General features: G+C 44.9%; 2 protein-coding genes and 1 long non-coding RNA gene across 4 annotated transcripts; 2 read left to right on the top strand and 1 right to left on the bottom strand.

Moving 5' to 3' along the window:
- The first annotated feature begins 201 nt into the window (after positions 1-201).
- Positions 202-2,992, top strand: LOC115577689 (uncharacterized). The gene is made up of 3 exons (XR_003983244.1): positions 202-489; positions 2,611-2,740; positions 2,906-2,992. It is a non-coding gene; the product is annotated as an uncharacterized LOC115577689 (long non-coding RNA).
- A 27,362-nt stretch (positions 2,993-30,354) lies between these two features.
- Positions 30,355-46,296, bottom strand: LOC115577695 (7SK snRNA methylphosphate capping enzyme-like). The gene is made up of 8 exons (XM_030410602.1): positions 45,792-46,296; positions 43,878-44,273; positions 42,414-42,676; positions 38,532-38,811; positions 35,473-36,058; positions 35,190-35,402; positions 30,971-31,079; positions 30,355-30,834 (listed from the first exon to the last, which is right to left on the bottom strand). The coding sequence occupies exons 2-8, from the start codon at positions 44,237-44,239 to the stop codon at positions 30,782-30,784; spliced, it is 1,866 nt and encodes a 621-aa protein (XP_030266462.1). The 5' UTR covers positions 44,240-44,273; positions 45,792-46,296; the 3' UTR covers positions 30,355-30,781.
- On the top strand, positions 46,269-66,048 carry LOC115577696 (disks large homolog 4-like). Of its 2 annotated transcripts, XM_030410603.1 has the most exons (5): positions 46,269-46,678; positions 47,727-47,891; positions 50,609-50,728; positions 54,068-54,138; positions 65,521-66,028. In XM_030410603.1, the coding sequence occupies exons 2-5, from the start codon at positions 47,873-47,875 to the stop codon at positions 65,785-65,787; spliced, it is 477 nt and encodes a 158-aa protein (XP_030266463.1). In that variant the 5' UTR covers positions 46,269-46,678; positions 47,727-47,872; the 3' UTR covers positions 65,788-66,028. The 2 variants fall into 2 exon arrangements, 1 of the variants encoding a protein (XP_030266463.1); XR_003983247.1 differs by lacking the exons at positions 46,269-46,678; positions 47,727-47,891; positions 50,609-50,728; positions 54,068-54,138 and adding an exon at positions 54,409-54,770 and having other exon boundaries at positions 65,521-66,048.
- Positions 66,049-71,652: the final 5,604 nt, after the last annotated feature.

Raw genomic sequence — 71,652 nt, 5'->3', positions numbered from 1 at the left:
GTGAAAAAATAAACATTCATTTTAAGTATTTTAATGCTAAGGGGTGATGAAGCGTTCAAAACCAAAAAGAATGAGCCCTTGAACAGGCTGTGTGCTGCATTATTTAATGCAATTCGGGGTCTGAATTTCCCGCGCAGCCCTGCGGACGTGACGTTAAATGACGCTGAATGCGCGTCCTCGACGGCTTGGAGACCGGAAGAAGAGAAGCGTGCGGTGGACCGGAAATACTGTTTGTGTTGTTATAGACTCTGCCACGGCCGGAAAACGACCCACCACCACACAAAGTCCTCTAAAAAGTAATACGAAGAAGAAAACGAAGGTTTTTATCAGCGGCAACTTGCTGGCAAGTCGTGAGTCTAAAAGAAGTTATGACTAAAGCCGGGCTGGCACGCGAATAAACATTGGATATGCCTTCGACTCATGGAGGCAGCTTCAGCTTGAACTGGGACTGAAAACGGATGCTGACATGGCTAATTTCCTTGTAACCAGGTAAGAATACATCACAGGTCATTTTAGAGCTTGATTTGAAAATCTTATCAGATCACCGAGCACTCGGAGTGAGCTAAAGTGCAAAGTAGCGTCAGCTTCTAACGTAGCGTTAGCGGCTAACGTAGCGCTAGCCGCTAACGTGCAACGTGGCTAGCGGCTAACATATAACCATAGTATAACGTCTCTGGTGTAACTTAGTCCACTGCTTGTGTAACAGAGTTAGAAATAACCTGTTATGAATTTCTACAAAATAGACATGTTTGTCTTATAAACATGTATACCATAGTTTTGGAGCCACCTGGTGGGTTAATAACGCAACTACACAGTCAGATTCCTAATTACGTGCCGTGCAGTACGTGCCTCAGTAGAGGAAAATACTCCCGAGCTGGAGGTGGGTACATGTGCGCAATGCTGCAATCAATGTTTCTGTGTTTAATGTTCTAATGGTTTTTGAAACCGTGAGTAGCATGTATTTTCACTGTAAGGATTACTAGCATGTATACTGAAAGTAACAGACGTTTCTGTGCTGAAATAGTAACTTTATCAACGAGTAGTTTGTATGTGGCACTAACGCTAATTAGCTAGCCATGCACTTGCTAGCTTGCTCCCCGTGCAACATTTCGTTGTTACTACCCCGGATAGTAATTTTTCTACTTTTCATTACACAGATCTGAATGTTTGCAGTTGCATAATATTGTGGATAACGACTGTATGTTGCTGATTTTTGTACCAGGTAGGCTTTGTTAAATGTGATTTTTATATTATCTTGATGTTAGGTTTTTGTATTAGGTAGGCTGTGTCAACAAAAACTTGTTGCATTATATAGAGCAACAGAAGAAAAAAAAAAGGGGTTCTGTTAATTGTCTATGGACAAAATGTGTATTTAAAATGTTTTAGAGGTCTTTATTGTAAAGTGAAAGAGAAAAGCTCTCATTGTTTAGGTGCTCACTCAGTAAGAGTCAGATGACAGTCATACATATTATTACCACTATACGATCACACATTTGTTTATACTGAAGAGTATGGAAAAAGACTGTAATAATACTGAATTGTATTTTATATGAGTCTTTTGTAAGTGTAGAGGAAAATACTCCCGAGCTGGAGATCTGAATGTTTGCAGTTGCATAACATTGTGGATAACGACTGTGTGTTGCTGATTTTTGTACCAGTAAAAGGGAACCAGACTGAAACCAGATCCTGTGTGGCCGTGCTGTCCTTCCTGCACCACGCAAAGACACAACCCGTTACACTTGTAACACTGAGAAGTTACAGACTGCGCATTTTCCACGGTCCTTCAGTCTGAAACCGAATAGTTAGAAATATGCCCTTTTATATATGGGACCGAAAGCCCAACTTTTATCCGGGAGGTGACGTTAGCAGCTGGCTGTAGCAACAGGCTAACAGTTTGTTTGGGTCTGTGTAGTCATATTAGCCGCTAGCTACACACAGCGAGCCGGCTTCCCGGCTGCTTCGTGAGTGTAGGGGATAAGGCCATATCATACACACAGCACCGGCTCCCGTCTCGTTCCTGTCCCTGGTAAATACAGTATTTGGGGTGTACAGTAACGGTATTTACAGGCTATGGGTTGGGGGCTATTGTGTTGACGAGTTGATGATACTGTTGTGATGTAGCTGAATAAAAGGCAGTTTAGAGCTAACCGTGAAGTGCACAATGTAAACGAGCTCAGGTGGTGCTATATAATAATTGATATTGTGCGTGTCTACAGGTCTGATAAAGTTATTATTATTATTGTTATTATTAGTACGATCTTGCTTGTGAAGCACGTCTGTGTGGTTGAGTCCTTTGGGGTGGGTGGGCTAAAAGAGTGGTCTCCACTCATCAATAGAGCTTTTAGCCTTTATTTTTCTTGTGTTGTACCATACACACAAGATTGCTCCAGACATTATACATTACGTTGTAAGTAAAGCAGGAGAAATTGTTTGTAAAAGTGAACAAACAATAGTATTGACTGAGGCATGTATTTTGATATTATTATTGTTACAGGCAAACATTGCATGGCCATAGTTGTTCTGACCAAAGAGAAAAGACACCAAGGTAGTAAAGTCACAGCCAGCTTGCTGACTGAGACTCTAACTTTTTAAAATATTGCTGTTTTCCAGCTATCAGAAGAAGCAGACCCCTGAAGCTGCTACTCTGGAAAGTAAGGAGATGAGAGCATTAACACCCAGCAAGCGAATAGCTGCTAAACTCTTCTCATCGATTATCACCAATTGAACCAGTGTCTGAGGGGTTAGTATGTTTTCACTTTCTAAGTTTTGGCCATTAGGAATTTCAATCTTTTCAGAATATAGACAAAACATTGTAAAATGTTATAATATAAAATAATAATTACCAGATTTGATTATGGAGCATTGGTATGTGTTCTAATGCTACTGTTCTCTTCTCTCCATAAAGGCCTCAGCTACATGATCCAGAGACGTGAGCAAGAAAAGAGAGAAGACAAGACCGTCTTGTTTACCACACATTTATTTTATCATAAACATGTAAAAAAAATACAAAATAAAACTTACTACATAAGTGCAAATTTGAAAAATACTGTAAACTTTGACAATAAATATAAAATGTACATAAATAGTTTTTATTTTTGGATGAAAGTGGAATCTTTGGCTAAGAAATGTTGTTTTTTTTGGTGGTGTGGTCACAGGGACACAAAACAGGAGAAAATATCAGTCAGGCACCCTAAATGGAGCTTCTTTGTAACCTGTGTAGTTTGCAAAGGGGTCAGGGAAGTTTAACCAGATACGAAGAACACAGCAGCTCGGTATCGGCCTACAGTTCCCTCTTCTCTGATGCCCATCCTGCCAGATCGTAAATTACCGGTAGGTAACAAACCGAAACTCTCGGTTATCGCTGCCCACATCTTGGCTGTCCTCCAGAGCAAAGATGTTGTTCCACGTCATCCTAACCAGACGCAGCGTACCCTCATCCAGGCAGTACATCTCCATGTGTGCCACTCCTTCCAGAGTCAATTCCAAATCCTGAAACAAAAAACATTGAGAACAATACTAATAAGAATAACTTTAGTAATCCTCAAAGTGATGTTTTGATTTTATTTGATGTTATTTTTATTCTGATTCAACTTAGTATAATACCAGTTATGACATATTGACATTTGTGTTTTCCTTGTGTTTACTTTGTTATGGCGCAGTGCTATTCATACCATTTATATTGTCTTATAATGGAAATGATTTCACAAATTATCTCACTGGCACTGGCACATAACACGTGGCTTGAGATATTGAATCATACTATTGCTGTTATATGATAATGACTGCACACTAATGTCAGCTTGTTAGCAAGCTTTATCCAATGTTATAAATATTAGCTATGTTGGTAATTACCACAGTCAGAAATTAGCTGCAGCCACAAGCCAAATGCTTGTCAAACACCATAACATTGTTAGCAGTCACATTAGCTTCTATCACAAAGCAATGGTTATCGCTAGCTTGTTATTCACCGTGGCTGGTGAAATGTGAACTTTAGTAACCATTTGGCCAGTGTTAGCTATTGAGTCTTATTTCTTGATCCTGCCCTAAGTTCCTTTAAGAAAACTGCTTGGACGTGAACACAAAGCTGCATCAGAGTTTCTACCAACAGACAAACGGCAGCAGGAACACAGTCCATCGCCTGTTTTAAGGGTTTAGGTGCTAATTTGGGTGTAAAACCTTGTCATGGAGCTAAACACTATCCAGAATGTAGCAGCGCCATCTACTGGACAACATGTCACTTTATTCTCACAGTCTCTGCACATATGAAGTTGTTATGCCGTATAATTATCCTCATGTCAACCGGAGTTATCTTATTTACTCACTGAAAGAATCTGGATTGGGACCAGTATTTCACAATATAGTAAAACTTCTTTCAGCCTTAATCTACAGTAAAAACTACTGGTCAGAGATGATCTGCTTTACTGTAGGATGTGGAACAAAGCAGGCCGACCCACTCTCAACACTTTGTTTATTATTGTGTTGGCGCCCCATGCAGAGACTGTGAGAATAAATCAATCTGTTCAAGTATCACGATGGGTGGTCGGGGACACAAAGTGGAGATTTTTGATGACAGACCCGCTGACATCTGCACCACTTGTTAGGTCTGTTGGATCTGTTGGATCTCAGGGTACAAAATAAACTGGACCGAGCCTGAACTGATGCTGCTACAGAAGTCACTTTCAAAACTGGACATTTCAGTGGACACCAAAAAATCTTCTCCTCTCAGCCCACACACACACACACACACACACACAATGCCACAATGCAATTTATTAATAATATTTAACCAGAACAAATCTTAAGTGACACCCAACATGTAATTATAAGAGCTGCTGCCTGTTCAGAGCTTTACTGACCTGTAACGACTTCCACTCAGAGTCCATGAGGTTCTGAAGAGGAGTGGACCCACAGAGATGGACTCCTTCAGAACAACTCTCCCCGTCCTCTCAGAGATGATCTTGGCCCGGCCAGCTTTGGACCTTTGGTCTGTCCGGGTTGATTCCAGTGAAGCTTCTGAAAACACAGAGTCTGAGTCAGAGGTGTGAACATCTGTGTGATCTAACCTGTGGACTCACCTGTCGATGTCTCCACTGGACAAAGAAGACCATGTTTGAGCATCAGCAGACAGATAACATTCAGTTCAACTAACTGTGATTTACTCACAAGGATCCAGAAGAATGTGAGGGAGAGACGAGCCGGACTCACAACGTTTAAACTAAACACTTAGTTTCTATGATTGAGGTGTTTAAGGAAGGTGAAGTTTATCTGCCACCAGTCTTCCACAGCGTCACGTTCACAGTTCATAGTGTTAGCCAATATTTAAGACTCGAGACAAACCTGGGGTCGAATATTTCAGCATGTGGATACCTTCTTCTTCTCCTTCTTCTTCTTCTTCTTCTTGTTCTGAGCAGCACAAAGACACGAGGGCTTTTGTTGAGCTACCTGACAGAGTTGTGAAGACAAGAAGAGCGTCTGCAGAGTGAGGACACAGGATCTGTTCTTTAAATTCTCCTGAAGGTTCATCATGATGGACCCGGCAGAGCGGCCCGGGCTGGTCCAGGATCCAGAGCTCCAGATGGTGGAGCAAGTCCTCAAGGTCGTGGCTGCTCCAGAACCACCACATGCTGTCCATGTCGCCCTGATGTCTCCAGAACCTGCTTCATGTGGTCCACTCTGTCTTCACGTCCTCTGTCAGTGTGGACCGGAACCACTGCAGCTCTCTTCAGGTGCTGGTTCTGTCTGCTTCCACAGTTTATCAGCTGACTGTCGTGGTACAGCTCAGTGGCCAGAACATTTCAGAGTGGACAGAGTGATAATCTTAGAGTGGCAGCTCAGATCAGATCCAGTCTGTGTTCTTGTCTCTGGACTCTTTCATTAAAACACATCCAACACATTTACAGTCTGAGACACCTGCAGTAGTTTAATGATGCTCACAGTGGGCCGCCGTCACTCACACCACTCAGAACCTTCTTTTATTCAGACCAATGTCTTCCACTTTGTGGCGGAGTGAGGAGACTTCACCTTCAGCTACCTGTGCAGCAGTCACCTGTAAAGAAGAACAGCACCTCACTGACAGATGGATCGTTCATGTTTATTACAAGATGATGTTGAATTGATCAGATTTTAAAGTACTGACCTGTAAACTGTCACTGAGTCATTTCTCTTTGTGAACTGTCACCTTCTCTCTTTCCTCTTTGTTCAGGGATAAACTAACAAAGTAACAAAGTACCGTAATAAAGTAATAAAGTAACAAAGTACCGTAATAAAGTAACAAAGTAATAAAGTAACAAAGTAACAAAGTGAGAGCAGCACAGTAATAAAGTAATAAAGTAATAAAGTAATAAAGTAACAAAGAAACAAAGTAACAAAGTAATGAAGTAATAAAGTAACAAAGTAATAAAGTAACAAAGTAACAAAGTAATAAAGTAACAAAGTAACAAAGTGAGAGCAGCACAGTAATAAAGTAATAAAGTAATAAAGTAACAAAGTAACAAAGTGAGAGCAGCACAGTAATAAAGTAATAAAGTAATAAAGTAACAAAGTAACAAAGTGAGAGCAGCACAGTAATAAAGCAACAAAGTCACAAAGTAACAAAGTACCGTAATAAAGTAACAAAGTAATAAAGTAATAAACTAACAAATTAACAAAGTAATAAAGTAACAAAGTAACAAAGTGAGAGCAGCACAGTAATAAAGTAATAAAGTCACAAAGTAACAAAGTACCGTAATAAAGTAACAAAGTAATAAAGTAATAAACTAACAAATTAACAAAGTAATAAACTAACAAAGTAACAAAGTAATAAAGTAATAAACTAACAAATTAACAAAGTAATAAAGTAATAAACTAACAAAGTAACAAAGTAACAAAGTAATAAAGTAATAAACTAACAAATTAACAAAGTAATAAAGTAATAAACTAACAAAGTAATAAAGTAACAAAGTAATTTTACCGTCGTTACTTTTACAGACAGAACATTGTCTGAATGTATTAAAAAGTCTATGTAGAAATTTAACTGGTTTTCAGGTTCTACAGAGACATGAACCATGAGGTCATGTCTGTCAGAACTCAATGTTCTGATCCAGCTCAGAGAGGTCCAGTCAGACTCCAGCTGGTGGTTCAGTGTACATGTTCTGACCCGGCTCAGAGAAGTCCAGTCAGACTCCAGCTGGTGGTTCAGTGTACGTGTTCTGATCCGGCTCAGAGAGGTCCAGTCAGACTCCAGCTGGTGGTTCAGTGTACGTGTTCTGATCCGGCTCAGAGAGGACCACTCAGACTCCAGCTGGTGGTTCAGTGTACGTGTTCTGATCCAGCTCAGAGAGGTCCAGTCAGACTCCAGCTGGTGGTTCAGTGTACATGTTCTGACCCGGCTCAGAGAGGTCCAGTCAGACTCCAGCTGGTGGTTCAGTGTACATGTTCTGACCCGGCTCAGAGAAGTCCAGTCAGACTCCAGCTGGTGGTTCAGTGTACGTGTTCTGATCCGGCTCAGAGAGGTCCAGTCAGACTCCAGCTGGTGGTTCAGTGTACGTGTTCTGATCCGGCTCAGAGAGGACCACTCAGACTCCAGCTGGTGGTTCAGTGTACGTGTTCTGATCCAGCTCAGAGAGGTCCAGTCAGACTCCAGCTGGTGGTTCAGTGTACATGTTCTGACCCGGCTCAGAGAGGTCCAGTCAGACTCCAGCTGGTGGTTCAGTGTACGTGTTCTGATCCAGCTCAGAGAGGTCCAGTCAGACTCCTGCTGGTGGTTCAGTGTACATGTTCTGACCCGGCTCAGAGAGGTCCAGTCAGACTCCTGCTGGTGGTTCAGTGTACATGTTCTGATCCGGCTCAGAGAGGTCCAGTCAGACTCCAGCTGGTGGTTCAGTGTACATGTTCTGATCCGGCTCAGAGAGGTCCAGTCAGACTCCAGCTGGTGGTTCAGTGTACATGTTCTGACCCGGCTCAGAGAGGTCCAGTCAGACTCCAGCTGGTGGTTCAGTGTACATGTTCTGACCCGGCTCAGAGAGGTCCAGTCAGACTCCAGCTGGTGGTTCAGTGTACGTGTTCTGATCCAGCTCAGAGAGGTCCAGTCAGACTCCTGCTGGTGGTTCAGTGTACATGTTCTGACCCGGCTCAGAGAGGTCCAGTCAGACTCCTGCTGGTGGTTCAGTGTACATGTTCTGATCCGGCTCAGAGAGGTCCAGTCAGACTCCAGCTGGTGGTTCAGTGTACATGTTCTGATCCGGCTCAGAGAGGTCCAGTCAGACTCCAGCTGGTGGTTCAGTGTACATGTTCTGACCCGGCTCAGAGAGGTCCAGTCAGACTCCAGCTGGTGGTTCAGTGTACATGTTCTGACCCGGCTCAGAGAAGTCCAGTCAGACTCCAGCTGGTGGTTCAGTGTACGTGTTCTGATCCGGCTCAGAGAGGTCCAGTCAGACTCCAGCTGGTGGTTCAGTGTACGTGTTCTGATCCGGCTCAGAGAGGACCACTCAGACTCCAGCTGGTGGTTCAGTGTACGTGTTCTGATCCAGCTCAGAGAGGTCCAGTCAGACTCCAGCTGGTGGTTCAGTGTACATGTTCTGACCCGGCTCAGAGAGGTCCAGTCAGACTCCTGCTGGTGGTTCAGTGTACGTGTTCTGATCCGGCTCAGAGAGGACCAGTCAGACTCCAGCTGGTGGTTCAGTGTACATGTTCTGACCCGGCTCAGAAAGGTCCAGTCAGACTCCAGCTGGTGGTTCAGTGTACGTGTTCTGATCCGGCTCAGAGAGGACCAGTCAGACTCCAGCTGGTGGTTCAGTGTACGTGTTCTGATCCAGCTCAGAGAGGTCCAGTCAGACTCCTGCTGGTGGTTCAGTGTACATGTTCTGACCCGGCTCAGAGAGGTCCAGTCAGACTCCTGCTGGTGGTTCAGTGTACATGTTCTGATCCGGCTCAGAGAGGTCCAGTCAGACTCCAGCTGGTGGTTCAGTGTACATGTTCTGATCCGGCTCAGAGAGGTCCAGTCAGACTCCAGCTGGTGGTTCAGTGTACATGTTCTGACCCGGCTCAGAGAGGTCCAGTCAGACTCCAGCTGGTGGTTCAGTGTAAATGTTCTGATCCGGCTCAGAGAGGTCCAGTCAGACTCCTGCTGGTGGTTCAGTGTACATGTTCTGATCCGGCTCAGAGAGGTCCAGTCAGACTCCTGCTGGTGGTTCAGTGTAAATGTTCTGATCCGGCTCAGAGAGGTCCAGTCAGACTCCAGCTGGTGGTTCAGTGTACATGTTCTGACCCGGCTCAGAGAGGTCCAGTCAGACTCCAGCTGGTGGTTCAGTGTACATGTTCTGACCCGGCTCAGAGAGGTCCAGTCAGACTCCTGCTGGTGGTTCAATGTAAATGTTCTGATCCGGCTCAGAGAGGTCCAGTCAGACTCCAGCTGTCGGTTCAGTGTACGTGTTCTGATCCGGCTCAGAGAGGTCCAGTCAGACTCCAGCTGGTGGTTCAGTGTACATGTTCTGACCCGGCTCAGAGAGGTCCAGTCAGACTCCAGCTGGTGGTTCAGTGTACATGTTCTGACCCGGCTCAGAGAGGTCCAGTCAGACTCCAGCTGGTGGTTCAGTGTACATGTTCTGATCCAGCTCAGAGAGGTCCAGTCAGACTCCAGCTGGTGGTTCAGTGTACATGTTCTGATCCGGCTCAGAGAGGTCCAGTCAGACTCCAGCTGTCGGTTCAGTGTAAGTGTTCTGACCCGGCTCAGAGAGGTCCAGTCAGACTCCAGCTGGTGGTTCAGTGTACATGTTCTGATCCGGCTCAGAGAGGTCCAGTCAGACTCCTGCTGGTGGTTCAATGTAAATGTTCTGATCCGGCTCAGAGAGGTCCAGTCAGACTCCTGCTGGTGGTTCAATGTAAATGTTCTGACCCGGCTCAGAGAGGTCCAGTCAGACTCCAGCTGTCGGTTCAGTGTACATGTTCTGATCCGGCTCAGAGAGGTCCAGTCAGACTCGAGCTGTCGGTTCAGTGTACATGTTCTGACCCGGCTCAGAGAGGTCCAGTCAGACTCCAGCTGGTGGTTCAGTGTACGTGTTCTGATCCGGCTCAGAGAGGTCCAGTCAGACTCGAGCTGTCGGTTCAGTGTACATGTTCTGACCCGGCTCAGAGAGGTCCAGTCAGACTCCTGCTGGTGGTTCAGTGTACGTGTTCTGACCCGGCTCAGAGAGGTCCAGTCAGACTCCAGCTGGTGGTTCAGTGTACATGTTCTGATCCGGCTCAGAGAGGTCCAGTCAGACTCCTGCTGGTGGTTCAATGTAAATGTTCTGATCCGGCTCAGAGAGGTCCAGTCAGACTCCTGCTGGTGGTTCAATGTAAATGTTCTGACCCGGCTCAGAGAGGTCCAGTCAGACTCCAGCTGTCGGTTCAGTGTACATGTTCTGATCCGGCTCAGAGAGGTCCAGTCAGACTCCAGCTGGTGGTTCAGTGTACATGTTCTGACCCGGCTCAGAGAGGTCCAGTCAGACTCCTGCTGGTGGTTCAGTGTACATGTTCTGACTCGGCTCAGAGAGGTCCAGTCAGACTCCTGCTGGTGGTTCAATGTAAATGTTCTGATCCGGCTCAGAGAGGTCCAGTCAGACTCCAGCTGTCGGTTCAGTGTACGTGTTCTGATCCGGCTCAGAGAGGTCCAGTCAGACTCCAGCTGGTGGTTCAGTGTACATGTTCTGACCCGGCTCAGAGAGGTCCAGTCAGACTCCAGCTGGTGGTTCAGTGTACATGTTCTGACCCGGCTCAGAGAGGTCCAGTCAGACTCCTGCTGGTGGTTCAGTGTACGTGTTCTGACCCGGCTCAGAGAGGTCCAGTCAGACTCCTGCTGGTGGTTCAGTGTACATGTTCTGACCCGGCTCAGAGAGGTCCAGTCAGACTCCAGCTGGTGGTTCAGTGTACATGTTCTGATCCGGCTCAGAGAGGTCCAGTCAGACTCCTGCTGGTGGTTCAGTGTACGTGTTCTGACCCGGCTCAGAGAGGTCCAGTCAGACTCCTGCTGGTGGTTCAGTGTACATGTTCTGACCCGGCTCAGAGAGGTCCAGTCAGACTCCTGCTGGTGGTTCAGTGTACATGTTCTGATCCGGCTCAGAGAGGTCCAGTCAGACTCCTGCTGGTGGTTCAGTGTACGTGTTCTGACCTGGCTCAGAGAGGTCCAGTCAGACTCCAGCTGGTGGTTCAGTGTACATGTTCTGACCCGGCTCAGAGAGGTCCAGTCAGACTCCTGCTGGTGGTTCAGTGTACATGTTCTGATCCGGCTCAGAGAGGTCCAGTCAGACTCCAGCTGTCGGTTCAGTGTACATGTTCTGACCCGGCTCAGAGAGGTCCAGTCAGACTCCTGCTGGTGGTTCAGTGTACATGTTCTGATCCGGCTCAGAGAGGTCCAGTCAGACTCCAGCTGTCGGTTCAGTGTACATGTTCTGACCCGGCTCAGAGAGGTCCAGTCAGACTCCTGCTGGTGGTTCAGTGTACGTGTTCTGACCCGGCTCAGAGAGGTCCAGTCAGACTCCAGCTGGTGGTTCAGTGTACATGTTCTGACCCGGCTCAGAGAGGTCCAGTCAGACTCCAGCTGGTGGTTCAGTGTACGTGTTCTGACCCGGCTCAGAGAGGACCAGTCAGACTCCTGCTGGTGGTTCAGTGTACGTGTTCTGACCCGGCTCAGAGAGGTCCAGTCAGACTCCTGCTGGTGGTTCAGTGTACATGTTCTGATCCGGCTCAGAGAGGTCCAGTCAGACTCCAGCTGGTGGTTCAGTGTACGTGTTCTGACCCGGCTCAGAGAGGTCCAGTCAGACTCCTGCTGGTGGTTCAGTGTACGTGTTCTGATCCGGCTCAGAGAGGTCCAGTCAGACTCCTGCTGGTGGTTCAATGTAAATGTTCTGATCCGGCTCAGAGAGGTCCAGTCAGACTCCAGCTGTCGGTTCAGTGTACGTGTTCTGATCCGGCTCAGAGAGGTCCAGTCAGACTCCAGCTGGTGGTTCAGTGTACGTGTTCTGACCCGGCTCAGAGAAGTCCAGTCAGACTCCAGCTGGTGGTTCAGTGTACGTGTTCTGATCCGGCTCAGAGAGGTCCAGTCAGACTCCAGCTGGTGGTTCAGTGTACGTGTTCTGATCCGGCTCAGAGAGGACCAGTCAGACTCCTGCTGGTGGTTCAGTGTACATGTTCTGATCCGGCTCAGAGAGGTCCAGTCAGACTCCTGCTGTCGGTTCAGTGTAAGTGTTCTGATCCGTCTCAGAGAGGTCCAGTCAGACTCCAGCTGGTGGTTCAGTGTACATGTTCTGACCCGGCTCAGAGAAGTCCAGTCAGACTCCAGCTGGTGGTTCAGTGTACGTGTTCTGATCCGGCTCAGAGAGGTCCAGTCAGACTCCAGCTGGTGGTTCAGTGTACGTGTTCTGATCCGGCTCAGAGAGGACCAGTCAGACTCCTGCTGGTGGTTCAGTGTACATGTTCTGATCCGGCTCAGAGAGGTCCAGTCAGACTCCTGCTGTCGGTTCAGTGTAAGTGTTGTGATCCGGCTCAGAGAGGTCCAGTCAGACTCCAGCTGGTGGTTCAGTGTACATGTTCTGATCCGGCTCAGAGAGGTCCAGTCAGACTCCTGCTGGTGGCTCAGTGTAAATGTTCTGACCCGGCTCAGAGAGGTCCAGTCAGACTCCAGCTCTGCGTCCGATGACAGAACTGTTCTGCATTCTGTGTGAGAAACACACTCATCAGTCTGCATGTTGTTAAATATCTGCTCTGAACAAACCCATCAGTGATCAGAACCATGGCCCGGCACAGGATGTTGGTGTCACATGACAGTAGAGCTGTTGGACGGTACCACGTTCATTCAACACATCAGCAGCAGCATCCAGAACTTCTGCTATGGTTCTGTGGGTCACTGGGCCCGCAGACGCCTTCAGAGCTTCATCAGATCACTTTTATCTTCCTCAGTCGGGGTTGTAGAACTGAGCTGGTTCAGAAAGTCTCTTAGGAGGACTTCAGGTGGGGCCATGAGGTCAGTACTCATTCAGAACTTTATGTTGTACAGCAGGAAGTATGTGTGTGTGTGTGTGTGTGTGTCTATATTTACTGTCTGTGGTTCTGGAAGGCAGATAAACAGTTTCACATTCAGCTCAACCTGACTTACAACAGACCGGAAACACAAACACACACACACAGTGGATGTTTGTGGTGTGACAGCGACCACACAGCTTCAGTCTGGACAGATTTACTTATTCTGTGTACAGGAGCTGCTAACAGGAGCTAATAGGAGCAGCTAACAGGAGCTAATAGGAGCTGCTAACAGGAGCTAATAGGAGCTAATAGGAGCTGCTAACAGGAGCTAATACTAGCTCCAGTTAGCTGCTCCTGTTAGCTGCTCCTATTAGCTCCTGTTAGCAGCTCCTATTAGCCTAATAGGAGCTGCTAACAGGAGCTAACAGGAGCTAATAGGAGCTGCTAAAGCTATCAGGTCTGAGGTTATGGTATCATGCTAACAGACTGAGGCTAAAGCTATCAGGTCTGAGGTCATGGTATCATGCAAATAGACAGAGGCTAAAGCTAACAGGTCTGAGGTCATGGTATCATGCTAACAGACAGAGGCTAAAGCTAACAGGTTTGAGGTCATGGTATCATGCTAATAGACAGAGGCTAAAGCTATCAGGTCTGAGGTCATGGTATCATGCTAACAGACAGAGGCTAAAGCTAACAGGTCTGAGGTCATGGTATCATACTAACAGACAGAGGCTAAAGCCAACAGGTCTGAGGTCATGGTATCATGCTAACAGACAGAGGCTAAAGCTAACAGGTCTGAGGTCATGGTATCATGCTAACAGAGTGAGGCTAAAGCTATCAGGTCTGAGGTCATGGTATCATGCAAACAGACAGAGGCTAAAGCTATCAGGTCTGAGGTCATGGTATCATGCTAACAGACAGAGGCTAAAGCTAACAGGTCTGAGGTCATGGTATCATGCTAACAGACAGAGGCTAAAGCTATCAGGTCTGAGGTCATGGTATCATGCTAACAGACAGAGGCTAAAGCTAACAGGTCTGAGGTCATGGTATCATACTAACAGACAGAGGCTAAAGCCAACAGGTCTGAGGTCATGGTATCATGCTAACAGACAGAGGCTAAAGCCAACAGGTCTGAGGTCATGGTATCATACTAACAGACAGAGGCTAAAGCTAACAGGTCTGAGGTCATGGTATCATGCTAACAGACAGAGGCTAAAGCTAACAGGTCTGAGGTCATGGTATCATGCTAACAGACAGAGGCTAAAGCTAACAGGTCTGAGGTCATGGTATCATGCTAACAGACGGAGGCTAAAGCTATCAGGTCTGAGGTCATGGTATCATACTAACAGACAGAGGCTAAAGCCAACAGGTCTGAGGTCATGGTATCATGCAAACAGACAGAGGCTAAAGCTATCAGGTCTGAGGTCATGGTATCATGCTAACAGACAGAGGCTAAAGCTATCAGGTCTGAGGTCATGGTATCATGCTAACAGACGGAGGCTAAAGCTAACAGGTCTGAGGTCATGGTATCATGCTAACAGACAGAGGCTAAAGCCAACAGGTCTGAGGTCATGGTATCATGCAAACAGACAGAGGCTAAAGCTATCAGGTCTGAGGTCATGGTATCATGCTAACAGACGGAGGCTCAAGCTAACAGGTCTGAGGTCATGGTATCATGCTAACAGACAGAGGCTAAAGCTAACAGGTCTGAGGTCATGGTATCATGCTAACAGACGGAGGCTAAAGCTAACAGGTCTGAGGTCATGGTATCATGCTAACAGACAGAGGCTAAAGCTATCAGGTCTGAGGTCATGGTATCATGCTAACAGACGGAGGCTAAAGCTATCAGGTCTGAGGTCATGGTATCATGCTAACAGACAGAGGCTAAAGCTAACAGGTCTGAGGTCATGGTATCATGCTAACAGACAGAGGCTAAAGCTATCAGGTCTGAGGTCATGGTATCATGCTAACAGACGGAGGCTCAAGCTAACAGGTCTGAGGTCATGGTATCATGCTAACAGACAGAGGCTAAAGCTAACAGGTCTGAGGTCATGGTATCATGCTAACAGACGGAGGCTAAAGCTAACAGGTCTGAGGTCATGGTATCATGCTAACAGACAGAGGCTAAAGTCAGGAAACTTTCAGTAGCCCTGGAGTAGAGCTGGTAAATACGGTTCCTTTTAAGGATTCGAGTCATTATGAGTCACTCACTTAACTGAACCAGGTTGTGCACCTGAGTCACTTGAGTCAGTATTGCCTAATGACCATGGAATCTCAGTCCTAGCCCATTGTCTCTTAACCACTCACGTAGTAAAAAAAACACAATGCAATAAAACATTATATGATTGGAAAAATAAAAGAGATACTAAAATAAAATAAAACAAAACAAATAGGAACAATGTAAATGAATAAAGTTCTCAAATAGAGATATTAATAGCCTACTTACAATATACTACTTAATATTTATATATAATATTTATATATGAATTATTTTATTTTGCAAAGATCGCTGACCTAATTTCATTTTATTATGCTACATCTATACACCAAACCTACAGTAGCCTCGGCTGCCTGCAGAACATTGTGTAACATTATGTTATTTCAGAAGTGGAAGAATGGCTTCTGTTGTACAATGACAGGTATGTGCTTTTCACGCTAGTCTAACCCAGAGACTTCACTCGCTCGTCGGCTACTCATTCAGAACGTAGCCGGCTGTTTGCGTTATCCTGCTCTGACTTGAGTCGCAGGAGTTTCTGACATCACGGCCGTGATGCTGGAAACACAGCCGACTCGTAGCTCTTCTTCTTGTTTACTGGCAGTTGGCATCCAGCTCAGTACCGCCACCTGCTGCTCTGACGTGTACACGCTTCACCTCGTTAGTAAATGAGAAAAAGAAGTTGCGCGTGCCTATGAACCGAGCGGTATACACGCACCCTGAACCGTGACAAGCTGTAACAGTCAGAGTTATTAAATGTAGCGCCACTAGGTGGCGCCTCCTTTTGTTAACCCTCTGGGGTCGATTGACGCGCCGGCGCGTCAAAATCACGTGACTAATTTAAGATGACGTAGCAGCGAGAGGGAGCCTCTGTGCGTCTCTGTTCTGACTCTATATGTTAGAGCAACCTTCAAACTATATGCCAGTTTTTAAATCGTGTTGATAGGCCAAGTAAAACCGGAGTTACGATGTATTATGTACGCCACACTTTTTCGCTAATGTTGCTGTCACATTTGCTGCGCGTTTGGTGCAGGAAGAGACGGAAAAGAGATCGGGCTTTCCTCACGGACATGTCCGCAAGCAGGAAGTGCAAGCAAAAAAAACATGTTCCTATTGGTGGAAAAAGGCACCACACCAGCCAATCACAAAATTACATGGCAAATCACGTGATTTGGTTGCTGAGGGCGGGGGGAAGATTTGGAAGGGACGGGGCGGAAAAGTGAAAGCAGCAGTGCCGGTCAGAGAGGCAGCGACAGAGATCGCGAGTTTTGAGAGTTGGGAGATTTGTGACATTTAGCGTGTTTGGAGTGCGTAGTTAGTGTGTTATGTAGTGTGTTTAGTGTGTAGTGGAGTCGTTTTTTTGTTTAATGAGTCAAAACAATGAGAAGATTACTGAATGTGGAGCAGACAGTACAGCTTTTCATTGAGCTGGAGGAGCTCAGGCAGACCTGAGCCTGAGGCGTTGCCTGCATTTAAATGTAAATAGTTACATATAACTTTGTAAATTTCAAAAACTTATGCACAGATTTAGCAAACAACTATTTATATTTGCATTATAAGTAATAAAAATGGTTCGTTGAGCATATTTGTGGTTTTCACAGTAAAAAAACTAACTTTTTCCTACTCGGATTTTATGTTTTTTTTGTGATTTTAGGTCCATTGTGTTAATACAGTATGTCAAAATGAAAAAATAACTGTACAGTCACACATGTGAGGTTGTGGTGAAAATAATGACACCAAACAAGGCAAGGTAAATTGTTTTTAAGGTGAAATATAATGGTAAAATCAAAAATAGTCAAAAACGGCCAATTATACCCCAGACCCCAGAGGGTTAATGTAACCTGTACCTAGAAGAAGAGTTGATGTGCTTCTGCTCCACCATGCGTAGCAATGCTGCCAGCGGAGTGAAGACCACCCTTTATTTTATTTTATATTGTGATGTATAGGTGTAGGATCCTCGGCCTACGTGTGACAAGGCATGTATGCGTGTGATAACTTGTGCCGTAGTGACCTGGCTTGGTATGGTCTGTAAGTTACAGTGGAATAAAAGTATGTGCAGAAATCCCACATGTTGCCTTCCGTGTTGTCTGAGCTAACCGGAGCTACGGCCACTGAAAGAGGACCATAACCTTCCCCTGCACCGACCACGTTAGGTAGTTTAGTTTAGGTAGTTTATTTTGAACATGTAAAAAACAAAATTATCATACACTAATGGACAGTCATAAAGAAAGAAAAAAAAAGAGAGAAATTAAAAATAAAATAAGAAATTGAAAATAACAAAGTAAACATAAACTGAAAACTATAAATTCTGTTTACATATCTGAAAAGGAGTGGGAAGAAGTATAAACTTATTTTATTCCACCCTCTTTTAATAAATAATACCACTGAAATATTTTGCCTTCTATCATATAATAATAATAACAATAATAATAACTTCCATTTGTCAATTACCTTTGTTCTATATCTGACAAAACATACATCTATTACAAAATTATTTATCCTAATAAAATATTATGTTATTTTTTATATTATTATAATATATAACATACACACACATACTGAAGATGACACAGAGTACAGTATATACATATATAAACATACATACACACAGACCTACACACGCACACACACATATATACACATACATACATATGACATACACACACATACTGAAGATGACACAGAGTACAGTATATACATATATAAAAGATACATACACACAGACCTACACACGCACACACATATATATATATACACACATATATACATACATACATACATACTTACATACATATGACATACACACACATACTGAAGATAACACAAAGATACATAAATAACAAAATAAATAAACAATATACACCCAGTGATAATCATACACCCTCCTCATTTCTGTACCTTGTAAAAATCATCTCCTTATATGTTTTTTAAACTGGTTTATGTTTGGACATTCCCTGAGCGTCCCCTCCAGACTGTTCCATAATTTAACCCCACAAATTGAAATACAAAAAGTATTTCCTGTTGTGTGTGCCTTCAGTATTTTGAATTTAAATTATAACCCCCTTCCCTTCCAGTGAATAGTGTCTGAATATTTTCTGGTAGCAGATTGTTTTTAGCTTTGAATAGTATTTGTGCTGTATGAAAATCCACCAAATCTTTGAATTTTATTAGTTTTGACTGTAAGAACAGTGAGTTTGTGTGATCCCTGTATCCTGCCCCATGAATGATCTGTATTGCTTTCTTTTGTAAAATTAGAAGTGGATGTGTTGTAGTCATGTAGTTATTGCCCCAAACTTCTACACAGTAAATGAGGTATGGCAGAACTAATGTATAATATAGAGTACGTAGTGATTTATGATCCAGTGCAAGTTTTGCTTTATTTGATACTGCGCTGCATCTTGACATTTTGGTTTGTACATGTTTAATTTGTGATTTCCAACTAATCTTCTCATCTATGATCAGCCCTAAAAATTTCATTTCATTTACTCTTTCAATACTAACTCCATCTAACTGTATCTCTAGGTGTACATTAGTTCTGTGATTGCCAAAAAGTATTATTCTTGTTTTGCTCAGGTTTAATGAGGGTTATGATGTTTATTTTTGTCCAACCATGCTTTTAATTTATTCAATTCAGTATTAATCACTTCTGTTAAACTTTGTAGATCACTACCAGAACAAAAAATATTTGTGTCATCCACAAACAAAACCAAATTGAAAACTTTTGATACCTTGCATATATCATTGATATAAAGTATAAAGAGTTTGGGGCCCAACACTGACCCCTGAGGGACGCCACAGGTAATGTCCAAACACTCTGAACAAGCATCACCCAGTTTCACCAACTGCTTCCTTTTTGTTCAGCAGCTCTTGATCCACTCTGATGCTTTTCCCCTGACTGGTCTAGTTTCTTAAATAATATATCAAGGTTTATTGTGTCAAAAGCTTTTTTTAGGTCTATGAATATCCCAACTGTATACTCTTTTTGGTCTATTGAATTTGTAATTTTCTCTACTGAATCAATTAATGCCAGTGATGTTGCTCTGTTGGATCTAAATCCATGCTGACTTTCAGTGAGTAATCTGTGTTTGTTTATGAAACTGTTCAGTCGGTTATTGAAAAGTTTTTCTAGAATTTTAGAGAATTGAGATAGTAATGACACAGGTCTGTAGTTTGTGAATTGGTGTTTGTTCCCAGTTTTGTACAGAGGAATGACCTTTGCTATTTTCATTTTGTCCTGAAATGTACCTGTTTGAAATGATAGGTTACAGATGTATGTTAATGGTTTTGAAATCCCCTCAATCACTCTTTTCACAACAGTCATATCAATATCATCCCAGTCCTTAGATGTCTTATTTGCACATTTGGTAACAGTATTTATAATTTCTTTCTCATCCACTGCTGTGAGGAACATTGAGCTCAGATTCCGGTCTATTAAACTGTCACTCTGCTCCTCAGATGTTACTGGATCTGGGATTTGTTCTGCTAGGTCAGGTCCAACAGTAACAAAGAATGTATTAAAGCTTTTAACTACTTCATTCATATCATGCTTTTCAGTGTTATTGATAATAAAATACTTAGGATAACTTAATTGTTGAGAGATATTTTTATTACAGTGTTCAGTATGTTCCATATACCTTTAATGTTATTCTTGTTATTATCTAATAGTTTGTTATAGTATTCTTTCCTAGCTATTCTTATAATATTAGTTAACTTGTTCTTATACTTTTTATATTTATTTTCTTAAGGAGATCAATATTGAAGTCTCCACAGATGAAAATTGTTTTATGGCTCTTATTTGTGAACATTTCCTCCATCCATTCTTTGAACAGCTCAATATTTGAGCCCGGTGTCCTACATATACACAACTAATGATTACTGGTTTATTTGTTCCTTTGCACAGTTCACTTGATATGCATTCAAGCATGTTGTCCACAACCACTGACATACTTTCCAACACCTTGAAGATAATGTTTCTGTCCACATATATTGCAACTCCTCCTCCACCTTTATTTTGTCGAGCCAAATGCACAAACTCAAAACCTTCCAATTCAAAGTCCAGCCCTTTTTCTGCGTTAATCCATGTTTCAGATATTGTAACGATGTTGAATGACTGTTCAGTCTGATTCACGTAGTCCTTGATACTTGCAAAGTTTGCATACAGACTCTTGCTATTAATGTGTATGATTGATAGTTTTCCATCCTTATTGATTTGGTTATATTGTCCATCAGTGTAATAGCAGCAGTTATTATTGATGGTGTTGAAGAGGTAGTTGTCCGGGTCTATGTCATGTTCCATATCCAATAAATTGTGTTCCGTATATTGAAATGTTTGTGATTCAGGGTTGTCATGATCATTGATCCTCTGTGCTGTGTTACTGTTGTCTCCAGGACTAAATGAGTGAGCTCTTTCAGTGTGCATCATGTTTATGTGTTTGTTACAGTAGCGCCGAGATCGAAAAGTGGCTGAAGGTATGTCGATTGTTGCTCAACGGCATATACCGATCCCCAGACTGACATACAGATTCTCAGAGTGGTATGCTGCTATTATGCCGCTGTTATTCCACCGACACATGACGGTATGTGCTGCTTGAGATTGTTACGGCACTGAGAGACTGTTGGAGGGGTACCACTCCCTGATGAATATGCAAATATATTGCCACTGGGCTGGTTTGACGACAAGTACTGCCTTTAACGTATGCTCTTTTTTTTGTCTTTATTGACAATGATAACTTAACACTTTACCGCAAGTAAACAAACGTATGTATGTTATGTTGTTGGGATTGTAGGCATATAGACAGTAATTACACGTGGGACTCTTACGATATGATAGTAAAGTATTATGTCTAAATGTCCGCCTATAAACTACTTACACATGATCAATTTAAACTTCTTCCACAGCCCTACTTACTACATCATAAAAATGTTACTTGCCACAAAGATGGAAAGCATTATATAGCTACATGTGTTTAGCTTGTGCCTTGCACACAGTCTCATATCAATATCAAGTCTCAGCCTAAAGAAATGATCAAAATGAGTAAACAAATTTAATGGTGACTTGTGACACATTCAATTTATAACTGCATCTTCAAATCAACATTTGCATCCCAGTTGGTGGCCACTGGCATCATATAAACAACATATTCCTCTGGCTCATCAGTGGTATGTCCATGCCTAAAGGCTTATACCGCTGGATCAGTTGGTATATCGATGCCCAAAGGCTCATGTGCAGGATCATTGTGTCGATGCAGGACATCATATGGTGCTGACAATGGTTAATGTTTTGTGAAGTAGATTTTATATGAAGTAATGTAATGTTGTGTACTCCTAATAATGACAACCCGTCACTAAGCTTGGTTTTGTTGGCAGGCTCAAAGTTTCTGCTGTCGATTAGTCAGACTGGCTACAGTGGCTGGGCTAATATTAGCCATGTTAGCTAAGGCTAGCTTTCATTAGCTTTCAGTAGTTTATAGGCGGACATTTAGACATATTACTTTACTATCATATCGTAAGAGTCCCACGTGTGATTGTAACTGTCTATATGCCTACAATCCCAACAACAACATTGCGGTAAAGTGTTAAGTTAGCATTGTCAATAAAGACAAAAAAAGAGTATACGTTAACGGCAGTACTTGTTGTCAAACCAGCCCAGTGGCATTATATTTGCATATTCATCAGGGAGCGGTACCCATCCAACAGTCTCTCAGTGCCGTAACAATCTCAAGCGGCACATACCGTCATGTGTCGGTGGAATAACAGCGGCATAACAGCAGCATACCACTCCGAGAATCTGTATGTCAGTCTGGGGATCGGTATATGCCGTTGAGCAGCAATCGACATACCTTCAGCCACTTTTCGATCTCGCGGTCACTCGTTTGTTACCTTACAGTCCAGTCCAGCCCATGTTGATCATTGGTATTTGTCCAGGTCGTTGATACTTTTAACCATCAGCACTTTTGCCTCTTCTGGCGTTCCATTTAGTTTAATGAATATTTTGCAGTTTGAAGTCCAGGTATGTTGAATTTTTCCTGTTTTTTCAGGTAGAATGCTTGTTTGGCGATGCCTGCGTTGTGTTTGGTCAGGTGCTCGTTGATGTATACGTTTGTCCCTTTTAGTTTCCTCCCCTGTTCCAGCAGTGCAATCTTGAGCTTTCTGTTCACAAACCTCATGATGACAGCTGGTTTTTCTTTGGCGTTTCTTCTGGACAGAGTGTGGCAAGCCTCGATTTTCTCACAGTCCAGCTCTATGCCTCTGGTCTGCAAAAATGCAGCCACCTGTTGTTCTGTGGAGCTAACATCCAGGTCCCCGGACTCTTCCCCGTTGGTGATGGCCACCGCACGAGCGTATGACCGGGGTTTTATATTGAGTCCAGTGATGATGATGTCGTTCATCCTGGTGTATTGCTGCAGGTCGGCAACTCTGTTCTCAAGGTTTTCCTATCCTTCTCCTCATTCTGGATGTGAAGGGCTTTCACCTCCTCCACCAGCGTCAAGATCCCCTCCTGCTGCAGCCTGACAGCAGAAACTTCTTCGGATAAGAAGTCGAGAGACTTTTTTAGATCAGTTAGCCGACTTTCTCAGACTGTTGGTCCTCCAGTATCCCACAAACGTTACAAAGCACACCGAATGGGACGGATTTAATATGTGTATATATTTTAAACTGCTTTGCCTGCATTGCTTGTTGAACATTTTCCAGCCAGCTCACATTAACTTTATTTTGAGCGCCAGACTGACACACGGTCAACTAACGTTTACAAGTTTAACCACATTGTAATGTTATAGAATATGTGTAATAGTATAGTAGTATTATTAGAGTGGAGGACGAAGCTGCTGCTCCTCTTGTGTTAACATGTTAGAGTTCAGAGAGAACATGTTGTCTTCTCTCCACGCTGCCTGTTAGTAAAGAGACCTGACTCTGACTGAGCAACATCTAGAAACTCAAGTTCATATATAACACTATAACAACTCTATAATAACAACTTTATAATAATTACTTTATAATAACTATAATAACAAGTTAGTCCTGCTCACCATGTGACTGCTGTTTATTCATAACTTTACTTCATTAATAATTTTCTCATCACTGACTCGTTTCTTCACTTTCACTGTTTCATCATCAAGTCCAGTGTGTGTGTGTCTGTGTGTGTCTGTGTGTGTGTCTGTGTGTGTCTGTCTGTCTGTCTGTGTGTGTGTGTGTGTCTGTGTGTGTCTGTGTGTGTGTGTGTGTGTCTGTCTGTCTGTCTGTGTGTGTGTGTGTGTGTGTATGTGTGTGTGTGTGTGTGTCTGTGTCTGTGTGTGTGTGTGTGTGTGTGTCTGTGTGTCAGTAGATGTGGTGGTTGTGAAATGTGTTTACTGTCAGCTGGGTGTGTTGTTGTTGTGTTGTTGTTGTGTTGCTGGTTCACCACAGCTGCTTCAGTCTCAGCTGCAGTTTGTGACGTTCATGTGAAACGACTTCACTGAGATTCTCTCTGCAGACGCAGGACGACAGCAACAACAAATAACAAACAACGACAACAAGCAACGACATTAAAAACGACAAACATTGACTCACCTGGAACATGCAAAACACACACACACACACACACACACAGAGAAACTCACACACATAAATCAGGTTGTTTTGGTTGCTGGGCGGCGGTCAGTAGGAGGGGGGTGGGGCGGGTGGTGAGGGGGCGGGGCCACAGGAAGACATGATGACGGGTCACTTCCTGCTGAGAGACAATAAAAGAGACGAATCACAGCGAGACTCAGTCAGAACCTGCAGGGCCCCAGACCTGGACCGACCCGGACCATCAGGACCAGCTCAGACCATCAGATCCATTTCAGTCCATCAGGACCAGTTCAGACCATCAGGACCAGTTCAGTCCATCAGGACCAGCTCAGACCATCAGGACCAGCTCAGTCCATCAGGACCAGCTCAGACCATCAGGACCAGCTCAGTCCATCAGGACCAGCTCAGTCCATCAGGACCAGTTCAGACCATCAGGACCAGTTCAGTCCATCAGGACCAGCTCAGACCATCAGAGGACCAGTTCAGACCATCAGGACCAGTTCAGTCCATCAGGACCAGTTCAGACCATCAGGACCAGTTCAGACCATCAGGACCAGCTCAGACCATCTGGACCAGCTCAGTCCATCAGGACCAGTTCAGACCATCAGGACCAGCTCAGACCATCAGGACCAGTTCAGACCATCAGGACCAGCTCAGTCCATCAGGACCAGTTCAGACCATCAGGACCAGCTCAGACCATCAGAGGACCAGTTCAGACCATCAGGACCAGTTCAGACCATCAGAGGACCAGTTCAGACCATCAGGACCAGTTCAGTCCATCAGGACCAGTTCAGTCCATCAGGACCGACCCAGACCATCAGGACCAGTTCAGACCATCAGGACCAGTTCAGACCATCAGGACCAGCTCAGACCATCAGGACCAGCTCAGTCCATCAGGACCAGTTCAGACCATCAGGACCAGCTCAGACCATCTGGACCAGCTCAGACCATCAGGACCAGTTCAGACCATCAGGACCAGTTCAGTCCATCAGGACCAGCTCAGTCCATCAGGACCAGTTCAGTCCATCAGGACCAGTTCAGTCCATCAGGACCGACCCAGACCATCAGGACCAGCTCAGTCCATCAGGACCAGTTCAGTCCATCAGGACCAGTTCAGTCCATCAGGACCGACCCAGACCATCTGGACCAGTTCAGTCCATCAGGACCAGCTCAGTCCATCAGGACCAGTTCAGACCATCAGGACCAGTTCAGACCATCAGGACCAGCTCAGACCATCAGGACCAGCTCAGTCCATCAGGACCAGTTCAGACCATCTGGACCAGCTCAGTCCATCAGGACCAGTTCAGTCCATCAGGACCAGTTCAGACCATCAGGACCAGTTCAGACCATCAGGACCAGCTCAGACCATCAGGACCAGTTCAGTCCATCAGGACCAGTTCAGACCATCAGGACCAGTTCAGTCCATCAGGACCAGCTCAGACCATCAGGACCAGCTCAGACCATCAGGACCAGTTCAGTCCATCAGGACCAGTTCAGACCATCAGGACCAGTTCAGTCCATCAGGACCAGTTCAGTCCATCAGGACCGACCCAGACCATCAGGACCAGCTCAGTCCATCAGGACCAGTTCAGTCCATCAGGACCAGTTCAGTCCATCAGGACCGACCCAGACCATCTGGACCAGTTCAGTCCATCAGGACCAGCTCAGTCCATCAGGACCAGTTCAGACCATCAGGACCAGTTCAGACCATCAGGACCAGTTCAGTCCATCTGGACCAGCTCAGACCATCAGGACCAGTTCAGACCATCAGGACCAGCTAAGACCATCTGGACCAGCTCAGTCCATCAGGACCAGTTCAGACCATCAGGACCGACCCAGACCATCAGGACCAGTTCAGACCATCAGGACCAGTTCAGACCATCAGGACCGACCCAGACCATCAGAGGACCAGTTCAGACCATCAGGACCAGTTCAGACCATCAGGACCAGCTCAGACCATCAGGACCAGTTCAGACCATCAGGACCAGCTCAGTCCATCAGGTCCAGTTCAGACCATCAGGACTTGGTGTGGACCAGATCTTTGAGTGTTCCAGGATGTGGATTTCACTGATGCTGGTCTGTCTGCTGGATCAGAACCAGGCTACACCTGTAAGAATTCTGTTTATTGATCTGCTGATCGGTTTATTGGTTCAGCATGTGATCATTGATGTGTGTGTGTGTGTGTGTGTGTGTGTGTGTGTGTGTGTGTGTTACAGTTGCCATGGGAACAACTCAGCAGCCTTCAGCCCTTTCTGCAACAAGTGGGCCAGACATCAGTGAGACACACAGACACACACACACACACACACACAGGCCATGTTGTCAGTGATGACATCACAACATACGTGTGTGTGTGTGTGTGTGTGTGTGTGTGTGTGTGTGTGTGTGCAGCCCTACCCTCCTCCTGACGCCGGTGGACAGAGGACCTCCTCCTCCTCCTCCTCCTCCTCCTCTTCATCATCAGCCTCCTCGGAGTCGAGCCAGAGTTCAGAGGTCAGAGGTCACCTGAGTGACATCATCACTCAGCTTCCACCTGAATACCACTAAATGTACCGGTTCTGTTGGAGCCTTTCAGGACCGGACGTCTGTTGATCTTTAATCTGGTCAAATATGTATAAAGTCTGGTTCTGAGCTGTGCAGAACCGTTCTGGTGTCTGGCTGTGCAGAACCGTTCTGGTGTCCGGCTGTGCAGAACCGTTCTGGTGTCCGGCTGTGCAGAACCGTTCTGGTCTCTGGCTGTGCAGAACCGTTCTGGTCTCTGGCTGTGCAGAACTGTTCTGGTCTCAGGCTGTGCAGAACGTTCTGGTGTCCGGCTGTGCAGAACCGTTCTGGTGTCCGGCTGTGCAGAACCGTTCTGGTGTCCGGCTGTGCAGAACCGTTCTGGTCTCTGGCTGTGCAGAACCGTTCTGGTCTCTGGCTGTGCAGAACTGTTCTGGTCTCAGGCTGTGCAGAACGTTCTGGTGTCCGGCTGTGCAGAACTGTTCTGGTCTCTGGCTGTGCAGAACCGTTCTGGTGTCTGGCTGTGCAGAACTGTTCTGGTCTCTGGCTGTGCAGAACGTTCTGGTCTCTGGCTGTGCAGAACTGTTCTGGTCTCTGGCTGTGCAGAACGTTCTGGTCTCTGGCTGTGCAGAACTGTTCTGGTCTCTGGCTGTGCAGAACGTTCTGGTGTCTGGCTGTGCAGAACTGTTCTGGTGTCTGGCTGTGCAGACTGGGACCGGCACCACTTACTCTTTAGTTCTGCCATGTGAACAGGTCCAGTGGGTCAGCTCAGAGCTCCACTCACTTTAAATCTGAGGCTGCTGATTGGTCAGAACATACAAGACACAGAGATGATGATGTCACTGCAGCATGTGACCAGTGAGCTGCTCTGATTGGTTGATCTTTACAGGGTCCCCAACTGCTGAGAGAGCGAGAGAGGCTGGAGACCACGGTAACACACACACACACACACACGGTCATGTTGTTGTGTCATAATGTGTCTGTGATGTCATAATGTGTGTGATGTCATATCCTGCAGGCTGTGGAGCAGACTGACTCGTCTCAGGAGGTGAGTTTAAATAAAGTTTATTCAATTTAATGTTACCAGTTTAAAGTTTCAGTGACCTTCACCGCGTGTGTGTGTGTGTGTGTCTCTGTGTGCGTGCAGAGCCCGGAGCTCCGCCCCTCTCTCAGCAGGTCCAGTCTGCAGGTCCAGGAACTGGTTCTGCTGGGAGAGAGAGTGGGCGAGCGAGACAGAGAGAGAGAGACAGCTGACGACAGCGTGGCGAGCAGAGAGCGCCGTGGCCGGGTTAGCATGCACGTGACATCACATGACATCACATGACATCACATGACATCACTGCTGACCTCTCACCTGGCAGCACAGGACCACAGTTCCCACAATGCTTTAGGTCACTGACATCAGTAATCAGATTGCTATAATATTTATGTCACAATCCATTAATCAATAGAGCTCAACAGTCACTGCCCACTTTTTAACGGCTCTGGTTCTGGAAGTGAATTTGCCGTTCATTCTCTCCACAGACGTTTCATAAAATCCTCATATAAAGAGTTTAAAGTCTGGAACCAAGCCAATAAACTACCAGATGAATCGGGACCATAAAACATTTAATTGGGCGAAAAAAATGTTGGAAACTGACAAAAAAGCAAAAGTACAAGACTGTGCACATAATTATCTTAAGAGTAAAGGAACTACTCATCCCATAATCCACTGTGAATGTAACAGCGACGTCTCTGATTGGTGGAGCTCACTGTTACCATGGAAATGTTTACCGAACCTGCAAATTTCATGTCCGGCTGAACCCTCAATAAACTCTTCTCCTCATCACTAAATGAACGCAGCAGGTCAGAAAGTGACATCATGGCAGCTCTGTGGTAAACCATCGTAGAGTTCAGTGGTAGCAGTAACTAGCTAACATGAGATTCGCGGGTTCGGTAAACAATTCAATGGTAACAGCGAGCTCCACCAATCAGAGACGTCGCTGTTACACTATAGGATTGTGGGTAGTGTAGTACTTCTCCATGACATCGTGAATAAAACATGTTTGTCTTAAAACAAGATTGATATCATACGGACTTGTGGCTTCTACAGGATCATATATCATCGTTTGATAATCTGATAACTCGTGGTGAGTCTACTTTGGATGGCGACGACATTATGGCCAATAATCAAAATCCTCTATTCAGAACATGAACGGCATTTTCACTTCCGGAACTTCACTGTTGAGCTCTGTTTAAGAGAAACAAGCTGCATCATGGGAAAAATAAGACCACTGATATGGACCTTCAAAATAAAAGCGGTGGGCATTTAGATAGTGTTATTGTCATCAGCCAATCAGAACAGAGTATGAGTCAAACACATTGATCTTTGATGACCTCATTCTGACTCCGCCCCTTTGGCTCCTTCAGCCTACTGTAGTTAAAGTAACATATGAGAATGATCATCAGACATCATGAGTAAATGGTCACATTCAGTCTTTGAGTGTAATTCAAATGTTTCATTCATTAAAATGATGCGCTCAGTTTGTAAACACATTATAGATTCTGACACAATTATATTATTAAAATGATCAATAATCAATGTTTTCATTTGAAAGTATAACTGCAGCTGATTTCACAGTTTTAATATTATATGTTTGTATTAATATACATTATCACATATTTATTGACTGTTTATATTTTCATTAAATCGTGCTGAGGTAACTTTCAGAACAGGTGAGCAGGTCATGTGACATCATGTTGTTTGGCCCCGCCCCCTCCCTCAGCCCGTGTTGCTGACCTTTCACCACCTCATGACTCGACCTCAAGGAGTCGCTCTCACTGCAGGCGGAGCTGCCGCCGACCTGGGCGGAGCCACTAGAGAGGAGGGCGTGTTGGGCGGAGCCACCGTGGCGGGGGGGCGTGGTGGAAGCGATGATGGGCGGAGCCACCAGGGATGGAGACGTGGTTGAAGGTGTGGTGGGCGGGGCAGAGGAGGGTGAAGAGGCGGACGCAGCGTCTCCTCGACTGATGGACGACAGCACAGAGCGAGCAGACGGGCTGACCCTGGACTCGCCAGGCCACGCCCACCACCACGATTACCATGAGGCAGGGTTAGAGCTGGGGCTGTGAGGCCCCGCCCCCTGCGGACAGCTATCAATCACTAGTGAAGTTATATTGTTTGTTATCCTTTGTGTGTGGAGTTTGATTTCCATACAGTTACAGCGCCACCGTGTGGACAGCCATTAACCCGACAGGCCACGCCCATTAATCCGACAGGCCACGCCCACTTTAAATGAATTACTGATCTTCACTGAACTAATCACACGTTTGAACTGTTTGATCTCATCCACAGGTGGCGCTGCGATAAGATCAATCTTATATTTCTGTCAAGAGGTGCATGCTGGGTAACGAGTGGCTGTTTGTACAGAACAGAGTCGATGACAGCAACGTCTGTAACATGATGTCACTGTTTATATTCAGGTCTCACATCAGGGTGTCGACTGTAACTAACTTTGCTCTGTAATCATTGTCATTAAAGACTTTTATTTTGAAAACTCTCTGAATCTGTTTCTTAGATGTTAAATCTGATTATATATATAAGAAGTCTTCAGAACCTCAAACTTACTTTGTTAATTAAACTTTTTATCAGGCTGAAATCTTCACTGGACCTGCTGAGAGAAAGTGTTGGCATGCACCCCGCCTGAGGTGAGAGAGGAGCTCCATCACAGGTCGGATCAATAACCTGCAGATCAATAACAAAGATCAATGACCCGTAGATCAATAATAAAGTTCAATAACCTGCAGATCAATAATAAAGATCAATAACCTGCAGATCAATAATAAAGATCAATAACCTGCAGATCAATAATAAAGATCAATAACCTGCAGATCAATAATAAAGGATCAACAACCTGTAGATCAATAACCTGCAGATCAATAACCTGTAGATCAATAATAAAGGATCAATAACCTGCAGATCAATAATAAAGGATCAATAATAAAGGATCAATAACCTGCAGATCAATAACCTGTAGATCAATAATAAAGGATCAATAACCTGCAGATCAATAATAAAGGATCAATAATAAAGGATCAATAACCTGCAGATCAATAACCTGTAGATCAATAATAAAGGATCAATAATAAAGATCAATAACTTTATTTTCACAGTCAACAATGAAATGTTGTTTGAAAAGAAAAAAAACAATAAACGTCGACGTGTCACTTCCTGTCAGTGTCCAATCAGAGTCCAGGACCACAGGTCCCAGGGGCGGGACAATCCCCCACAATCCTTTGCTTTGGTTTACTGAGCCTGTCTCAACCAATCAGAGTCACAGATACCCTGCTGTCCAATCAGATGAAGTCTGTCCTCCTCTGTGCTGTGATGTCATCCAACTGACTCAACTGTTTAGCCAATCAGCTGTTGGCAGTCATGAGGACCAGTCAGCTCTGTCCTCTCTCCACCTGTCAGTCACAGTCCAGGTGTGTCGCTGCGGAAACAGGATGGGACGCACTTCCTGTGCAGCCTCAGAGAAAGACGTGTCACTTCCTGTCCCGGTGACCTCACTTCCTCTGCGTGAGGCCTTTGTGGAACAGGTAGACCGGCCGCTTGTTACCTGGACACACACACACACACACACACACACACACACACACACAGACACACACACAGACACAGTATACAGTCAGATTAGAGGTCTTGGTGTGTGTGTGTGTGTGTGTGTACCTGTGTGTGTGTGTGTGTGTGTGTACCTGTGTGTGTGAGCAGTCGGTATGAGGTGAAGCCCACGCTGTCCGTCAGGTAACAGGTGAAGTGTTCAGGTCTCAGTCTGAGCGTCCTGTAGTGACGACAGGTCGACTCCTAAACAAACAAACAAACAAACACAGCTCCTTTACCTGTGTACAGGTGTGTGTATCTGGGTTTCTGTCATCCGGTAATTACCGGACTTTAATTGGTAAAATGTGCCCAAGTTATTTTTATATGGAGCCAGAATGGTGACTTTAAAATTTAGCATCCAAAAAAAAGATTAGCATAGAAAACAAAACCAGTACTGAAAACAGAAACACTGTCATTGAAACATTTGTATTGAAAACAGTTGTATTGGCACTGAAAAAAGAAACTAATTCAAATAATTCAAGTCCGAAAATCTTATCATTTTATTTTATTGGGATTTTTTTGTATTTTTCAATGACAATCTTCAGATTTTTTCTTCATGTCACTTTTTTTTCAGTGACAGATTTTTTTTACAATGTCAGTTTTTTTTCAGTGTCACTGATTTTCAGTTTCAACTTTGTGTCACTGTTTTGGCGTCGAGAGGGCGGGGCCTGAGGGGAGGGGCAAGTAGAGCGTGGTTTGCATATCATTTGAGAAGGTAATGGCAGCAGCCTGCGGGAAGGCGGGGCTGGACGGTCCAGCTATAATACACCATGTTAGGGCCCGTGTGCCGGCCGTCTCTGGCCAACACAGAGTCCAACTACCTCGCAGACTTTTCTTCAAGCTCTCTCCTGATGTGTCCAAGTCTCTGTGTATCTGGTTCTGTCCCGCAGCTCCAGAGCCCCGCTCCTAAATGCGTATGGAGTGTGGTAGTAGTACCGGGCGCCGAGCACGGAGCGTTAGCCACAGTTAGCACAACAGTACAACAGCCTGTTGCTCCGAGCCGTGTGCTGTAATATATTGTTTTTGTTTTTCTTGTTTTGTTTTTTAGGGTGCCTATTGTCATCTGGCCGGGGACTACAGCAGGATATTAGCCATGTTGGCTAAAGCTGCCCTTTTTACTGTTGTTGATGCAGTTGATTAATTGGGATTGTCTTCGATATAATAAACTAATAAACTAAACTAAACTAAGCTGCAAAGACATCATCCCAGTGAGACAACTGGCAGCACGAGGAGGAAAGAGAGAGTCGACAGGACGACTTCTGCTGCCCGCAGCTTTACATTACATTAGTGACAGTGAATAACTATTTGTTCTTAGCATCTGTTAAAGATAACTTTCTCTGCCAAATAAATGAAAAGCATGTTGGAACTAGCAATGTCTCCTCTCTTGCAGTGCCAGAATCGACCTACTGTAACCTCAGACTGTCACATGATGTATGAGATGTCAGACTGCCTCATTCTTTCAGGTTTAACCTGACTGTACAAGACATCATTGATTCTCCTAACCATCAGCGAACCGAACAGAAAACCGTGACCACAAAAGCGTGATATGAACCGAACCGTGGATCTTGTGAACCGTTCCACCCCTAATATATAAACTGCATATCATTTATCATTCTAATCTCAAGAAATTGAGGAATAACCAGCAGGAGGCCACTGATGTGTGGGGATGTATATCGTTAGGATATTATCAATACCGATACCCCTTATTGGTACCGATACTTATCGATACTACAACATGTAATATTGTGTAAAAAAATAAATACTTTACGAGATGTTAAAAGATTGAACCTTCTTTTTATTACCACAAGGTAATAATAAGGCTTCAACAGAACAGAAGCTACGCAATTACAAATACTCCGCAACAGATAACCTTAAAGCCCCTGTACAGACTTTTCATTTAGTGTTGATTTTGGCGGCCCCGCTGGACGAAAGCGGTGGTGTTTTGCCCAAATGAAGACTGCATTTCCCATGAGCTCTAGCGCCCACTGTCGTGAAGACGTTTGTCTGGCCGGCGCGTGTAGATTTGTTTTGGAAACGTCGGAAAGACGACGGGACTTACTATGAAAACTTTTTTTTTTTTTTTTTTTTTTTAGCAGCTATCTGCAGCGTGCATATGGACGAGGTAATGTGGCTATTTGTATTTCTATGTAATATAATATGCCGCCGGTGAAACAAAGTAATGCTGCTGTTGCGCTGCAATTTCCCAGCTATAAATATTACCCACGGTGCTACAGAGCTAGCGTTACAGCAAAGTCACAGTGATTGTGATGGATGTTTTGTTCTAAGTAAGAAACTGAATCATTTATAATGACAGAGGATATTACCGATGCATCGTTGCAGGTCGGCTGGGCTGATACACACAGCTGAAATGGATGCGTGATCTAAGACGTTTGTTGTCGTTTTCACGAGTGTAGTATCTAGAGCTAATCTAGTGGTAACGTTAGCCAGCTTTGTTGTAACAACATAAATTCATGTATTGCTGTAAACTACGTCCCGCATTACATTTCATAAATGAAATAAAATGTACATACCTGTCTAGGAGGAATCGGGCGAATTCTTGATCCGACTTGAATCCCTTCAAGCCCCGCAACTCTCTCCATCTCTGGAAGGAATCGCCAATGTTTATCCGTGTTTTAGCCCTAGCTCGATCGGATTCCCTCTTGGCCTTTCGTTGGTCTTCGGTTCGAATTACTTTTCTTTTCTTTGTCTCATTATCAGCCATGACAAAAGTTTTAGCTCGGTTAGCACTGGCTAGCGTAGCAACAAAACAGCTATGCCGTATCCTGAATGTCGTCAGTTCCGGTCTGACTGCCGTAAATCGTTTCGTCAGTGGTCCGACCCGACCAAGGCCTTTCAGAGGTATAGAATTAGACTACTTAGAAATAGCGTATCTTCACACTGATGGGCTCATTTGCTGTTGTAGGTAACAGAGACACATCAGCAGAAACCAGAGACGTTTCTATATCCAGTTAAAAACTCCGTACAGGGGCTTTAAGGACTATTATATCTGGTGGATGTCGGAGCACAACGCAGCAATTCAGCTGAATTTAGCACTGAGCAGACGGGAACAATATAACATCAGGTTATTTTTCAAAATAAAACACTCCGTGTTGACACCAGCATACAAATCTCAAAAGAGAGACAAACACAAGATCTTCTGCTCATCCTTGGGTCGGGAACACTTCCTGTGGTCGTGAGTGATCATGTGATTATCACGGACACTCTTCACGGTCAAATTCGGGGTTAGCAACATCATCAAACACTGGGAGCGTGTGCCCATTATGAAGATAAAGGAGTGCGGTGTGTTTGATTGCTATACAAAGCCAGTAAAGTTAGCAGCCCGGCTAGCGGCGCTGTGGCAGCGGCGCCCGTATTTACCGCGTATACCGGTTTCATTTCTGCGACGTCAAGTCACAGAGTTTGTTGTTAAGTTTGTAGGCATTACAGTTGGGTAGACGTTCAAAAACCATCCATATCAATAACCGATAACAAAATCATCAAAAAAAAGTAAAAAAAAAACAAAAACCCGATAACAATACCGTTTGTCCAGAATCTTAATGGTACCTTGGTACCAACCCAATTACGAGCCGGTACCTAAAAGTACCAGTCCTCAGTATACATCCCTAATAGTGCAGTTATTGAATATTTTTTGTAGTATCTCTTGTCGGTGGTCAGAGGTCCCTGTGCCCTCGTCTCACAGAGTTAATGTCCAGCTGGAGGACCTCGTATAATGAAACTACGGCTGTAGCTTGTTGTCTCGTTACCTTACTACGGTAGGAAAGAGCCGTCGTTTCAGTTTCAACAATGTTTCACTTATAAGTTATTGATCTGGGAAGTTCGGATCTGTTTCTAACTTTACCAAACTAAATCCTACCACATAAGTCAGTTACGTATCATGTCAAACCGGCTGCGCTCGCTCGCTGTGCTGTAAGTTTCGTTCTTCTGTTTTGAGACGCTGCTGCTGTTTGAGAGGCTTTCACCTGAGATCATCGTGATGATGAGACTCCACCTGCGCGAACCCCGGACTCACTGAAGTTACTGTGAGTGACTACTGTGCACTCAGGTGGCTGTAATTAAAGGCAAGCTCGCTACGCTGACCGGGCCAGGGGCACAGAGGCCGCTGTGGCCGTACGATGATTTCTTATTTTCACGGGGCATCAAGGCCAAAGTGCGGGGCAACGGTGTACAGGTGTGTGTACAGGTGTGTGTATGTGTGGTCCAGGTTTGTGTACAGGTGTGTGTGTGTGTGTGATCCAGGTTTGTGTACAGGTGTGTGTATGTGTGATCCAGGTGTGTGTACAGGTGTGTTTGTACCGAGGCTCTCTTGCTGCGGCTGTAGCTGCTCCACGGTTGAGGCTCCAGGATGAATAATCCGCCCAGCGACAGGCTCTGATAGGCTCGTCTGAACAGTCTGACCACGCCCACGTCACCTGACTGCAGCTGCACCCACTTGGTAACGCCTAGACACATGATGACATCATACTGACCCTGGCCAGGCCACGCCTCCTGCTCTGACACGTAGTCGCCCTGTGGGAGGAGTCACAGTGGTGATGATGTCACAGTGATGATGATGTAAGAGGAGCTGAAGGAGACTCACCTGGATGAAGGTGACGTTGCTGGGGAACCTAGATGCTGACGACGATGATGATGCTGACGATGATGATGATGGGGGGAGGAGGGGCGGAGCCGAGATCGGACCTCGACTGACCCTGAACGACAGGGGGAAGGAGAGGAGAGACAGAGCCTGCTGGACCTCCTCCATCATCTCCTCCTCCTCCTCCATCTTCTTCACCTCCACCTGCTCTCCTCCCCTCCTCCTCGTCCTCCTGGCCTCCACCACCAGGTCATGTGACAGGAAGTGCCTAATGTTCTGCTTGGCGGCATGGACCAATCGCTCATCTAGCTCCACCCCCAGGATGTGGGCGGGGTCAAACCTGCGGGCGATGGCGAGGGTCATGTGACCTGTGCCGCAGCCCACGTCCAGCACCCTCTTGTCTCTGAACCAATCTGCTTCCAGGAGGCAGAGCCGTGGGTCCTCCTCTGCCCCGACCCGCCCCTCCCAGCCGTCGCCGTAGAAACCGTGGTAGCCGTAGTAACAGCTGTTGTTGCCGTACTGGTAGCGGTGTTTGTTCTTCTTCTTCTTCGATGGTGGCTGAGTGGAGCCGGGCTGTGGTCCTCCACATCTGCAGGGGGCAGCACACAGGTGAGCAGGCAGCCAATCACAAGACAGCGTTCACATTCAGCTCTGTAGGAACACCAGCCCTTATGTCTCCATCACGAGGCTCTGCTCCCTTTCTGCGTCCTCTGACCTCTCAACCACAAGACAAGACTAATTTAACAAACAAAGCATATCTGTTTGACTGAATATTTGCCTCTTCTCCCCCCTCACAAAGAAGATGAAGTCCTTCTTCCTCAGGCCAAACTATGGCCTCTTCTCCCTATAGATTAGGACGGTGTGTTGCTCTAATGCTATAAACAGATCATTGGAGACGTTTTCTTATCAATTTTAACGACTTACTACAATAGAGTCCTCTCTCTCTCCACATCAGATGACAAGAAGTGGGGGTAGATGGTGTTTGGGGTAGAGATGATTTATTATTTAATGAATTTGGGGTTTGAAAGAAACCAGCCCCCACCTTTGCGATGGGCACAGACTTGCATATCATGATCCTCTTTGTGTGTAATGCTTGTGTTATTCACCAGTTAAATGTCTGATATGTTTTCTTAAGATAGAACTACAAGGAATATGTATAAGTCCTTGGTCCTACTGTGTATTGTATGCTTTATGGTTTATGTTGTATACTATTGTTTTATGACTTAATCATGTTTTTAATTCTTTAATTCTTGGATCATATTCATGTTACATCTTTTAACGAAGACAAAAATTCGACTTTTAAGATAGTAAAGTTTTTGGGAAGTTAAAACACGATTTCAAAACATTAAGGCAATATAGTTTATTTGAATTAAAGTGTTGTGGGTCAAAACTCCCAACACAGAAGGAGCATTGTCAGCCAGTCCCACCCCTGTTCTCGGTGTGTCTGCTGCAGCTCATAAAAACAGAGAAGATGCTCTGCACTTCACTGGTCTTCTCTCATGCTGAGGCTTCGCTCTCACTTTGGGTCCTGACTTCGGTCATGACTTGGAGTCTTCTTCTCCGGGCTCTCTTGCCCCCTGTTTCTTCTCCTGACTTCTTCTCCTTCTCTCTTCTCTTCTCTTCTCTCAGTAATCTTTACTTTTATTTTTGCAACAAGCTCTAAGAAAGCGAATTGAATAACTACTTTAAGTGCTCTACTTTTATCCAAGTCTTTAATAGAACAAATTCTTTTCTTTTTGATTTTTGATTTGATTTTAATATAACTTTAAAGTATCACCGCCTGATCCAGAAGAAGTTGAATTAGTGAAAGGATCAGAACTTGAGAACCACCTTGAAACATCAAAGAAAAGTCTTTTTCAAGACTGTGATCATCTGATGAAGAACGTTGCAGTCCATCGTCTACCTCAGAAGTCGTGCAAGGAGTCTCCACAAAGGACACTGTGGGTGTTCCCAGCCGAGACCGACTCCGCCCCCAGCGCTCCCAAGGCGGAAAACCCCGCTGGGCCTCCGGACCAAGAGTCCCTCAACAGAGTACCGGCCTTCCCTCTGGCTACTGGACCGACGCGCTGTGCCGTGGTCCAACCCAGAACTCTCAAAGAGACCAAGCTTCAGTGCCTCCTGACGCCCAGACAAAACAGGCTGAACGTCTTCATACAGTTGGATCCCCACACGTGAGAATGAGTGGTGTCTAAAGTTCTGACTTCTGTCTCAGGTTCTGACTTCTGTCTAAAACTCTAACTTCTATCCTATGAACTTAAGAAAGTTGAGGTTAGGGTCTCGTTAGTATTAAAGATTACTCCCGTAATATTTAATATATAAAAACCCGACCCTTTAACTTTACCATCTACCGACGGTCACATAACTTTATTACTTTGCTTATTACATTCTTTACCTTTTCGTTATCTGTTGTTCGTCTAAAATTGTCATGTCATTTATGTTACCCCAAAATTATTTAGTCAATAAACATATATAATCATTTGTTTGTCTGGAACTTAATTTTGATGTGGAGAATCGATGGATACGTGCAAAGAGTTCACTGCTTCAGAATATTGAGATTGAATAAATTGATTTGAAATTGATACTCTAGCTGTCCAAGTCAAACTGGTACAGTTAGATGTTTGGAATAGTTCCCTCCAGCCTATTCTAGTAAATCAAACAATGGAGGTGGTGCCCTTCTACGAGTGTAAAATTAATCCCCAGTGATTAATGACCTTGATTATCAAGCAGTGATAGTCCCCTACATTTATATCCATTGTGCCATCCATGGGAGGGCCCGCATAGCCTACCTACCTGTCCTGCAAATTCGTGGTTCCCCATGTGAGGCATAGTTGATTACCAGTGATTAATTAATTGCCAGTAATTAATTATCCCTTATTATCAAAGTAGTGTCTCCTACAGCTCCAACAAACAGGTTTATCCAACTACTGAACAGTCGGACATGTTGTGTTACACAAGCATAATGCAATGCTTTTCATACGTGGCTGCTGATTGGTTGACACCTGACACGCCCATCACATGACACTAAAGCTCAGAGCCTGCTTCTGTTGTTAGACTGAACTCACCTGCCAGCTTTAGCCCCTCCCACCAGCGGCGTCTGGAACTTGGTTGGCTGGGCTATGGTAACCATGGTATCTGCCGACCTCGCCGAGGTGGTGCGGCGCCGTCTCCGTTGGCGACCATCGCGCTGGTTACCAGGCTTGTGGGTGTGGCCTGGTGGAGGGTGGGTGTGTCTCCTGGGGAGGATGGGGGGCGGGGCTACGTCATCTCGACAGGTGATGGCCGTGTTGAGTTCACAGGGGAGAGGAGAGGCTGAAACACTGCCCCCTGTGGTCAGAGGAGGAACTGCACAACCACAACAACATAAGAACAACTAACACCACAACAGCACCAGACTCCATTAACAAATGTAGTGATTTTAAGAGTTGTTGAGTTAAAACAAACTTTCTAACGTAGTGAAACTCTGTCTCTGACAGATTCTAACTCATTGTGTCCTTCTTGTTAATTCAGCAAATGTTCTACATGAACTTCTTTCTGTCTTTGGGTGAATTCCTTCAGTCTGGGTCATAAAAAAACAGAACAGTGACATCTGGTGGATTGTAAAAATCATAGCAGCTCAAATTAAAGACGCTGTTCAGGCATCACTTTATGTTTATGTAATAAATTAAACTAATACAACTCCTTTTGGTCAGTAAAATGTAAATATTAAATATATATTAATGTCATTAAAGTGTCATTATTTAACTGTTTCTGTCAGCTTCATCACTTCTCATGCCAGAGCAGGCATGGACTGGCCATCTGGCGTACTGGGCAATGCCCGGTGGGCCGATGCACATTTTTGGGCCGGGCTGTCATAACTTAATCAAAAAAGTTTATTATAAATCATTTTTATCAACCGCGACGGCCCATTGGCTGAATTTCTAGAAGGACAGTGGGCTAATCCAATGAAATCTCTCAGCCCTCCTCTTTTTTTTTCCTAAGTGCAAAGTTTGGAGGGGGCGGCCCATTGGTCCATCTTCAATATAGACAGTGGACTGAACCAATCAGGATATAGTACGACAGCGGCCCCACCCCTCCCTGCACTGTCTCCTGTAACTTCTGCTAGTTTCAAAGTGTTGAGCACGAGGACTGACAACATGGAGCAACCAGAGAGAGAGAAAAGTTGCGTGCTAAGAGAAGAATCTCACTCAGTACGTTTACATGCACAGTTTAGTCAGATTACAGCCATAGTTCCACTCTGCAACTCAATCAGACAACTGCAACTGTCCGAGTAAACATGCCGGTGAGAAAATGTGATTATTGTCCGGAGCATGTCATACCCGGTACGCTAGGTGGCGCTGTACCCATTTCAACTAGTGGTAACAGAAACACCTCCGTCTGACCTCTTTACGTCACCAGCAACAACAAACTGCCTCGACATTCCAGAAAGATGGCGTATGAAGAGCGAGACGAAGCTACATCTTTGTACACTTCATATATGGTGTACATGATAATTACACAAACTAGATGCACAATGGAGCTCTTTCTCTCTTTCTTGCAGTGATTTCGGAGGAAAGACGCCGCCGTCCTTCTACTTCCAGCTCACGGCCCCGGGGAAATAAATCTCACTCCTGCACAAAACGCAAAATCCGATCCGGTCTGATGGAACGTATACATGCAGGAGTAATGTGACTATCAATCAATAATCTGGGTTAGGGCTGCACAAAAAATCGTTAAAAAATCGCGATCTCGATTCACACATACACGTGATCTCATTTCTACACACAGCGATTCTGAAGCATTTTATATCTCGAGCCGAATCACAAACAAATGCTCCTATTTTTCCTCCCGGATTTTTTGAAGCGCCCCAAAACGCAGCACGGCCGCTGCCTCCGCCCTCAACCTGTGGTAAAGCGTCTTTACAACACGTGATTCAATGGAGGAAGCCCACCTGCAGTTGAGTGTTGGAAGGAGTGAGTGAGAAGCCGTTTTTAGACGGGGTAGCAAGCCGCCAATCTGCCCGTCCTATTGACGGCTAGGTCCGCAGTTTTAGACAGAGGGCGGCAAATTGGGGATCTGTTTTGGTCCGCCGATTTGCTGCCTCGGACGGTACACTTACTTCCGCCTCGACTGCTAGCTTGTTGTTGTAGCGACAAGCTAGGAACGGTCGCTACTTTCAAATTAAAAGCCCCCCGCTAAGAACCCAGTTCTAAACTCCAATGGGGTGCAATGTAAAGCCCTTATTTTGAAGACAAATTTGTTGTCAACTGTTTGCAGCCCAACTTCGGGCTTCACGTCACATGTTTACCTCTACCTCTGAGGCGGCTTTTGGAAAAGGAAGAATATTATGCCTCCGTTTTAGAAAGCCGATCACAGCAGCTATCACATATCACCTAGCCAAAGCTACGGCCCCAATAAACACTGTACAACATGAGGTATTAGAGGATGCCCTCTCATCTTGGAGACTAATTTTTTTTTTACTTTTGTAAAAATAATTTCTCATCTCAATGATAGAACTAACAAAACAAAAAAAACATTGCTTTGGCAGAGGCATAGTAGTATGCCTCTGCCATACTACAATGTTTTTTTTTGTTTTGTTCAAGTTCATCAGTGCAATACACATTTTGTGAAAAAAATCGTGCCAGAGAATCGTGATCTCAATTCTAAGCAAAAAAATCGTGATTCACATTTTTTCCAGAATCGTGCAGCCCTAATCTGGGTGCTTTAATTCGACTATAAGAAATCTGATCCAGTCCGATTTTAGTCAGACAAAGGTGTATACATGCATCTTAAAGATCCCATCATAGTCGGACTAACACAGTAATTCAGTTTTCTTGAGTGTCATGTAAACACACTGATTGTAGATGATGCAAAATGTGCAGATCATAGTCATGCTGGTGTGTCGCGCTGCGTCGGGTTCGGGCTTAAAAACCCGTGGGCTGGGTCGGATTGTAATTCAGACCCGTTGAGAACTCTAATTACATGAGAATGATGAGCAATGGCGATTGATTAGTATCAGTATTAATTGGTGTTGCATACTTCCCAAAATCTGGCAGCCGGCACTTATTCTGATAAAATAGCAAACGGTCAAGGCTGAGAAGTGTTGATGAGCAGCAAGCGTCCATTTTAGGCTCCATCATAGCATTTTAGACATTTAGGTTAAAGGTGTGTTGAAAGGCTGCATAGTAGTGTGAATGTGTAGCAACCCTCTATGCTGTGGTTAAACATGATTTAAGAAACAGATTTTAAAACTGCTAAATGAGAAGTAAAAGCTTTGCAATTTAAGCATTGCTAAAGTAAGTGTAAAAAATATATAAAAGTATCATTAGTAAAAGTTATGCCCACACTGATTAAGAGTAAGACAGTTAAATGCTTGAAAGACGAGTTGCTTTGCATGAGTTGATGAAGCAGCCTGTCTTTAGCCTGATACAAATGCATGTTACAGCTTTATAAAGGAGGGAGCACCTTTTAACCTGAAGAATTAGAACTGAGCTGCTATATCAGGGAAATTCAGTAAATACATATTTGAGATGATTTCAGTAAAAAGGATAAAAGAATCAGTTGAACTACACAGAGCTGATAAAAGTGGTGGAGTTAACAAAAGACACTAAACCTCTGAGATTTAGGATGCTGATGATGCATTCTGCTTGAGATAGTTCTACCTCCTTAGGTATATTCTATGTGTTGATTTACTTATTTGCTTTCCACAATGGTTATTTGATAGACTTCTAAAGTAATGATAAACTGTACATTTCTAATAAGCCTAAAGGTAACAAGTTATGGGTTTTTTTTCTGGTTGTGCTCCACTAATTATGAGGGGCCGGTCTAAGCCAAAAATGCCAGGGCTGATTTTCTGTCCCAGTCCGGCCCTGTGCCAGAGTGAAACCACCTCACCTCCCTCCCCCTGTGTCCCCCTGCAACTCCCCCTGAGTCATCAATCAGTGGTTGTAGTGTCAGCGATGTCTCACCTGTGAGTCCGGCTGTGGAGGGAAACAGTCGGGCAGGTATCACCTCCCTCTCTCCTCCCCCTCCTCCCCCTCCGTGGTGTCTGTTCCTGTGTCTCCTCCTGGACTTCAGGGGGGACAGCAGGACTCCGCCCTCGCCCTCCCTGTCCCCGCCCCTTCCCTTCAGGTTCAGGGGGTCGGTGATGTCACGGGGAACCAGGATCTCTACAGGGTCTCCTCCACGTGACGGCAGGGGCGAGCACTGTGGTGTCTCCTGATTGGTCGCTCTGAGGAAGAGAGGAGGAGTTTTACCGGTTACTGGACAGTTACTGGACAGTTACTGGACCGTTACTGGACAGTTACTGGGCGGTTACTGGGCGGTTACTGGGCGGTTACTGGACAGTTACTGAACAGTTACTGGGCGGTTACTGGGCAGTTACTGGACAGTTACTGGGCGGTTACTGGGTAGTTACTGGACAGTTACTGGGCGGTTACTGGGCGGTTACTGGACAGTTACTGGGCGGTTACTGGGTAGTTACTGGACAGTTACTGGGCGGTTACTGGGCGGTTACTGGACAGTTACTGGGCGGTTACTGGGCGGTTACTGGGCGGTTACTGGACAGTTACTGAACAGTTACTGGGCGGTTACTGGGCAGTTACTGGACAGTTACTGGGCGGTTACTGGGCGGTTACTGGACAGTTACTGAACAGTTACTGGGCGGTTACTGGGCAGTTACTGAACAGTTACTGGGCGGTTACTGGGCAGTTACTGGACAGTTACTGGGCGGTTACTGGGCGGTTACTGGACAGTTACTGAACAGTTACTGGGCGGTTACTGGGCAGTTACTGAACAGTTACTGGGCGGTTACTGGGCAGTTACTGAACAGTTACTGGGCGGTTACTGGGCAGTTACTGGACAGTTACTGGGCGGTTACTCGGCGGTTACTGGACAGTTACTGAACAGTTACTGGGCGGTTACTCGGCGGTTACTGGACAGTTACTGGGCAGATACTGGGCGGTTACTGGGCAGTTACTGAACAGTTACTGGGCGGTTACTGGGCGGTTACTGGACAGTTACTGAACAGTTACTGGGCGGTTACTGGGCAGTTACTGAACAGTTACTGGGCGGTTACTGGGCAGTTACTGAACAGTTACTGGGCGGTTACTGGAAAGTTACTGGACAGTTACTGGGCGGTTACTCGGCGGTTACTGGACAGTTACTGAACAGTTACTGGGCGGTTACTCGGCGGTTACTGGACAGTTACTGGACAGTTACTGGGCAGTTACTGGGCGGTTACTGGGCCGTTACTGAACTGGGCATCAACCAGCTACTATTTTTAATGAATCAAGTAAAGTGTCATCTTTAAAGAGCTGTTTGAATCTAAAAGTGTTTTTAATGAATAAATCTCCTGAATCGTCACGGCAGCAGATTTTATCACATGACTGAAGCTTAATCAATCAATCAATCAATTAAACATGGTGTCTCACTTGTTGATGTCTTCGTCCAAGAGCGAGTTGAGGTTCAGTGGGTCAAAGATGTTCCCACCCAGCAGGAAGTGGCTGGGCAGAACGGGCTCTGATTGGCTGTCACTGTTGGCGCGGCGCCGGCGCTTGGCCAGCCCCTTGAAGCCGACGCCCATGGAGTACCGCCTCTTTGCGATTCGCTGAGCTGGGACAGCGGGGGCGGTGAGGGGGGGCTGACCGTTGCCGGGTGGATGGAGGCCATTTTTTGGGCGAAGGGGGTGTGGCTTAACCAGCTGTGGCTGCTCTGATAGGCTGATGGTGGCGGGGAAGGCGGGGCTGATCTCACGAGGGAGGACAGTCTCTTTGTCCAATGACATCCTGATCATCTTCCACGTGGAGACAGATCAGCCAATCACAGACCTGCAGAGAGAGGGGCGGGGTCAGGAGGCACAGCCAATCAGATTCACCAGCTCATCACAACACAGAAGAGCTGAAACGATCAATTAACTCATTATCCAATCACAGAATTTCTGTTTTCTATCACAGGAGCGACTGTGACAGAATTCAACATCTCCATCAGACAACTCAGGAAGAATTAACATTAACAACAACAACAATAACAACATTAACAACAACAACATTAACAACATTAACACAACAACATGAACAACAGTCCTGAGGTGAGTATTATAGGGAGTCCTTGTGAGTTCTGTACGACACTTTAATTTAGTTCATGTTGGTGATTCGTCATGTTCCACTTCTTCTTCATGTGCTGATTTATGTTTCTATGATATAAAAATGTTGCCTGACTCCAAACTTCAGCTCAACATTCAGTGTGATTAACAGCTCAGTGACACTGTCTGGTTCAGCCTGTGACAGCAGATGAAGAGTCTGAGTTCATCTGAAGATGTCGCTCTTGATATTCACACTTTTTAGTTATTAGTCTAAAGAGCATTCTAATGGATACTGAAGATAAAGTTTCAGCCCTGCTGCTCACCAGACTGAATGTGCTCCATGTTTTTACATATGTGATCTTTTCTCCATCACCGATTCTGACACACGTCAAACTAGTGACTGTAAATATCTGAAATCATATCAAGTGTGATAAATAAATACATAAATAGATAAATAGTGCAGCAGCGACACACACACTGCTCTTCTCCTCAGCCATCATTTTAATGTTTGATATGTAAAGTTACAGTCCTGCTGTCGAACATTGTCTCATGTCGTAGCTTCACTTTCTTACATTTACCTTTTAATACAATTATATATACCTCAATATTTTCAATGTATTAGATGAAAATGAGACGTTCCAACATCATGACAGAACTACAGCAGCCTGAACGACCTGATCTGATGGTGGAGTTATTGGTTGGACCAGGTTTTATTGATCAGTTCACCTGCAGGTGCTTCACTGATTGATCGTTGTGGACTCAATGTGTTTCTGTACAAAGAGACATGAAACACACAGATTCACCATCACGACCCAACTCCATCAGACTGATGGTTTCATCACACTGGTTCTGAGATCCAAACCAAATCAATCAGTACGATCACTGATAACATGATCAATACAGCGGTAAGGTCCGTCACAGGCTGCACTGACTCAGGTATCAGTGTCACCTGTCCTCAGCTCACCCAGTGTTCAGGTGCTGTACTTCACTACATTACTCTGACAGCTTTAGTTACTTTATGTTCACAGTAATAACACAACCTGTCATCAATACATTAATATTGATTATAGGTGACAATCAAACTGATCAACTGTCGAGTCTTTGATCAGCTCCATGAGCTCATCAATGCATCAGTGACTACTACAGAGTAATAGATTACAGTTACAGTCCAAACAGTGAGTACTCTCATTACTTTGTGAGTACTTTTGTACTTCTACCAAAGTAAAGACTTATTAACGATCAATAATCGATCACTGATACTCACTCAGTGTGCAGTCCACCCGTCCGTCCAGACCTCCACCTCACAGTGTGTGTGTGTGTGTGTGTGTGTGTTGTTGCCAATATTATCCACACACACACATACATGGACCTGTTTATAACTCCCCCTCCCCCCTCTCTAGCCCCGCCCCTGGCGCCCTCTCCACCAATCACGGAGCGCCGTCATGAATAATTCAAACTGACCGAGTAACAAACTGGTAAACAGTTAGCTTCTCCAACTAGTCACGTCCGGCTAACATGCAGGAAGTAGCTAGCGTGGCGCTAACACACACACACACGTACACACACACACACCCTGAAGATAAACAACTAGCAGAACTCGCGCGAAAACACGCTGCATGCGTCAGAACGAGGTCCCGTGCGTGTGAGTGCGCGTGTCAGTGTGTGTGTGCGGCTCGATGCGTGATGACTTCATCCGACCCGTTAGCTTTTAGCCGCTGCTAGCTGCTAGCTGCTAACTGTTGGTGTCTTCTCACCGTGCTCCTACTCCAAGCCCGCGGTTTTATACTGCAGCCGCGGGGCCACGTGAGCGACGACACAGCCCGCCAATCACATGCCGAACTGCGGTCCCGCCTCTCCCGAGCTGCGGCCAATCAGACGGCCGCTCCAACCAGGCGGCGGTGTGATTGGTCGCCGCTCGGGGAGGCGGGAGAATGCTCGAGGAGAGAGGCGTCCTGAGCGGTGCCTGACGGGAAACACGAGCACGGTCCAAACTAAACTGTTAAAACAGAGAAAATAACAACATGTCGGGGAACATCGAGTGGCTGCGAGTCTCCACACGCTCTGTGAGAGAGTCCAACAAAGTTCTGACCCACAGCTGTGCTGTAGAGCCCGAACTCAGTGGTGCCACTGGGCCCTGAGCGCTGCCTGCAGGTACCACCGAACTCCTGCTGCTGTCTGTGTCTTCTGACAGGTTCTACCTGCCACACACCTGCACCTCACCTGTATCCATGCTCAGTGAACACGGAGTAACTGTTAGTGTTCATAGTAACTTAGAGTTATAAACTTGTAACGGATGAAGGACAACGTCAGCCTGAGAGGCAGCACCGAGGGCTTAAACACCATGCTGGTTAATCCATAAACAATAAGTAGGTTATTGATCCTCCTCACTCAGACTGATCACTGATCACTGCTGGTCACTGAACATGTCTGAACATCTACCCAGTGTTCAGCCTGAGAGGCAGCACCGAGGGCTTAAACACCATGATGGTTAATCCATAAACAATAAGTAGGTTATTGATCCTCCTCACTCAGACTGATCACTGATCACTGCTGGTCACTGGACATGTCTGAACATCTACCCAGTGTCTCAGTGAGCTGCAGACATCATCACCATCATCATCATCATCAGGTTATTGACTGTATTAATTATAATAGAGACTGCACCACACACACTTTGATTGATTGTATTAAATGATTGATCAAACCTCAGACATGTTTCCATCCAGAAGCCGGCAGTAAGTAACTTTAAATCAGAGCAAAATGTCTTCATCAGATCCTGATGAAAAATATGAGATTATTACTCGGAGTTGTTACGTTTGACACAATCTGTCTGTTTTCTACAGGTTCTAATCAGCTTCTGTTGTTTTAGACAAGTTTTAACTTTAACTTCCATAAACCACATTAAATACACATTAAATACACATAAAATACACATTAGCGACACTTAATGCTGAAGAGTTTTTAGTTGTTTTTTAGTGGATTCCATAGAAATATGAGCTCATTATTACATAATTTATTTATGTTATCTCTTATTTTTTCATCGCTTTATTGTTTTACTTTTATTATATTATTTACTTGTTGTTGTTGTTGTTGTTGTTGTTGTTGTTGTTATTATTATTATTATTATTATTATTATTATATTGATTCTCTACAATGTGAAAACAATGAACACAGCTGTCAATCATACTTTGACTGACAGCTTCTTCCGATCCTGCGGGCAGAACACAGCAGGAGGGCGGGGCAACAGGCGGCCATGGGAGAGGAGGGATTAGGACTTCATTACCCAGCATGCACCGCCAGTGTTTGTAAAATCCCTAAAGAGGATTTGTGTGGATCAGAGACGACATGCCGCTGAAGAGAGAAGGTGAGACATTTTATCAGCAACTATAACTCTCACACACACACACACTCTCACACACTCACACACACACACTCACACACACACACTCACACACACACACACTCTCTCACACACACTCTCACACACACACACTCTCACACTCTCACACACTCACACACTCACACACACACACACTGTTTGAGTAACAGTTGTTTGTGTGTGTGTGTGTCTGTGTGTGTGTGAGTGTGTGTGTGTCTTCTTCACTCCTCACTTTGTCTCGTCACCACTCATATTTACTCTGTGATGATGTCATCGTCTGACCTCTGACCTCTGACGGACGTCAACAGGACGAGGAAGCTGCTCGTTGTCAGTTCAGAGCGTTTGTTTGTTTGTTTGTTTGTTTGTTTGTCAGCAGCTTCAGCCCGACGCATCATGTGATTACAGACGATAACTGAAGTCTGATGAGCTGCAGTATGTGTGTGTGTGTGTTTGTGTGTGTGTGTGTGTGTGTGTGTGTGAGAGAGAGAGAGCGTTGACAGCAGCCAGTGATGTAGAAAATACTCTGAGGTCGTAAAGTTACTGTGTTATAAAGTTACTCTGGTAAAAGTGAAGTCACTCGTATGAAGAGTACTCGAGTAAAAGTATCAAAGTAACTGATATCAAAGCGCTGAAGTATGAAAAGTATCATTAAAAGTAAACTAAACTAATATTTACACTTGCTTTATGTCGTTTTAAAAGGGTGAAATAAATAAATTAAACATGCACTGATGCAGAAAGTAATCTGTAAAGTAACTAGTAACTAGGGATGCTCGATATCGGCTTTTCTGCCGATATCCGATATTCCGATATTGTCCAACTCTTAATTTCCGATACCGATATCACCCGATACCGATACATGCAGTCTTTTTACAACAAAACTGTTAGGTAACAACATAACAGATCTCCTATTGTGGAATTAACACACTATGCCTAATTATATTGTGATGCCCCACTGGATGTATACATAAATGCAACACGCCTTTCCAGATGTAAACACTGTCTGTGATAGTTCAGCCTTTTTCAGCACAAAGTCTTCATCTAGCCATCGTGCAGTCAAACTCAACATGCTAACCTGGTTAACGCTTTAAGACGCTTATCTGTAGTGAAGCTAACGGATACAGCACCAGAAGTTAGCTTCTCGACGTGGCTGTAAACAATACTGTACAACTCAGGTGAGCACTGGTCTGAGAAATACTTCTGACTGGTCATAACGCGGCTCCAGGAACTGCACAAGTTTGGTGAATCTGGCGTCTTGAACGATAGAAGAAGGCTGGTGATCCAGTGCGATACACTCCAGTTCACTCTTTAAGCGACAACTGTGGGGTTCTGTTCCGTGACGGCTGTTGCTTCTTTTCATCACTTTGCTGCACAAATACAGCGTGTAACTCTGCATGATTCTTCTTGAGGCGGGTGATCAAATTTACTTATAGGTGACACTTGGAAATAGTTCCAAACCACAGACGTCTCGTGCACCAGGCGAGCAAGCTTGTTAGCTACGGTTAGCAACCCACGAGTCTAGCAAATGTTGTTGTTGTTATATGTCATCAACTGCACGCCTGTAAACATGCTGCGTTCATGCAGGCTTGGAAATGCTGAAGCCTACAGAACAAACATCGGTTACAAAAAACCTGATACCGATAATTCCTGATATTACATTTTTAAGTCAACATCGTCCGATAATATCAGAGGACTGATATTATCGGACATCCCTACTAGTAACTAAAGTTACACATAAATGTAGTGGAGTCCAAGTAGAGTGCAGGTACTTCAGGACTGTACACAAGTACTCAAGTAAATGTACTTAGTTACATTCAATCTGTGTCAACAACCAGGAAATCAAACCTGTGACGTTGGTACAGTCAGGTCCAGCAGACTACAGCAGAGTCCAGTAGAGTCCTGTTGGGTCCAGTCAGGTCCAGCAGACTACAGCAGAGTCCAGTAGAGTCCTGTTGGGTCCAGTCAGGTACAGTCAGGTCCAGCAGACTACAGCAGAGTCCAGCAGAGTCCAGTTAGGTCCAGTCAGGTACAGTCAGGTCCAGCAGACTACAGCAGAGTCCAGTAGAGTCCTGTTGGGTCCAGTCAGGTCCAGCAGACTACAGCAGAGTCCAGTAGAGTCCAGTCAGGTCCAGTCAGGTCCAGCAGAGTCCAGCAGAGTCCAGTCAGGTCCAGTCAGGTCCAGCAGAGTCCAGCAGAGTCCAGTTAGGTCCAGTCAGGTCCAACAGAGTCCAGCAGAGTCCAGTCAGGTCCAGCAGAGTCCAGCAGAGTCCAGCAGAGTCCAGTCAGGTTCAGCAGACTACAGCAGAGTCCAGTAGAGTCCTGTTGGGTCCAGTCAGGTCCAGCAGAGTCCTGTTGGGTCCAGTGAGATCCAGGAGAGTCCAGCAGAGTTCAGTGGAGTCCTGTTGGGTCCAGTCAGGTCCAGCAGAGTCCAGTAGAGTCCAGGAGAGTCCAGCAGAGTCCTGTTGGGTCCAGTCAGGTCCAGCAGAGTCCAGCAGAGTCCTGTTGGGTCCAGTCAGGTCCAGCAGAGTCCAGTCAGGTCCAGTAGAGTCCAGTCAGGTCCAGGAGAGTCCAGCAGACTCCAGCAGAGTTCAGTAGAGTCCAGTCAGGTCCAGGAGAGTCCAGCAGACTCCAGCAGAGTTCAGTAGAGTCCAGTCAGGTCCAGTCAGGTCCAGCAGAGTCCAGTAACGCCTGTGTTGCCTCCTCAGATACTGAGCGTGCTCTGCAGGTGATGGAGGCCTGTCAGGCCGGAGCTGCTGAAGGGGTCAAAGGTCGCGCAGAGAAACTGCTCAACATCTTCCAGAGTGACCTGTTCCAGGCTCTGCTGGGTAACACACACACACACACACACACGGACACACACACACGGACACACACACACGGACACACACACACACACAAACACACACACGCACACACACACAGACGCAGACACAGACACTCCCTTACAGCCAATCACATGAGTGCCTCCCCACGAGGGGTATTGAACTGACACCATTACAGCGCGCAACAGATCTGGGAGTTTACCCATGGTTCATAGCGGTAGTCGGCTTTGCTCTTCCGGTTGAACTCTGTGTTTACGCTAGCGTAGCTGTCATGCTCGCTCTAAAAACCGGCTTTTAACACAAAGAAAGCGACAGAATGGACACAAATCGGAGGTGGATACACAGAATGGATGTTTTAATAAGTCGTGAGGACAGTTCTCACAGTGCCTCACCCGTCAGTTCTCACGGAGTGGGCAGATGACATGAAGCATTAGCCCGACGTTAGCTAACTTACATCGACATAGTTAATTATCTTATATTTTCTGAAGGTGTTGACGTCGGAGAATTACGTTGTTACAAAAGCACAGAAGCATACAACTACCTGCACAGTAACAAAATAGGGAAAGTACTGTTGAAGAAACACAGTGAGTTTATATTTCTGAAGGCAGCAGTAGCGCCCAGCCAGAGTGTCAATCAAGCTAAACATACAGCTGGATAATGCTGAAGGAAAGTGAAGTCATGGAGACAGGCGGCTGCTCGGACGTTGCCGGGTTAGGAAAGTCATGCAGCAGCTATTCTGTGGAAGATATTCATAAACCCAAATATTTATTTTAGTGTCAAAGCCGCGAGCCGCGCTAGTCTCCGTTCCTCCTTCCTCAGCATGTCGTGTAGGGCGCAGGGCACGGACAAGTTTGTCTCAGTGGTTGATGTACTACACAAGACGTTTCTGAAAAAAACCTTACATTTTCATTAATTGTTGTGGCAACCAACAACGGCACATGTTGTACCTGAGCTCATTTTAAAAACAATTTAGCATTTATGACATAACACTAGTTGTTTAGGGCTAGCTTAGCGGCAGCAGTCAGTCATGCAGTTGCAAGGCAACCGGACACAGAACACCGCCAGCGGAAGTAGTTATCTGTCATGGCCGCCCCCATAGGCTAGATCAGTTACACGCTGTAATGACGTTAGTTAAAACCCCTCGTGGGGAGGCACTCATGTGATTGGCTGTAAAGGAGAGAGACGTCTGATTGGCTGCAGACGACCCCCTTTAGAAAAAACACATTTGTGAATCGGAGTCGTGCTAGATGAGTCTCAAAAATCTGCACACAGATGCAGCGAGGTTTACAAATTAAAAGCACTGAGACAAATGTGCGTTTAACAATTCATATATCAATGTAACAACTTCCAAATATGTATTTGGTGAAAATTGCAAATAACTGACGATTTGTACATTTGTGAATTTTTATTGCACATATTTAAAACAAGAAATATTTGTGTGCGCATCACAAATATGTTTACAAATCTGATTTTTATGTGTGAATTTCCTTTTTACTTATATATGGATTGAAGCATATTTGTGTTTGCATTGAAAATGCACTTGTGTATCGAGTCATATATAATCACAACTCCCCAAACACATTTGTGAGTCCTTTTTCGTGCATTTATCCATTATGAGACTGTTCTGGCTCCGTGCAGACGGACACATTAAAGTCTTCACTGTGGAGACGTTTGGTTATTAAGCTCCTGTTGAGACAAACGAGAAGGTTTTCTGAGGCGCTGCAGGTCTGGAGCCTCCACTCGGTCCTAATCTGGTGTTAATGTGTCATCAGAGTGACATCACTGACACGTCACTGCGCTGTGATTGGACAGATCCTGACCACGTGTGAAGGATTAGTGTGTGTGTGTGTGTGTGTGTTGTTAACTCTTTACACTGATCTGTTTGCTGCTCTGAGCAGAAAAGACAAAACAAAGCGACCGAGTTCAGATCTGAATGTGACCGTGTGGATTTAAAGGTTATTAAATCTGCTCAGATTAAATCAGCAGGATTCAGCTACACACATGTATTCAGGTGTGTGTGTGCAGTAAGTACACACAGTGTACAGCGAGGTGATCAATGTGAGCTCAGAGTTATTGATCACTACATGTGGGGCTCCGTGTTCAGCCTGCTGTTGATCTTCTGTGTGTTTCTATGCAGACGATACGTTCCTCTATGTTTCTGTGGCGACAGTTTAAAATAACTTCTGGTTGGATTTTAACAAACTGTCTCTGACTTTAAGACTCAACTGTGCAGAGATGCAGCCAGGCAGAGTTTTACAGGCAACACTCATTATCAACATAGATGATCAATAACTTTCAATCAATATGCTGGCGCTGTAAAGAGAGCTTTAAAATTTGATTTGATTTGTTTTGAAATGTTTCTGTCTTTTAATGTAACTTGTGTGCACCTGTAAAGCACTTTGAGTTGTCTTGTGTCTGAATTGTGCCGTACAAATAAACTATAAATCAACAACAGCTCAAACTCAACTGCTGCATTTAGTACAGAAATACTCTGACACGCTCTACTTCTACTACATTACATTTATCTCATCTCTTATCTTTAGTTACTTTAGTTACTAGTTACTTTACAAGTAAAGATGTTTACACACAAACATGAGAAGAGTTTATAAAATCTGATGTTTGTTATAAATCAATCAGTTTATACAAGAACATCTGAAACCATCAGTCCATTATTCAATAAGTAGACTGGAGTGATGGAATGTAACTAAGTACATTTACTCAAGTATCTGAAGTAAACTTAACTATTACTTGTTCTTAACGCTGATGAATATCAGAATGATTGTTTTTATCTGATTGATGATGAAATAAATTGATTTAAAAATGAGTTACTTTGGCTCTGATGCAGCATGTAATCTGTAAAGTAACTAGTAACTAATGTTATCACATAAATGTGGTGGAGTAAAAAGTACAACGCTCGTCTTCAGAATGTGTTGGAGTGGAAGTGTGAAGTAACAGGAAATGGAAATACTCAAGGAAGTACCCTTAAAGTTAACCATGTTACTTGAGTAAATGTACTTAGTTACATTCCATCACTCCAGTCTACTTACTGATTGATGGACTGATGGTTTCAGCTGCACGTCAGACTCGAGTCTGTAACTAAAGTAACTAAATTAACTAAAGTAACTAAAGTAACTAAAGCTGTTAGGTAAATGTAATGGAGTGACATGTAGAGTAGAAGTACTTCACAGTGTTCAGACTGCATTAGCTGAGTATATATACTTCAGGACCTCCCATCAGTGGAAGGAGCGCTGTGATTGGTCAGAACATCACGCACACACACACACACACACACACACACACATATATATATCTGACTGTGTGTGTGTGTGTGTGTGTGTGCAGACATACAGGAGTTCTACGAGCTGACGGTTTGTGAGAACCAGACACCGAGCCGACCACACACACCTGGACAGGTACGAACACACACACACACACACACACCTGGACAGGTACGAACACACACACACACACACACCTGGACAGGTACGAACACACACACACACACACACACACACACACACTCTCTCTCTCTCTCTCTCTAATCCACATGGCAACACCCATCACTGTTACCTAGCAACAGCTGCAGCAGCATTACCGGGGCAACAGCTGCATAACACCATGGCAACAGGAGCCCTGCCCCCACCTCCTCTCTCTCTCTCTCTCCCTCTCTCTTTATGTCTCTCTCTCTCTTTATGTCTCTCTCTCCACCTCCGTCCCCCGATAAAAAAAAACACACCAGTCTTCTTCATCTGTCTTGCTCACCCTCCTCTCACTCTCTCTCTCCCTCTCTCTCTCGCTCGCTCGCCCGCTCAATGCTGACAGACGGAGAGATAGAAGAGGCGAGCGAGTGAGCGAACGACAGACGAACGAGTGAGGGAGAGAGAGAGAGAGAGAGAGAGGGAGAGGGGGGAGGGCGACAAAGAGAGAGAGAGAGAGAGAGCATGAGTGTGTGAGTGTGTGTGGAAATGTGTGTGTGTGAGTGTGTGTGTGTGTGAGTGTGTGTGTGTGTGTGGATATGGACTGCCTCTGCATTGTCACCACCAAGGTAAGAGCAGACCGCCCGCATGGATCCACTAACACATACACACACACACACACACACACACACACACACCATCGTTAACCATGTGTGTGTTTGTGTGTGTGTTCTCATAAACCATCAAAGCCGGTGTTCGTGTGTGTGTTTTATGCTTCCGTCATGTTTTGATTACTCTCTCTCTCTTCACGTGTGTGTGTGTGTGTGTGTGTGTGTGTGTGTGTGTGTGTGTGAGGTTAGCGTGGCCACATTAGCGTGTATGTGAGTCGAGGTTAGCAGTGGTTAGCAGTGGTTAGCAGTTAGCGTGGCGGGGACATGTGAGGCAGCAGGACGTGGTGTCATGCGATGTTAATGTGAACACAGATCAATAAGTGACGGCTGTGATCGGGTATTGATCAGGTCGATCTCCAGCAGAGGAGCAACAGGTCGAGCGGCGCCTCGTCAGTAAAGTGCAGCGTCACTCTGATCAACATGTCCTCACACCTGGACCTCTGAACCGGTCCACTGTCAGCAACATGTTGGCGTCCAGTGACAGATGACCCAGACGTTCATAACACAGTCACAGTCTTGTTCTGGTTCTGGTTCTGGTTCAGATACCGACAATAACTCTGTGACTTCAGTCTCAGTCGTACCATCACGTAGGTAACTGAAGTCACGTTACGTACGTACTTGTCGTGTGTCAACACTTCTGTCTCCGTCACATCACTTCCTCCGTTGCTGCAGTGATAATCTCTAAGGCCACTAGAGGTCGCCACCCAACCACAGAGATCAATATGAGTCACAATGAGCTGCCACGACACGGCGACTCTGTGGCGATCATCTGTAAAAACATCACAAACATCCTGCCGTCAAAATGTTTAAAGGAAGGAGAAAACTCAGCTCCATCTCAATGAATTTTGTTCAGTGTGAATCAGGTTTAACCCACGAGGAGTCAGGGAGCCTCTCTGACTCCACTGTGTCAATACCAAATGTTACCGTATCAATAACTTGTCCAGCCCAGCTCATCGTTGTCCTCTCAGGAAGTCACAGTACTGAACTTTGTGATGACAGGAAGGGAACAGCTTTAAGTGAGGCAGAGCGTCAGGACTTAGAGTTGACTGGAGGGAGATGGATCCAAACATTTCCTGTGTTTGTTCTCTTTGTTCTAGCTCAGTCTGAGCACAAGATGTGTTAGCTTAGCTTTTTAAGACAGTAAAGTTGACATTGAGAAAAACATGACAAGATAATAACCTTACAATGCGTTGTTCACAGAAGGAATCGTGGTTACGATCTTCAGACATTTTGACTGATTCTACAAAAGAGTCATTACACTCGCTGCTGCACAAGCGTTTAATATCTGAAACATTTACTGACAATCTCTGTACGGCACTTTGAGTTACTCCTCTGTATGAAAAGCGCCATACAAATAAAGATTGATTTGATTTGACACAAAAGCTTGTTTTAATCAGTGAACACCGCAAACTGTTTCTTATTTGGTCCAGTAGTTACTGGTGTTGTAGCTCTGGTTTGGACCAATATTTACTGGTGTTGTCGCTCCAGTTTGGTCCAATATTTACTGGTGTTATAGCTCTGGTTAGGTCCAATATTTACTGGTGTTGTAGCTCCAGTTTGGTCCAATATTTACTGGTGTTGTAGCTCTGGTTTGGACCAATATTTACTGGTGTTGTAGCTCCAGTTTGGTCCTATATTTACTGATGTTGTAGGTCTGGTTTGGTCCAATATATACTGGTGTTGTAGCTCTGGTTCGGCCCTATATTTACTGGTGTTGTAGCTCCAGTTTGGTCCAATATTTACTGGTGTTATAGCTCTGGTTTGGACCAATATTTACTGGTGTTGTCGCTCCAGTTTGGTCCAATATTTACTGGTGTTATAGCTCTGGTTAGGTCCAATATTTACTGGTGTTGTAGCTCCAGTTTGGTCCAATATTTACTGGTGTTGTAGCTCTGGTTCGGCCCTATATTTACTGGTGTTGGAGCTCTGGTTTGGTCCTATATTTACTGGTGTTGTAGCTCTGGTTAGGTCCTATATTTACTGGTGTTGTAGCTCTGGTTTGGTCCAATATTTACTGGTGTTGTAGCTCTGGTTTGGACCTATATTTACTGGTGTTGTAGCTCTGGTTTGGTCCAATATTTACTGGTGTTGTAGCTCTGGTTTGGTCCGATATTTACTGGTGTTGTAGCTCTGATTTCTTCTAATATAAACTGGTGTTGTAGCTCCGGGTTGGTCCAATATTTCCTGGTGTTGTAGCTCTGATTTCTTCCAATATAAACTGGTGTTATAGCTCCGGGGTGGTCCAATATTTACTGATTTTGTAGCTCTGGTTAGGTCCAATATAAACTGGTGTTGTAGCTCCGGGTTGGTCCAATATTTACTAGTGTTGTAGCTCCGCTTTGGTCCAATATTACTGGTGTTGTAGCTCTGGTTTCGCCCTATGTTTATTGGTGTTGTAGCTCGGGTTTGGGCCACTATTGTTTTAACTCTGGTTTGGTCCAATATTAATTGGTGTTGTAACTCTGGTTTGGTCCAGTATTGGTTTAGCTCTGGTTTGGTCCAATATTTACTGGTGTTGTAGCTCTGGTTTGGTCCTATATTTACTGGTGTTGTAGCTCCAGTTTGGTCCAATATTTACTGGTGTTGTAGCTCCGCTTTGGTCCAATATTTACTGGTGTTGTAGCTCTGGTTAGGTCCAATATACTTGTGTTGTAGCTCTGATTTCTTCCAATATAAACTGGTGTTGTAACTCCGGTTTAGTCCAATATTTCCTGGTGTTGTAGCTTCGCTTTGGTCCAATATTTCCTGGTGTTGTAATTCCATTTTGGTCCAATATTTACTGGTGTTGTAACTCCGTTTTGGTCCAATATTTAATGGTGTTGCACTTGTTTGGTCCAGAATTGACTGGTGTTGTAGCTCTGGTTTGGTCCAGTATTTACTGGTGTTGTAGCTCTGGTTAGGTCCAATATACTGGTGATGTAGCTCTGATTTCTTCCAACATAAACTGGTGTTGTAGATCCAGTTTGGTCCAATATTTACTGGTGTTATAGCTCCGGTTTAGTCCAATATTTCCTGGTGTTGTTGCTCCGCTTTGGTCCAATATTTACTGATGTTGTAGCTCTGGTTTTGTCCAATATTTAATGGTGTTCAGGGTTTCCTCTACATGTAATTGACCATGGCGCACCGCCACGGCAAAATAAAAGCCGCCACACCTTAAAAATTCAGGCATAAATAAATCCACCGTTAGAGAAAGGAAATATTTTACCATTGTCTTCCACCGCAGTCTTTGACGTTAACTAGCATGTTGGATATTTAGCTAGATAATTAGCTAGAGGATTAAAATGGTCACTTAGACTCCGACTTTAGCACAATTTACATACCGTACCCGAGCCAACCCGCTATCAATTGATACCAACGCCAGAAGACAAATTGGACGGACGCAATTTTTAAAAGTGAAAGTAAGACAGCGTGGGGAATGGGAGTTCTGGGAGGGCGCAAGCACGCATGAATGAGCTCATATGAAAGATAAATGCTTATCATTTGTGTCGCTAATGATGACTGATGATAAGTGACGCCTTGAAAATGGCAATCGTAAAACCCTACCCGCCTCTCCAGGCGTCCGACCCGATCCGCATCTGTGTCCGACACAGTACATTATTTTTCACTTTTTTTTTTTTTTCACTTTTTCACTCCTCTCTTGAAAACAAATAATAAAAATAGTATTTCTTTACAATGTTAGAGTTCATGATTGCTGTGGGAGAGCATTATAACCAGAGAAAAAAAATTAAATTCCCTAAGTAGCCTATGACATAGTGCCCCCCCAGCGCCACAGTCTCAGAAAATTATAAGGGGAAACACTGGTGTTGTTGCACTTCTTTGGTCCAATATTTACTGGTGTTGTAGCTCGGATTTGGTCCAGTATTGTTTTAGCTCTGGTTTGGTTCAATATTTACTGGTGTTGTAGCTCTGGTTAGGCCCAATATTTACTGGTGTTGTAGCTCTGGTTAGGCCCAATATTTACTGGTGTTGTAGCTCTGGTTAGGTCCAATACCTACTGGTGTTATAGCTCCGGGTTGGTCCAATATTTACTGGTGTTGTAGCTCTGGTTTGGTCCTATATTTACTGATGTTATAGCTCTGGTTTGGCCCTATATTTATTGATGTTGTAACTCTGGTTTGGTCCAATATTTATTGGTGTTGTAGCTCTGGTTTGGCCCTATATTTATTGGTGATGTAGCTCTGGTTAGGCCCAATATTTACTGGTGTTGTAGCTCTGGTTAGGTCCAATATTTACTGGTGTTGTAGCTCTGGTTTGGACCTATATTTATTGGTGTTGTCGCTCTGGTTTGGCACTATATTTATTGGTGTTGTAGCACTGGTTTGGTCCAGTATTGTTTTAGCTCTGGTTTGGTCCAATATTTACTGATGTTGTAGCTCTGGTTAGGCCCAATATTTACTGGTGTTGTAGCTCCGGGTTGGTCCAATATTTACTGGTTTTGTAGCTCTGGTTTGGTCCTATATTTACTGATGTTTTAGATCTGGTTTGGCCCTATATGTATTGATGTTGTAACTCTTGTTTGGTCCAATATTTACTGATGTTGTAGCTCTGGTTAGGTCCAATATTTACTGGTGTTGTAGCTCCGGGTTGGTCCAATATTTACTGGTGTTGTAGCTCTGGTTAGGTCCAATATTTACTGGTGTTGTAGCTCCGGGTTGGTCCAATATTTACTGGTGTTGTAGCTCCGGGTTGGTCCAATATTTACTGGTGTTGTAGCTCCGGTTTGGACCTATATTTACTGGTGTTGCAGCTCTGGTTTGGTACAATATTTATTGGTGTTGCAGCTCTGGTTTGGCCCTATATTTACTGGTGTTGTAGCTCCGGGTTGGTCCAATATTTACTGGTGTTGTAGCTCCGGTTTGGACCTATATTTACTGGTGTTGCAGCTCTGGTTTGGTACAATATTTATTGGTGTTGCAGCTCTGGTTTGGCCCTATATTTACTGGTGTTGTAGGTCCGGTTTGGCCCTGTATTTATTGGTGTTGTAGCTCTGGTTTGGCCCTGTATTTATTGGTGTTGTAGCTCTGGTTTGGTCCAGTATTGTTTTAGCTCTGGTTTGGTCCAATATTTACTGGTGTTGTAGCTCTGGTTTGGTCTAATACTTACTGGTGTTGTAGCTCTGGTTAGGTCCAATATTTACTGATGTTGTAACTCTGGTTTGTTCCAATTTTTACTGATGTTGTAGCTCTGGTTAGGTCCAATATTTACTGGTGTTGTAGCTCCGGGTTGGTCCAATATTTCCTGGTGTTGTAGCTCTGGTGTGGTCCTATATTTACTGTTGTTGTAGCCTTGGTTTGGTCCTATATTTACTGGTGTTGTAGCTCTGGTTAGGTCCAATATTTACTGGTGTTGTAGCTCCGGGTAGGTCCAATATTTACTGGTGTTGTAGCTCTGATTTGGTCCAATATTTACTGATGTTGTAGCTCTGGTTTGATCCTATATTTACTGATGTTGTAGCTCTGGTTTGGCCCTATATTTACTGGTGTTGTAGCTCTGGTTAGGTCCAATATTTACTGGTGTTGTAGCTCTGGTTTGGCCCTATATTTATTGATGTTGTAACTCTGGTTTGGTCCAATATTTACTGATGTTGTAGCTCTGGTTAGGTCCAATATTTACTGGTGTTGTAGCTCCGGGTTGGACCAACATTTACTGGTGTTGTAGCTCCGGGTTGGTCCAATATTTACTGGTGTTGTAGCTCTGGTTTGGTCCAATATTTACTGGTGTTGTAGCTCTGGTTTGGCCCTATTTTTATTGATGTTGTAACTCTGGTTTGGTCCAATATTTACTGATGTTGTAGCTCTGGTTAGGTCCAATATTTACTGGTGTTGTAGCTCCGGGTTGGTCCAATATTTACTGGTGTTGTAGCTCCGGTTTGGACCTATATTAACTGGTGTTGCAGCTCTGGTTTGGTACAATATTTATTGGTGTTGCAGCTCTGGTTTGGTCCTATATTTACTGGTGTTGTAGCTCCGGGTTGGTCCAATATTTACTGGTGTTGTAGCTCCGGTTTGGACCTATATTTACTGGTGTTGCAGCTCTGGTTTGGTACAATATTTATTGGTGTTGCAGCTCTGGTTTGGCCCTATATTTACTGGTGTTGTAGCTCTGGTTTGGCCCTGTATTTATTGGTGTTGTAGCTCTGGTTTGGTCCAGTATTGTTTTAGCTCTGGTTTGGTCCAATATTTACTGGTGTTGTAGGTCCGGTTTGGCCCTATATTTACTGGTGTTGTAGATCTGGTTTGGCCCTGTATTTATTGGTGTTGTAGCTCTGGTTTGGTCCAGTATTGTTTTAGCTCTGGTTTGGTCCAATATTTACTGGTGTTGTAACTCTGGTTTGGTCTTATATTTATTGATGTTGTAGCTCTGGTTAGGCCCAATATTTACTGGTGTTGTAGCTGTGGTTTGTTCGAACATTTTCTGGTGTTGTAGCTCTGGTTAAGTCCAATATTTACTGATGTTGTAGGTCCGGGTTGTTCCAATATTTACTGGTGTTGTAGCTCTGGTTTCGCCCTATATTTATCGATGTTGTCGCTCTGGTTTGGCACTATATTTATTGGTGTTGTAGCACTGGTTTGGTCCAGTATTGTTTCAGCTCTGGTTTGGTCCAATATTTACTGATGTTGTAGCTCTGGTTTGGCCCAATATTTATTGGTGTTGTAGCTCTGGTTTGGTCCAGTATTGTTTCAGCTCTGGTTTGGTCCAATATTTACTGGTGTTGTAGCTCTGGTTTGGTCCAGTATTGTTTCAGCTCTGGTTTGGTCCAATATTTACTGGTGTTGTAGCTCTGGTTTGGCCCAATATTTATTGGTGTTGTAGCTCTGGTTTGGTCCAGTATTGTTTCAGCTCTGGTTTGGTCCAATATGTACCGGTGTTGTAACTCTGGTGTGGTCTTATATTTATTGATGTTGTAGCTCTGGTTAGGCCCAATATTTACTGGTGTTGTAGCTCTGGTTTGGTCGAACATTTTCTGGTGTTGTAGCTCTGGTTAGGTCCAATATTTACTGGTGTTGTAGCTCCGGGTTGGTCCAACATTTACTGGTGTTGTAGCTCAGGGTTGGTCCAATATTTACTGGTGTTGTAGCTCTGGTTTGTTCCAATATTTACTGGTGTTGTAGCTCTGGTTTGGCCCTATATTTATTGATGTTGTAACTCTGGTTTGGTCCAATATTTACTGATGTTGTAGCTCTGGTTAGGTCCAATATTTACTGGTGTTGTAGCTCCGGGTTGGTCCAACATTTACTGGTGTTGTAGCTCCGGGTTGGTCCGATATTTACTGGTGTAGTAGCTCTGGTTTGGTCCAATAGTTACTGATGTTGTAGCTCTGGTTAGGTCCAATATTTACTGGTGTTGTAGCTCCGGGTTGGTCCAATATTTACTGGTGTTGTAGCTCCGGGTTGGTCCAATATTTACTGGTGTTGTAGCTCCGGGTTGGTCCAATATTTACTGGTGTTGTAGCTCCGGGTTGGTCCAATATTTACTGGTGTTGTAGCTCTGGTTTGGTCCTATATTTACTGATGTTGTAGCTTTGGTTTGGTCGAATATTTTCTGGTGTTGTAGCTCTGGTTAGGTCCTATATTTACTGATGTTGTAGCTTTGGTTTGGTCGAATATTTCTGGTGTTGTAGCTCTGGTTTGGTCCAATATTTACTGGTGTTGTAGCTCTGGGTTGGTCCAATATTTACTGGTGTTGTAGCTCTGGTTTGGTCCAGTATTTACTGGTGTTGTAGCTCTGGTTAGGTCCTATATTTACTGATGTTGTAGCTTTGGTTTGGTCGAATATTTTCTGGTGTTGTAGCTCTGGTTTGGTCCAATATTTACTGGTGTTGTAGCTCTGGGTTGGTCCAATATTTACTGGTGTTGTAGCTCTGGTTTGGTCCAATATTTACTGGTGTTGTAGCTCTGGGTTGGTCCAATATTTACTGGTGTTGTAGCTCTGGTTTGGTCCAATATTTACTGGTGTTGTAGCTCTGGGTTGGTCCAATATTTACTGGTGTTGTAGCTCTGGTTTGGTCCTACATTTACTGATGTTGTAGCTTTGGTTTGGTCGAATATTTTCTGGTGTTGTAGCTCTGGTTAGGTCCTATATTTACTGATGTTGTAGCTTTGGTTTGGTCGAATATTTTCTGGTGTTGCAGCTCTGGTTTGGTCCAATATTTACTGGTGTTGTAGCTCTGGGTTGGTCCAATATTTACTGGTGTTGTAGCTCTGGGTTGGTCCAATATTTACTGGTGTTGTAGCTCTGCTTTGGTCCAATATTTACTGGTGTTGTAGCTCCGGGTTGGTCCAATATTTACTGGTGTTGTAGCTGCGGTTTGGACCTATATTTACTGGTGTTGCAGCTCTGGTTTGATACAATATTTATTGGTGTTGTAGCTCTGGTTTGGCCCTATATTTACTGTTGTTGTAGCTCCGGTCTTGCCCTACATTTATCATGCTGTAGCTCTGGTTTGGCCCTACATTTTTTGTGTTGTAGCTCTGGTTAGGCCCTATATTTACTGGTGTTGTAGGTCTGGTTTGGCCCTATATTTACTGGTGTTGTAGCTCTGGTTTGGCCCTACATTTATTGTGTTGTAGCTCTGGTTTGGTCCTATATTTACTGGTGTTGTAGGTCTGGTTTTGTCCTATATTTACTGATGTTGTAGCTCTGGTTAGGTCCAATAATAATTGGTTTTGTAGCTCTGGTTTGGTCCAGTATTTTTTCTTGTTTCAAATCTGGTTTGGTCCAGTATTGTTCCTTGTTTTTGCTCTGGTTCGGTGATATGATTCCTGGAGTTGAAGCCCCAGTTTTGTTCGACATTGTTTGGATTTTCTTTTCTCCAGCATCTTCCTTCATTTTCTGCTGTGGTATTTGTCTATTTCCTCCACAGAGAGATGGATGTGTTGGATCATAAATAGCTTCTACTATCTTTAGTCACATCAGGGCTGCTAATGGATACACACAGACACACACACACACACACACACACACACACACACACACACATAGAAGTAATGTTGTGTATTCAGTCCAAGACGTCAGCTCCACTCACTCTTGATTGGTCGTATATTTAGTTGTTTCAATTGGCATATGAGGAGTTTTCACACTCTGTTAGTAAATTTTGAGTATTTGAGTGAGTTACTTGATGCTGATGTCAGACAACAACAACCTTTACAATCTGAGGATGACTACAGTGTGTTGAACACTGTGTTAAACAGTAGATACATGAGGGTGAGCACAGTGTGTTGAACAGTGTGTTGAACAGAAGATACCTACATGTGGCCCACACACACTCCACTCTACTCTTCACACGCTGTCAGACAGAAACACACGTGTTAACACTGCGTGTGATCAACAGCTGACAGATTTACAGCACCAGTCAACACAGAGAGGTTTCTATAGAAACTGATCTGACGTCAGAAACCTCTCTGAGATGTCAGAGGTCAACTCACTCATCTTTCTACTTCATGTCTTTTGTCTGTGTTGAATCATTGGTGTGTGTGTGTTTGTGTGTGTGTGTGTGTGTGTGCGTGCATGTGTGTATCATATAGACACCAGTGATCTGTGAGAGTTTCTTTCAACTGGTTTGTGTTGGTGTGGAACTGGTTTACACTGGACTGACCTCCAGGTGTTTCCTGGTGTTTCCAGGTGCTGGGGAGTTCTACTGTTTCTGTCTGGGTTACTCGCTGATGATGTCACTTGTATATCACCTGGGAGACGAACCTGTAAATACACAACAGAAGAAGAATGACGAGTAAAAAGATTGAGTCTGTCTGTCTGTCTGTCTGTCTGTCTGTCTGGCTCCTCCTCTGTCCGGTGATGTCAGTTGCCGGGCAACAGAGCCTCTCAGGGCCTTCTTGTTACTATGGTAACCACATCACCATCTCTGCCTCTCTCGCTCCATCTTTCTCGTCCCATGTGGAGGAGGTTTGAATTGAAATGAGTCTTTAGGTCACCTTGATGTATGTGTGTGTGTGTGTGTGGTGTGTGTGTGAGGGGAGAGAAAGTATGATGTCATGGATTAATAACCAATCAGATCAGTCGTAACTCTTTAACTGTGACAGTGAAAATATTCAGCAGATTGACAAAAGTAAGTGGGCAGTGTTGTGGCCTGTTTGTTCCTCTGTTCTGATAAATGATGTCTGATATTCATAATTATTGTTCTCCCAGCATTTAAACCCTGAAACCCTTAATAATGATTTATAACTAATGGATTAATTAATGGACAATCATATATTAAGGTGTAATGAATCTGCTCCACCTCTCCAACCCCAGAATGTTTGATAAGGAAGAGAAAACCTTTAAAACCACTGGGCAGTCTCTGAGGTTGTAGCGTTCCTGAGTTCACTGAGGAGGTTCTAGAGGTTCTAGAGGTTCTTACAGATATTCTTGAGATCCTCAAAGATGTTGTATAGATTAGTGAGGAGGCTCTATAGATCAGTGAGGAGGTTCTAAGAGGTCCATGAGGAGGTTGTAGACGTTCTAAAGGCGGGCCCAAAGGATCTTGAGAAGGTTTCAGATACTAGCAACATTGCGTAGTGTCAGCAGCTGCTGATCAGTGAGAAGGTTCTAACAAAGGTTCCACACGTCCACATGTCTGTAGAACACTTGAGTATTTGGTATCTGGTATCAGCAGAGCAGGCAGTCCTCAGAGATGCTAATGTTGACATGCATCGTCTATGGTGCTATGGCTAACAGCTAAAGCTAACAGCTGATGTCATCTGTGTCTCTGCAGAAGTATCGTTACCAAGACGATGAGACTCCGCCTATCGACCCCAGCCCCGGTCACATGACCCACGGACGCAGCACCGAACTGAGCCACGCACACCTGGACGGATACACACACCCTGCCGCACTCACCGTACGCACACACACACACACACACACACACACACACACACACACACTACAATTATCAGAATTCTACAATATGGAAAGACGGTTTGTTGAGTGTTCTGAGGAGGTTCCACAGCCTTTAAGAGGTTCTAGTGTTTTTCAGTAGGTTGCAATGGTCACTGAGGACGAGGGTTCCCTCAGGAGGTTCAGCAGAAATTATCCGTCATACCAGTTTACCAGTCTGAGATTAGATTTAGTCCTTCATTTCACCACCAGGTGGCAGCAAACTACAGTGTGTGTGTGTGTGTGTGTGTTTATGTGTGTGTGTGTGTGTGTGTGTGTGTTTATGTGTGTGTGTGTGTGTGTGAGGATGTTATAGAAACTGTGATACCTGTTCAAAAAACAAACTCTTATAATAAAAATCCTGTGTTATGAGTTTGTAGGAGACACTACTTTGATAAATATTTGATAATTAATCACTGGCGATTAATTTACACTCGTTTACAGGGGCACCACCTCCGATATTTGAATTCTAAACTAATCTCGGAGGTAATTAGTTAAGATATCAACTGTCCAAGTTTGGTAGACAGATAAATAATCAATCTCAAATGAATCTTGTTTAATTTCAGTGTCTATTTGTTCCTATTCTGAAGCAGTGAATTCTTTCCACGATCCCATCGATTTCCTACTTCAAATTAAACGTGCACAGACAACGACATAAGATTAAATATGTTTATTAACTAAATAAATGCAGATTAAATGACATGAGATAAATTCAAACGGGTAACAAAATAACAGAAAGTGTGAAGACTGGAATGAATTATTGACTGGATGGATTCAGACAATGGTGGATTTTGACATGGAACCGTTAATTCGCGAGTACGGGATTAATTTCTAACGGAATTATATGGGAGATGTTTGGATTTATGATATATATATATTCGAAGCTTTCACAAACACCAACTCTGATATCATTCACATGTGACTCTTGTCGTGTGTGGAGTTCTTGGCCTACTTTTGTTTGAAGAGGGGAGATGATCCAGAATCCGGGCTCTCTGGGTCAGCTTAGATGCCGAAGCCGCTTCCGTCCAGCCGCAGGATGATGGCGAGGCAACCCCTGGTGACGTAGTGTTACCGGCACAGCGGGGATTCCGTCTGAGCTCTTTGCGGCCTGTCGGCTTCCGTACCGCTGGAATTTAATGCCGTCTCGGGCCGAACTCCCTCTGCCCAGCGAAGTGTCTCGCTTGAGATCGCTGCAGGCGGTTCTGCTGTAGATATGTTTCTTCACGGCTTCTTGAGCAGTTTAACTGCACCGACTTCGTGATGGCTTAAGAGTTATCAGAGTCTCGATAGAATTGGTGATTACGGAGCTCCGAATATATATTGAATTGACTTTCTTGCGTAAAAATAACTGGGAGAGAAATGCCGGCCGGACAGTCCTTCTCTGTTACTAATACAAGAAAACAAAAATGGTTTCTTTGGCTTTAAGTACGATACTCTAACAATGAGCAAAATATCACAAAATAAAAGAATCAATTTCGTTCTTGCTCGAGGTTACTAAGTCTCAGAGCTTCAAAAATCTGGCAAAGTACGGAAATTAACTTGAAAAGTAAGAAGTTGCGCGTACTAAAAATTAAAGTAAGTACGAAAGTGGCAATCGAAAGCAAGCGAAGAATGCGAAGAAGTTTTTCAGGAGAAGAGAGGAGAGTTTCAGGAGAAGCGGAGTTTTTCAGGAGAAAGCCCGTGAGCAGCGGGATACATGGACTTTTATTGTTTTAACCGGGGGCGGAACTGAGGGCGGACTCGGGCGGACTCGGGCGGCCTGGTCACGTTGTTTCCTCCGGCGACGTCATAGCTCATGTTACCCGATTTCTCACTTGTTGAATCAATCTAATGATTTGATAAAGTTTTAAATCGCAACTGACTATGTGCTGAAATCCACCATGGTCTCACATTAACAATTGTTATGGAAATATAAAAGAACACAATTGAAGTTGCCTAATAGGCAAAAGACAAATTATTGGTTAAAATACAACACAAATACAAGCACATAATCATTAAAGGCACTAATGGCTCAAGAATATCTCATACATTGACAGTTTATACTTCCCAGACATGTATCAGATTAAAAGAAATCGTCTAAATACTTAGAAATAGATGATAAAATAGAACATTCCATTAGTATTGGCCTTTGAAATTATACCAAAACTTACCAGGAGGTGGTACTCTAGCTCCACCAAAATATTGACATTAACCCTGTGATTCTTAACATAAGTTTTCTTTAACCAACACAAATGAGAGACAGAGCATGTTTGAGGTCTCATTTAGCTAGTTAAAGGTAAACTGTCAAAAGAAAATGAGTTTGTAACCTAATGTTTTTTGTATTACAGAAGAAATCAAGGCTTTTGGTTTCTTTAAAAATGAATGTGAAGACACCCTGCCGGGTTTAAGTGTCGTAACTTATGGGATGACATCTTTTATAGTACATGCCAGATGTAAGCCTTTCCTTTGGTGACAAGCAAGTTGTAACAAAGGATAAACCTGATGTTCTCCAGTGATGGAATTGGCACTGAATGTAAACAGTCCGTGAAAGCGTAGACAGGCACTGATGTAACCCAGGTATTGATCAAGTCCTTTCTGGGCCTGATTGTCCATAGGTTTGTTATGAGAGGCTCTAATAAGGCCAGAGTGTGAGAGAGAGGGCAATAAAAGGGTCAGGACTCTCTCTAGGCGGGGGGAAGGAACAGAATCAGGAGGTTATCTGGTGATTCCACATGAGAACTCAGCAGGACTGTCCTTTCTCGCAGGCGAAAAATGCATATAGCTGGATCACATGCTGTTTTTGTCAACAGCATAGTGTCAAAGAAAAGGGGGGCAAAGGAAGTACAGTATCCAAGCTACCACAATATGGCAGGGAGTAGGTGAGAGGTGAGATGGACACTGACATGCCACTCACACCTCCTGTGGTGAGAGAAACAGAGGACGATGGCTGGTTCCTACAAGTTCCTATAAAGAGTTATTATGTGAGTGTGATCTTTTCTCACAGTTCTTCTGTTTCTGTGAGTAGAATCAGTTTGTGGTCTGATGTCCATTACACACCGAGCCTGGAGGAGTAATGGCTGGAGGATGTAGGGTCAGTGGGAGGATGTAGGGTCAGTGAGGAGGGTGTAGGGGTCAGTGAGGAGGATGTAGGGTCAGTGTGGAGGATGTAGGGTCAGTGTGGAGGATGTAGGGTCAGTGAGGAGGATGTAGGGTCAGTGAGGAGGGTGTTAGGGTCAGTGTGGAGGATTGTAGGGTCAGTGTGGAGGATGTAGGGTCAGTGAGGAGGATGTAGGGTCAGTGAGGAGGATGTAGGGTCAGTGAGGAGGATGTAGGGTCAGTGAGGAGGATGTAGGGTTCAGTGTGTGAGGATGTAGGGTCAGTGTGGAGGATGTAGGGTCAGTGTGGAGGATGTAGGGTCAGTGTGAGGGTTGTAGGGTCAGTGAGGAGGATGTAGGGTCAGTGAGGAGGATGTAGGGTCAGTGAGGAGGATGTAGGGTCAGTGTGGAGGATGTAGGGTCAGTGAGGAGGGATGTAGGGTCAGTGTGGAGGATGTAGGGTCAGTGTGGAGGATGTAGGGTCAGTGTGGAGGATGTGGGTCAGTGAGGAGGATGTAGGGTCAGTGTGGAGGATGTAGGGTCAGTGAGGAGGATGTAGGGTCCGTGAGGAGGATGTAGGGTCAGTGTGGAGGATGGTAGGGTCAGTGAGGAGGATGTAGGTCAGTGAGGAGGATGTAGGGTCAGTGTGTGGAGGATGTAGGGTCAGTGTGTGGAGGATGTAGGGTCAGTGAGGAGGATGTAGGGTCAGTGTGGAGGATGTAGGGTCAGTGTGTGAGGATGTAGGGTCAGTGAGGAGGATGTAGGGTCAGTGTGGAGGATGTAGGGTCAGTGAGGAGGATGTAGGGTCAGTGTGGAGGATGTAGGGTCAGTGTGTGGAGGATGTAGGGTCAGTGAGGAGGATGTAGGGTCAGTGTGGAGGATGTAGGGTCAGTGAGGAGGGTGTAGGGTCAGTGAGGGAGGATGAGGGTTCCAGGTCTCAGTGAGGGATGTAGGGTCAGTGAGGAGGATGTAGGGTCAGTGTGGAGGATGTAGGGTCAGTGAGGAGGATGTAGGGTCAGTGTGGAGGATGTAGGGTCAGTGTGGAGGATGTAGGGTCAGTGTGGAGGATGTAGGGTCAGTGAGGAGGATGTAGGGTCAGTGAGGAGGATGTAGGGTCAGTGTGGAGGATGTAGGGTCAGTGAGGAGGATGTAGGGTCAGCTGAGGAGGATGTAGGGTCAGTGAGGAGGATGTAGGGTCAGTGAGGGAGGGTGGAGGGTCAGTGAGGAGGATGTAGGGTCAGTGTGGAGGATGTAGGGTCAGTGTGGAGGATGTAGGGTCAGTGTGGGAGGATGTAGGGTCAGTGTGGAGGATGTAGGGTCAGTGTGGAGGATGTAGGGTCAGTGTGGAGGATGTAGGGTCAGTGAGGAGGATGTAGGGTCAGTGTGGAGGATGTAGGGTCAGTGAGGAGGAGTGTAGGGTCAGTGAGGAGGATGTAGGGTCAGTGTGGAGGATGTAGGGTCAGTGAGGAGGATTTAGGGTCAGTGAGGAGGTGTAGGTCAGTGTGGAGGATGTAGGGTCAGTGAGAGGATGTAGGTCAGTGTGGAGGATGTAGGGTCAGTGTGGAGGGATGTAGGGTCAGTGTGGAGGATGTAGGGTCAGTGTGGAGGATGTAGGGTCAGTGAGGAGGATGTAGGGTCAGTGTGGAGGATGTAGGGTCAGTGAGGAGGATGTAGGGTCAGTGAGGAGGATGTAGGGTCAGTGAGGAGGATGTAGGGGTCAGTGTGGAGGATGTAGGGTCAGTGAGGAGGATGTAGGGTCAGTGAGGAGGATGTAGGGTCAGTGTGGAGGATGTAGGGTCAGTGAGGAGGATGTAGGGTCAGTGTGGAGGATGTAGGGTCAGTGTGGAGGATGTAGGGTCAGTGTGGAGGATGTAGGGTCAGTGTGGAGGATGTAGGGTCAGTGAGGAGGGATGTAGGGTCAGTGTGGAGGATGTAGGGTCAGTGAGGAGGATGTAGGGTCAGTGAGGAGGATGTAGGGTCAGTGAGGAGGATGTAGGGTCAGTGTGGAGGATGTAGGGTCAGTGAGGAGGATGTAGGGTCAGTGTGGAGGATGTAGGGTCAGTGTGGAGGATGTAGGGTCAGGAGGAGGATGTAGGGTCAGTGAGGAGGATGTAGGGTCCGTGTGGAGGATGTAGGGTCAGTGAGGAGGATGTAGGGTCAGTGAGGAGGGATGTAGGGTCAGTGTGGAGGATGTAGGGTCAGTGAGGAGGATGTAGGGTCAGTGTGGAGGATGTAGGGTCAGTGAGGAGGATGTAGGGTCAGTGTGTGAGGATGTAGGGTCAGTGTGTGGAGGAGGTAGGGTCAGTGTGTGGAGGAGGATGTAGGGTCAGTGAGGAGGATGTAGGGTCAGTGAGGAGGATGTAGGGTCAGTGAGGAGGATGTAGGGTCAGTGTGGAGGATGTAGGGTCAGTGTGGAGGATGTAGGGTCAGTGAGGAGGATGTAGGGTCAGTGAGGAGGATGTGTAGGGTCAGTGAGGAGGATGTAGGGTCAGTGAGGAGGATGTAGGGTCAGTGAGGAGGATGTAGGGTCAGTGTGGGAGGATGTAGGGTCAGTGAGGAGGATGTAGGGTCAGTGAGGAGGATGTAGGGTCAGTGAGGGAGGATGTAGGGTCAGTGTGGAGGATGTAGGGGTCAGTGAGGAGGATGTAGGGTCAGTGTGTGGAGGATGTAGGGTCAGTGAGGAGGATGTAGGGTCAGTGTGGAGGATGTAGGGTCAGTGTGGAGGATGTAGGGTCAGTGAGGAGGATGTAGGGTCAGTGTGTGAGGATGTAGGGTCAGTGTGTGGAGGATGTAGGGTCAGTGTGGAGGATGTAGGGTCAGTGAGGAGGATGTAGTCAGTGTGGAGGATGTAGGGTCAGTGAGGAGGATGTAGGGTCAGTGTGTGGAGGATGTAG

Source organism: Sparus aurata, unplaced genomic scaffold (assembly GCF_900880675.1).
Source record: "Sparus aurata unplaced genomic scaffold, fSpaAur1.1, whole genome shotgun sequence".
NCBI lineage: Eukaryota > Metazoa > Chordata > Actinopteri > Spariformes > Sparidae > Sparus > Sparus aurata.
Note: the sequence above shows the minus strand (reverse complement) of the source record. Positions and strands in the feature narration are given on the sequence as shown.

Bases quoted from the DNA above. Each gene is read 5' to 3' on its own strand.
- LOC115577695 (XM_030410602.1), bottom strand. From the start codon at position 44,239: ATGATCAGGATGTCATTGGACAAAGAGACTGTCCTCCCTCGTGAGATC. The intron at 36,059-38,531 runs GTGAGTTCAGTC...TGCCCCCTGCAG, and splicing joins GGAGGGGCTAAAGCTGGCAG to ATGTGGAGGACCACAGCCCG. The intron at 35,403-35,472 runs GTGAGTCTCCTT...CTCCTCCCACAG, and splicing joins GCAACGTCACCTTCATCCAG to GGCGACTACGTGTCAGAGCA.
- LOC115577696 (XM_030410603.1), top strand. The intron at 50,729-54,067 runs GTAACACACACA...GTGTGTGTGCAG, and splicing joins CCTGTTCCAGGCTCTGCTGG to ACATACAGGAGTTCTACGAG. The intron at 54,139-65,520 runs GTACGAACACAC...GTGTCTCTGCAG, and splicing joins GACCACACACACCTGGACAG to AAGTATCGTTACCAAGACGA.